Source organism: Narcine bancroftii, chromosome 1 (assembly GCF_036971445.1).
Source record: "Narcine bancroftii isolate sNarBan1 chromosome 1, sNarBan1.hap1, whole genome shotgun sequence".
Lineage (NCBI taxonomy): Eukaryota > Metazoa > Chordata > Chondrichthyes > Torpediniformes > Narcinidae > Narcine > Narcine bancroftii.
In genome coordinates this window covers 311,062,146-311,134,234 of record NC_091469.1, presented here as the reverse complement: position 1 = coordinate 311,134,234, position 72,089 = coordinate 311,062,146, and positions in this window count along the sequence as shown.

The following is a 72,089-nucleotide window of genomic DNA, read 5'->3' as shown; positions in this document are numbered from 1 at the left end:
CAGGGAATCAGAGGCGGGGAATCAGAGGCGGAAAATCAGAGGCAGGGAATCAGATGTGCAGAATCAGAAATGGGGAATCAGAGGCAGGGAATCAGAGGTGGGGAATCAAACACGGGGAATCAGAGGCGGGGAATCAGAGTTGGGGAATCAGAGGCGGGGAATCAGATATGGGGAAACAGAGGCGGTGATTCAGAGGCGGTGAAACAGAGGCGGGGAATCAGATATGGGGAATCAGAGGTGGGGTATCAGAGGTTGGGAATCAGAGGCAGGGAATCAGAGGCGGGGAATCAGAGGCGGAAAATCAGAGGCACGGAATCAGATGTGCAGAATCAGAAATGGGGAATCAGAGGCAGGGAATCAGAGGTGGGGAATCAGAGGCAGGGAATCAGAGGCCGGGAATCAGAGGCGGGGTATCAGATATGGGGAATCAGAGGTGGGGAATCAGAGGCAGGGAATCAGATGTGCGGAATCAGAGATGGGGAATCAGAGGCAGGGAAATATAGGTGGGGAATCAGATATGGGGAATCAGAGATGGCGAATCAATGGCGCTGAATCAGAGATGGGGAATCAGAGGCGGGGAATCAGAGGCGGGGAATCAGAGTTGGTGAATCAGAGGCAGGGAATCAGATATGGGGAAACAGAGGTGGGGAATCAGAGGTGGGGAAACAGAGGTGGGCAATCAAATATGGGGAATCAGAGGTGGTGAATCGGAGGTTGGGAATCAGAGGCAGGGAATCAGAGGCGGGGAATCAGAGGCGGGGAATCAGAGGCAGGGAATCAGATGTACGGAATCAGAAATGGGGAATCAGAGGCAGGGAATCAGAGGCGGGGAATCAGAGGCGTGGAAACAGAGGCGGGGAATCAGATATGGGGAATCAGAGGTGTGGAATCAAAGGCGGTGAATCAGAGATGGGGAATCAGAGGCGGGGAATCAGAGGCAGGGAATCAGACGTGGGGAATCAGAGGCGGGGAATCAGAGCTGGGGAATCAGAGGCGTGGTATCAGAGTTGGGGAATTAGCGGCGGGGAATCAGATATGGGGAATCAGAGGCGGGGAATCAGAGCTGGGGAATGAGAGGCCGGGAATCAGATATGGTGAAACAGAGGCGGGGAATAAGAGGCGGGGAAACAGAGGCGGGGAATCAGATATGGGGAATCAGAGGTCGGGAATCAGAGGTTGGGAAACAGAGGGGGGGAATCAGATATGGGGAATCAGAGGTGGGGAATCAGAGGTTGGGAATAAGAGGCAGGGAATCAGAGGCGGGGAATCAGACATGGGGAATCAGAGGCAGGGAATCAGACATGGGGAATCAGAGGCTGGGAATCAGACGCGGGGAGTCAGAGGCGGGGAATCAGAGCTGGGGAATCAGAGGCGGGGAATCAGAGTTGGGGAATCAGAGGCGGGGAATCAGATATGGGGAAACAGAGGCGGGGAATCAGAGGCAGGGAAACGGAGGCGGGGAATCAGATATTGGGAATCAGAGGCGGGGAATCAGAGGCAGGGAATCAGACGCGGGGAAACAGAGGCGGGGAATCAGAGCGGGGGAATCAGAGGCGGGGAATCAGAGTTGGGGAATCACAGGAGGGGAATCAGATATGGGGAATCAGAGGCGGGGAATCAGAGGCGGGGTAACAGAGATGGGGAATCAGAGGCAGGGAATCACAGGCAGAGAATCAGACGCGGGGAATCAGAGGCGGGGAATCATAGTTGGCGAATCACAGGCGGGGAATAAGAGTTGGGGAATCAGAGGCGGGTAATCTGATATGGGGAATCAGAGGCGGGGAATCAGAGGCAGGGAAACAGAGGCGGGGAATCAGACATGGGGAATCAGAGGCGGGGGATCAGAGCGGGGAATCAGAGTTGGGGAATCAGAGGCGGGGAATTAGATATGGGGAAACAGAGGCGGGGAATCAGAGGCGGGGAAACAGATGCGGGGAATCAGATATGGGGAATCAGAGGTGGTGAATCAAAGGCGCTGAATCAGAGATGGGGAATCAGAGGCGGGGAATCAGAGGCAGGGAATCAAACACGGGGAATCAGAGGCGGGGAATCAGAGTTGGGGAATCAGAGGCAGGGAATCAGATATGGGGAAACAGAGGCGGTGATTCAGAGGCGGTGAAACAGAGGCGGGGAATCAGATATGGGGAATCAGAGGTGGGGTATCAGAGGTTGGGAATCAGAGGCAGGGAATCAGAGGCGGGGAATCAGAGGCGGAAAATCAGAGGCAGGGAATCAGATGTGCAGAATCAGAAATGGGGAATCAGAGGCAGGGAATCAGAGGTGGGGAATCAAACACGGGGAATCAGAGGCGGGGAATCAGAGTTGGGGAATCAGAGGCGGGGAATCAGATATGGGGAAACAGAGGCGGTGATTCAGAGGCGGTGAAACAGAGGCGGGGAATTAGATATGGGGAATCAGAGGTGGGGAATCAGAGGCAGGGAATCAGATGTGCGGAATCAGAGATGGGGAATCAGAGGCAGGGAAATATAGGTGGGGAATCAGATATGGGGAATCAGAGATGGCGAATCAATGGCGCTGAATCAGAGATGGGGAATCAGAGGCGGGGAATCAGAGGCGGGGAATCAGAGTTGGTGAATCAGAGGCAGGGAATCAGATATGGTGAAACAGAGGTGGGGAATCAGAGGTGGGGAAACAGAGGTGGGCAATCAGATATGGGGAATCAGAGGTGGTGAATCGGAGGTTGGGAATCAGAGGCAGGGAATCAGAGGCGGGGAATCAGAGGCGGGGAATCAGAGGCAGGGAATCAGATGTACGGAATCAGAAATGGGGAATCAGAGGCAGGGAATCAGAGGCGGGGAATCAGAGGCGTGGAAACAGAGGCGGGGAATCAGATATGGGGAATCAGAGGTGTGGAATCAAAGGCGGTGAATCAGAGATGGGGAATCAGAGGCGGGGAATCAGAGGCAGGGAATCAGACGTGGGGAATCAGAGGCGGGGAATCAGAGCTGGGGAATCAGAGGCGTGGTATCAGAGTTGGGGAATCAGCGGCGGGGAATCAGATATGGGGAATCAGAGGCGGGGAATCAGAGCTGGGGAATGAGAGGCCGGGAATCAGATATGGTGAAACAGAGGCGGGGAATAAGAGGCGGGGAAACAGAGGCGGGGAATCAGATATGGGGAATCAGAGGTCGGGAATCAGAGGTTGGGAAACAGAGGGGGGGAATCAGATATGGGGAATCAGAGGTGGGGAATCAGAGGTTGGGAATCAGAGGCAGGGAATCAGAGGCGGGGAATCAGTGTTTGGGAATCAGAGGAGGGGAATCAGATATGAGGAAACAGATGCAGGGAATCAGAGGCGGGGAAACAAAGGCGGGGAATCAGATATGGGGAATCAGAGGTGGGGAATCAGAGGTTGGGAATCAGAAGCATGGAATCAGAGGCGGGGCATCAGAAGCGGGGAATCAGAGGCAGGGAATTGGATGTGCGGAATCAGAGATGGGGAATCAGAGGCGGGGAATGAGATATGGGGAATCAGAGGCGTGGAATCAGAGGCGGGGTAACAGAGGCGGGGAATCACATATGGGGAATCAGCGGTGGCGAATCAAAGGTGGTGAATCAGAGATGGGGAAGCAGAGGCGGGGAATCAGAGGCAGGGAATCAAACACAGGGATTCAGAGGCGGGGAATCAGAGCTGGGGAATCAGAGGCGGGGAATCAGATTTGGGGAATCAGAGGCGGGGAATCAGATATGGGGAATCAGAGGCGGGGAATCAGACGCGGGGAATCAGAGGTGGTGAATCAGAGCTGGGGAATCAGAGGCGGGAAATCAGTGTTGGGGAATCAGAGGCGGGGAATCAGATATGAGGAAACAGAGGCATGAAATAAGAGGCGGGGCATCAGAGGCGGGGAATCAGAGGCAGGGAATCGGATGTGCGGAATCAGAGATGGGGAATCAGAGGTGGGAATCAGAGTCCGGGAATCAGAGTTGGGGAATCAGAGGAGGGGAATCAGAGGCGGGGAAACATAGGTGGGGAATCAGATATGGGGAATCAGAGGTGGGGAATCAGAGGCGATGAATCAGAGATGGCGAATCAGAGGCGGGGAATCAGAGGCAGGAAATCAGACATGGGGAATCAGAGGCTGGGAATCAGACGCGGGGAGTCAGAGGCGGGGAATCAGAGCTGGGGAATCAGAGGCGGGGAATCAGAGTTGGGGAATCAGAGGCGGGGAATCAGATATGGGGAAACAGAGGCGGGGAATCAGAGGCAGGGAAACGGAGGCGGGGAATCAGATATTGGGAATCAGAGGCGGGGAATCAGAGGCAGGGAATCAGACGCGGGGAAACAGAGGCGGGGAATCAAGGCTGGGGAATCAGAGGCGGGGAATCTGAGTTGGGGAATCAGAGGAGGGGAATCAGATATGGGGAATCAGTGGCGGGGAATCAGAGGCGGGGTAACAGAGATGGGGAATCAGAGGCAGGGAATCACAGGCAGAGAATCAGACGCGGGGAATCAGAGGCGGGGAATCATAGTTGGCGAATCACAGGCGGGGAATAAGAGTTGGGGAATCAGAGGCGGGGAATCTGATATGGGGAATCAGAGGCGGGGAATCAGAGGCAGGGAAACAGAGGCGGGGAATCAGACATGGGGAATCAGAGGCGGGGGATCAGAGCGGGGAATCAGAGTTGGGGAATCAGAGGCGGGGAATTTGATATGGGGAAACAGAGGCGGGGAATCAGAGGCAGGGAAACAGATGCGGGGAATCAGATATGGGGAATCAGAGGTGGTGAATCAAACGCGCTGAATCAGAGATGGGGAATCAGAGGCGGGGAATCAGAGGCAGGGAATCAAACACGGGGAATCAGAGGCGGGGAATCAGAGTTGGGGAATCAGAGGCGGGGAATCAGATATGGGGAAACAGAGGCGGTGATTCAGAGGCGGTGAAACAGAGGCGGGGAATCAGATATGGGGAATCAGATGTGGGGTATCAGAGGTTGGGAATCAGAGGCAGGGAATCAGAGGCGGGGAAACAGAGGCGGAAAATCAGAGGCAGGGAATCAGATGTGCAGAATCAGAAATGGGGAATCAGAGGCAGGGAATCAGAGGTGGGGAATCAGAGGCAGGGAATCAGAGGCCGGGAATCAGAGGCGGGGTATCAGATATGGGGAATCAGAGGTGGGGAATCAGAGGCAGGGAATCAGATGTGCGGAATCAGAGATGGGAAATCAGAGGCAGGGAAATATAGGTGGGGAATCAGATATGGGGAAACAGAGGCGGTGATTCAGAGGCGGTGAAACAGAGGCGGGGAATCAGATATGGGGAATCAGAGGTGGGGTATCAGAGGTTGGGAATCAGAGGCAGGGAATCAGAGGCGGGGAATCAGAGGCGGAAAATCAGAGGCAGGGAATCAGATGTGCAGAATCAGAAATGGGGAATCAGAGGCAGGGAATCAGAGGTGGGGAATCAGAGGCAGGGAATCAGAGGCCGGGAATCAGAGGCGGGGTATCAGATATGGGGAATCAGATTTGGGGAATCAGAGGCGGGGAATTAGATATGGGGAAACAGAGGCGGGGAATCAGAGGTGGGGAAACAGAGGTGGGGAATCAGAGGCGGGGAATCAGAAGTGGGGAATCGGAGGCAGGGAATCAGATGTGCGGAATCAGAGATGGGGAATCAGAGGCAGGGAATCAGAATCAGAAGCGGGGAATCAATGGCTGGGAATCAGAGGCCAGGAATAAGATGCCGGGAATAAGAGGCCGGGAATCAGAGGTGGGGAATCAGAGTCCGGGAATCAGAGGTTGGGAATCAGAGGCATGGAATCAGAGGCGGGACATCAGAGGCGGGGAATCAGAGGCAGGGAATCGGATGTGCGGAATCAGAGATGGGGAATCAGAGGTGGGGAATCAGAGTCCGGGAATCAGAGATGTGGAATCAGAGGCGGGGAATCAGAGGCGGGGAAACATAGGTGGGGAATCAGATATGGGGAATCAAAAGTGGGGAATCAGAGCCGATGAATCAGAGATGGCGAATCAGAGGCGGGGAATCAGAGGCAGGAAATCAAACATGGGGAATCAGAGGCTGGGAATCAGACGCGGGAAGTCAGAGGCGGGGATTCAGAGCTGGGGAATGAGAGGCAGGGAATCAGATATGGGGAAACAGAGGCGGGGAATAAGAGGCGGGGAAACAGTGGCGGGGAATCAGATATGGGGAATCAGAGGTCGGGAATCAGAGGTTGGGAATCAGAGGCAGGGAATCAAAGGCGGGGAATCAGAATTGGGGAATCAGAGATAGGGAATCAGAGATGGGGAATCAGAGGCGGGGAATCAGACGCGGGGAATCAGAGGTGGTGAATCAGAGCTGGGGAATCAGAGGCGGGAAATCAGTGTTGGGGAATCAGAGGCGGGGAATCAGATATGAGGAAACAGAGGCATGAAATCAGAGGCGGGGCATCAGAGGCGGGGAATCAGAGGCAGGGAATCGGATGTGCGGAATCAGAGATGGGGAATCAGAGGTGGGAATCAGAGTCCGGGAATCAGAGTTGGGGAATCAGAGGAGGGGAATCAGAGGCGGGGAAACATAGGTGGGGAATCAGATATGGGGAATCAGAGGTGGGGAATCAGAGGCGATGAATCAGAGATGGCGAATCAGAGGCGGGGAATCAGAGGCAGGAAATCAGACATGGGGAATCAGAGGCTGGGAATCAGACGCGGGGAGTCAGAGGCGGGGAATCAGAGCTGGGGAATCAGAGGCGGGGAATCAGAGTTGGGGAATCAGAGGCGGGGAATCAGATATGGGGAAACAGAGGCGGGGAATCAGAGGCAGGGAAACGGATGTGCGGAATCAGAGATGGGGAATCAGAGGTGGGAATCAGAGTCCGGGAATCAGAGTTGGGGAATCAGAGGAGGGGAATCAGAGGCGGGGAAACATAGGTGGGGAATCAGATATGGGGAATCAGAGGTGGGGAATCAGAGGCGATGAATCAGAGATGGCGAATCAGAGGCGGGGAATCAGAGGCAGGAAATCAGACATGGGGAATCAGAGGCTGGGAATCAGACGCGGGGAGTCAGAGGCGGGGAATCAGAGCTGGGGAATCAGAGGCGGGGAATCAGAGTTGGGGAATCAGAGGCGGGGAATCAGATATGGGGAAACAGAGGCGGGGAATCAGAGGCAGGGAAACGGAGGCGGGGAATCAGATATTGGGAATCAGAGGCGGGGAATCAGACGCAGGGATTCAGACGCGGGGAAACAGAGGCGGGGAATCAGAGCTGGGGAATCAAGGGCGGGGAATCAGAGTTGGGGAATCAGTGGAGGGGAATCAGATATGGGGAATCAGAGGCGGGTAATCAGAGGCGGGGTAACAGAGATGGGGAATCAGAGGCAGAGAATCACAGGCAGAGAATCAGACGCGGGGAATCAGAGGCGGGGAATCATAGTTGGCGAATCACAGGCGGGGAATAAGTGTTGGGGAATCAGAGGCGGGGAATCTGATATGGGGAATCAGAGGCGGGGAAACAGAGGCAGGGAAACAGAGGTGGGGAATCAGACATGGGGAATCAGAGGCGGGGGATCAGAGCGGGGCATCAGAGTTGGGGAATCAGAGGCGGGGAATTAGATATGGGGAAACAGAGGCGGGGAATCAGAGGCGGGGAAACAGATGCGGGGAATCAGATATGGGGAATCAGAGGTGGTGAATCAAAGGCGCTGAATCAGAGATGGGGAATCAGACGCGGGGAATCAGAGGCAGGGAATCAAACACGGGGAATCAGAGGCGGGGAATCAGAGTTGGGGAATCAGAGGCGGGGAATCAGATATGGGGAATCAGAGGCGGTGATTCAGAGGCGGTGAAACAGAGGCGGGGTTTCAGAGGTGGGGTATCAGAGGTTGGGAATCAGAGGCAGGGAATCAGAGGCGGGGAATCAGAAATGGGGAATCAGAGGCAGGGAATCAGAGGTGGGGAATCAGAGGCAGGGAATCAGAGGCCGGGAATCAGAGGCGGGGTATCAGATATGGTGAATCAGAGGTGGGGAATCAGAGGCAGGGAATCAGATGTGCGGAATCAGAGATGGGGAATCAGAGGCAGGGAAATATAGGTGGGGAATCAGATATGGGGAATCAGAGATGGCGAATCAATGGCGCTGAATCAGAGATGGGGAATCAGAGGCGGGGAATCAGAGTTGGTGAATCAGAGGCGGGGAATCAGATATGGGGAAACAGAGGTGGGGAATCAGAGGTGTGGAAACAGAGGTGGGGAATCAGATATGGGGAATCAGAGGTGGTGAATCGGAGGTTGGGAATCAGAGGCATGGAATCAGAGGTGGGGAATCAGAGGCGGGGAATCAGAGGCAGGGAATCAGATGTACGGAATCAGAAATGGGGAATCAGAGCCAGGGAATCAGAGGCGGGGAATCAGAGGCGTGGAAACAGAGGCGGGGAATCAGATATGGGGAATCAGAGGTGTGGAATCAAAGGCGGTGAATCAGAGATGGGGAATCAGAGGCGGGGAATCAGAGGCAGGGAATCAGACGTGGGGAATCAGAGGCGGGGAATCAGAGCTGGGGAATCAGAGGCGTGGTATCAGAGTTGGGGAATCAGCGGCGGGGAATCAGATATGGGGAATCAGAGGCGGGGAATCAGAGCTGGGGAATGAGAGGCCGGGAATCAGATATGGTGAAACAGAGGCGGGGAATAAGAGGCGGGGAAACAGAGGCGGGGAATCAGATATGGGGAATCAGAGGTCGGGAATCAGAGGTTGGGAAACAGAGGGGGGGAATCAGATATGGGGAATCAGAGGTGGGGAATCAGAGGTTGGGAATCAGAGGCAGGGAATCAGAGGCGGGGAATCAGTGTTTGGGAATCAGAGGAGGGGAATCAGATATGAGGAAACAGATGCAGGGAATCAGAGGCGGGGAAACAAAGGCGGGGAATCAGATATGGGGAATCAGAGGTGGGGAATCAGAGGTTGGGAATCAGAAGCATGGAATCAGAGGCGGGGCATCAGAGGCGGGGAATCAGAGGCAGGGAATTGGATGTGCGGAATCAGAGATGGGGAATCAGAGGCGGGGAATGAGATATGGGGAATCAGAGGCGTGGAATCAGAGGCGGGGTAACAGAGGCGGGGAATCACATATGGGGAATCAGCGGTGGCGAATCAAAGGTGGTGAATCAAAGATGGGGAAGCAGAGGCGGGGAATCAGAGGCAGGGAATCAAACACGGGGATTCAGAGGCGGGGAATCAGAGCTGGGGAATCAGAGGCGGGGAATCAGATTTGGGGAATCAGAGGCGGGGAATCAGATATGGGGAATCAGAGGCGGGGAATCAGACGCGGGGAATCAGAGGTGGTGAATCAGAGCTGGGGAATCAGAGGCGGGAAATCAGTGTTGGGGAATCAGAGGCGTGGAATCAGATATGAGGAAACAGAGGCATGAAATCAGAGGCGGGGCATCAGAGGCGGGGAATCAGAGGCAGGGAATCGGATGTGCGGAATCAGAGATGGGGAATCAGAGGTGGGAATCAGAGTCCGGGAATCAGAGTTGGGGAATCAGAGGAGGGGAATCAGAGGCGGGGAAACATAGGTGGGGAATTAGATATGGGGAATCAGAGGTGGGGAATCAGAGGCGATGAATCAGAGATGGCGAATCAGAGGCGGGGAATCAGAGGCAGGAAATCAGACATGGGGAATCAGAGGCTGGGAATCAGACGCGGGGAGTCAGAGGCGGGGAATCAGAGCTGGGGAATCAGAGGCGGGGAATCAGAGTTGGGGAATCAGAGGCGGGGAATCAGATATGGGGAAACAGAGGCGGGGAATCAGAGGCAGGGAAACGGAGGCGGGGAATCAGATATTGGGAATCAGAGGCGGGGAATCAGAGGCAGGGAATCAGACGCGGGGAAACAGAGGCGGGGAATCAGAGCGGGGGAATCAGAGGCGGGGAATCAGAGTTGGGGAATCAGAGGAGGGGAATCAGATATGGGGAATCAGAGGCGGGGAATCAGAGGCGGGGTAACAGAGATGGGGAATCAGAGGCAGGGAATCACAGGCAGAGAATCAGACGCGGGGAATCAGAGGCGGGGAATCATAGTTGGCGAATCACAGGCGGGGAATAAGAGTTGGGGAATCAGAGGCGGGGAATCTGATATGGGGAATCAGAGGCGGGGAATCAGAGGCAGGGAAACAGAGGCGGGGAATCAGACATGGGGAATCAGAGGCGGGGGATCAGAGCGGGGAATCAGAGTTGGGGAATCAGAGGCGGGGAATTAGATATGGGGAAACAGAGGCGGGGAATCAGAGGCGGGGAAACATGCGGGGAATCAGATATGGGGAATCAGAGGTGGTGAATCAAAGGCGCTGAATCAGAGATGGGGAATCAGAGGCGGGGAATCAGAGGCAGGGAATCAAACACGGGGAATCAGAGGTGGGGAATCAGAGTTGGGGAATCAGAGGCGGGGAATCAGATATGGGGAAACAGAGGCGGTGATTCAGAGGCGGTGAAACAGAGGCGGGGAATCAGATATGGGGAATCAGAGGTGGGGTATCAGAGGTTGGGAATCAGAGGCAGGGAATCAGAGGCGGGGAATCAGAGGCGGAAAATCAGAGGCAGGGAATCAGATGTGCAGAATCAGAAATGGGGAATCAGAGGCAGGGAATCAGAGGTGGGGAATCAAACACGGGGAATCAGAGGCGGCGAATCAGAGTTGGGGAATCAGAGGCGGGGAATCAGATATGGGGAAACAGAGGCGGTGATTCAGAGGCGGTGAAACAGAGGCGGGGAATCAGATATGGGGAATCAGAGGTGGGGTATCAGAGGTTGGGAATCAGAGGCAGGGAATCAGAGGCGGGGAATCAGAGGCGGAAAATCAGAGGCAGGGAATCAGATGTGCAGAATCAGAAATGGGGAATCAGAGGCAGGGAATCAGAGGTGGGGAATCAGAGGCAGGGAATCAGAGGCCGGGAATCAGAGGCGGGGTATCAGATATGGGGAATCAGAGGTGGGGAATCAGAGGCAGGGAATCAGATGTGCGGAATCAGAGATGGGGAATCAGAGGCAGGGAAATATAGGTGGGGAATCAGATATGGGGAATCAGAGATGGCGAATCAATGGCGCTGAATCAGAGATGGAGAATCAGAGGCGGGGAATCAGAGGCGGGGAATCAGAGTTGGTGAATCAGAGGCAGGGAATCAGATATGGGGAAACAGAGGTGGGGAATCAGAGGTGGGGAAACAGAGGTGGGCAATCAGATATGGGGAATCAGAGGTGGTGAATCGGAGGTTGGGAATCAGAGGCAGGGAATCAGAGGCGGGGAATCAGAGGCGGGGAATCAGAGGCAGGGAATCAGATGTATGGAATCAGAAATGGGGAATCAGAGGCAGGGAATCAGAGGCGGGGAATCAGAGGCGTGGAAACAGAGGCGGGGAATCAGATATGGGGAATCAGAGGTGTGGAATCAAAGGCGGTGAATCAGAGATGGGGAATCAGAGGCGGGGAATCAGAGGCAGGGAATCAGACGTGGGGAATCAGAGGCGGGGAATCAGAGCTGGGGAATCAGAGGCGTGGTATCAGAGTTGGGGAATCAGCGGCAGGGAATCAGATATGGGGAATCAGAGGCGGGGAATCAGAGCTGGGGAATGAGAGGCCGGGAATCAGATATGGTGAAACAGAGGCGGGGAATAAGAGGCGGGGAAACAGAGGCGGGGAATCAGATATGGGGAATCAGAGGTCGGGAATCAGAGGTTGGGAAACAGAGGGGGGGAATCAGATATGGGGAATCAGAGGTGGGGAATCAGAGGTTGGGAATCAGAGGCAGGGAATCAGAGGCGGGGAATCAGACATGGGGAATCAGAGGCAGGGAATCAGACATGGGGAATCAGAGGCTGGGAATCAGACGCGGGGAGTCAGAGGCGGGGAATCAGAGCTGGGGAATCAGAGGCGGGGAATCAGAGTTGGGGAATCAGAGGCGGGGAATCAGATATGGGGAAACAGAGGCGGGGAATCAGAGGCAGGGAAACGGAGGCGGGGAATCAGATATTGGGAATCAGAGGCGGGGAATCAGAGGCAGGGAATCAGACGCGGGGAAACAGAGGCGGGGAATCAGAGCGGGGGAATCAGAGGCGGGGAATCAGAGTTGGGGAATCACAGGAGGGGAATCAGATATGGGGAATCAGAGGCGGGGAATCAGAGGCGGGGTAACAGAGATGGGGAATCAGAGGCAGGGAATCACAGGCAGAGAATCAGACGCGGGGAATCAGAGGCGGGGAATCATAGTTGGCGAATCACAGGCGGGGAATAAGAGTTGGGGAATCAGAGGCGGGGAATCTGATATGGGGAATCAGAGGCGGGGAATCAGAGGCAGGGAAACAGAGGCGGGGAATCAGACATGGGGAATCAGAGGCGGGGGATCAGAGCGGGGAATCAGAGTTGGGGAATCAGAGGCGGGGAATTAGATATGGGGAAACAGAGGCGGGGAATCAGAGGCGGGGAAACAGATGCGGGGAATCAGATATGGGGAATCAGAGGTGGTGAATCAAAGGCGCTGAATCAGAGATGGGGAATCAGAGGCGGGGAATCAGAGGCAGGGAATCAAACACGGGGAATCAGAGGCCGGGAATCAGAGTTGGGGAATCAGAGGCGGGGAATCAGATATGGGGAAACAGAGGCGGTGATTCAGAGGCGGTGAAACAGAGGCGGGGAATCAGATATGGGGAATCAGAGGTGGGGTATCAGAGGTTGGGAATCAGAGGCAGGGAATCAGAGGCGGGGAATCAGAGGCGGAAAATCAGAGGCAGGGAATCAGATGTGCAGAATCAGAAATGGGGAATCAGAGGCAGGGAATCAGAGGTGGGGAATCAAACACGGGGAATCAGAGGCGGGGAATCAGAGTTGGGGAATCAGAGGCGGGGAATCAGATATGGGGAAACAGAGGCGGTGATTCAGAGGCGGTGAAACAGAGGCGGGGAATCAGATATGGGGAATCAGAGGTGGGGTATCAGAGGTTGGGAATCAGAGGCAGGGAATCAGAGGCGGGGAATCAGAGGCGGAAAATCAGAGGCAGGGAATCAGATGTGCAGAATCAGAAATGGGGAATCAGAGGCAGGGAATCAGAGGTGGGGAATCAGAGGCAGGGAATCAGAGGCCGGGAATCAGAGGCGGTGTATCAGATATGGGGAATCAGAGGTGGGGAATCAGAGGCAGGGAATCAGATGTGCGGAATCAGAGATGGGGAATCAGAGGCAGGGAAATATAGGTGGGGAATCAGATGTGGGGAATCAGAGATGGCGAATCAATGGCGCTGAATCAGAGATGGGGAATCAGAGGCGGGGAATCAGAGGCGGGGAATCAGAGTTGGTGAATCAGAGGCAGGGAATCAGATTTGGGGAAACAGAGGTGGGGAATCAGAGGTGGGGAAACAGAGGTGGGCAATCAGATATGGGGAATCAGAGGTGGTGAATCGGAGGTTGGGAATCAGAGGCAGGGAATCAGAGGCGGGGAATCAGAGGCGGGGAATCAGAGGCAGGGAATCAGATGTACGGAATCAGAAATGGGGAATCAGAGGCAGGGAATCAGAGGCGGGGAATCAGAGGCGTGGAAACAGAGGCAGGGAATCAGATATGGGGAATCAGAGGTGTGGAATCAAAGGCGGTGAATCAGAGATGGGGAATCAGAGGCGGGGAATCAGAGGCAGGGAATCAGACGTGGGGAATCAGAGGCGGGGAATCAGAGCTGGGGAATCAGAGGCGTGGTATCAGAGTTGGGGAATCAGCGGCGGGGAATCAGATATGGGGAATCAGAGGCGGGGAATCAGAGCTGGGGAATGAGAGGCCGGGAATCAGATATGGTGAAACAGAGGCGGGGAATAAGAGGCGGGGAAACAGAGGCGGGGAATCAGATATGGGGAATCAGAGGTCGGGAATCAGAGGTTGGGAAACAGAGGGGGGGAATCAGATATGGGGAATCAGAGGTGGGGAATCAGAGGTTGGGAATCAGAGGCAGCGAATCAGAGGCAGGGAATCAGTGTTTGGGAATCAGAGGAGGGGAATCAGATATGAGGAAACAGATGCAGGGAATCAGAGGCGGGGAAACAAAGGCGGGGAATCAGATATGGGGAATCAGAGGTGTGGAATCAGAGGTTGGGAATCAGAAGCATGGAATCAGAGGCGGGGCATCAGAGGCGGGGAATGAGAGGCAGGGAATTGGATGTGCGGAATCAGAGATGGGGAATCAGAGGCGGGGAATGAGATATGGGGAATCAGAGGCGTGGAATCAGAGGCGGGGTAACAGAGGCGGGGAATCACATATGGGGAATCAGCGGTGGCGAATCAAAGGTGGTGAATCAGAGATGGGGAAGCAGAGGCGGGGAATCAGAGGCAGGGAATCAAACACGGGGATTCAGAGGCGGGGAATCAGAGCTGGGGAATCAGAGGCGGGGAATCAGATTTGGGGAATCAGAGGCGGGGAATCAGATATGCGGAATCAGAGGCGGGGAATCAGACGCGGGGAATCAGAGGTGGTGAATCAGAGCTGGGGAATCAGAGGCGGGAAATCAGTGTTGGGGAATCAGAGGCGGGGAATCAGATATGAGGAAACAGAGGCATGAAATAAGAGGCGGGGCATCAGAGGCGGGGAATCAGAGGCAGGGAATCGGATGTGCGGAATCAGAGATGGGGAATCAGAGGTGGGAATCAGAGTCCGGGAATCAGAGTTGGGGAATCAGAGGAGGGGAATCAGAGGCGGGGAAACATAGGTGGGGAATCAGATATGGGGAATCAGAGGTGGGGAATCAGAGGCGATGAATCAGAGATGGCGAATCAGAGGCGGGGAATCAGAGGCAGGAAATCAGACATGGGGAATCAGAGGCTGGGAATCAGACGCGGGGAGTCAGAGGCGGGGAATCAGAGCTGGGGAATCAGAGGCGGGGAATCAGAGTTGGGGAATCAGAGGCGGGGAATCAGATATGGGGAAACAGAGGCGGGGAATCAGAGGCAGGGAAACGGAGGCGGGGAATCAGATATTGGGAATCAGAGGCGGGGAATCAGAGGCAGGGAATCAGACGTGGGGAAACAGAGGCGGGGAATCAGAGCTGGGGAATCAGAGGCGGGGAATCAGAGTTGGGGAATCAGAGGAGGGGAATCAGATATGGGGAATCAGTGGCGGGGAATCAGAGGCGGGGTAACAGAGATGGGGAATCAGAGGCAGGGAATCACAGGCAGAGAATCAGACGCGGGGAATCAGAGGCGGGGAATCATAGTTGGCGAATCACAGGCGGGGAATAAGAGTTGGGGAATCAGAGGCGGGGAATCTGATATGGGGAATCAGAGGCGGGGAATCAGAGGCAGGGAAACAGAGGCGGGGAATCAGACATGGGGAATCAGAGGCGGGGGATCAGAGGTTGGGAATCAGAGGCAGGGAATCAGAGGCGGGGAATCAGTGTTGGGGAATCAGAGGAGGGGAATCAGATATGAGGAAACAGATGCAGGGAATCAGAGGCGGGGAAACAAAGGCGGGGAATCAGATATGGGGAATCAGAGGTGGGGAATCAGAGGTTGGGAATCAGAAGCATGGAATCAGAGGCGGGGCATCAGAGGCGGGGAATCAGAGGCAGGGAATTGGATGTGCGGAATCAGAGATGGGGAATCAGAGGCGGGGAATGAGATATGGGGAATCAGAGGCGTGGAATCAGAGGCGGGGTAACAGAGGCGGGGAATCACATATGGGGAATCAGCGGTGGCGAATCAAAGGTGGTGAATCAGAGATGGGGAAGCAGAGGCGGGGAATCAGAGGCAGGGAATCAAACACGGGGATTCAGAGGCGGGGAATCAGAGCTGGGGAATCAGAGGCGGGGAATCAGATTTGGGGAATCAGAGGCGGGGAATCAGATATGGGGAATCAGAGGCGGGGAATCAGACGCGGGGAATCAGAGGTGGTGAATCAGAGCTGGGGAATCAGAGGCGGGAAATCAGTGTTGGGGACTCAGAGGCGGGGAATCAGATATGAGGAAACAGAGGCATGAAATCAGAGGCGGGGCATCAGAGGCGGGGAATCAGAGGCAGGGAATCGGATGTGCGGAATCAGAGATGGGGAATCAGAGGTGGGAATCAGAGTCCGGGAATCAGAGTTGGGGAATCAGAGGAGGGGAATCAGAGGCGGGGAAACATAGGTGGGGAATCAGATATGGGGAATCAGAGGTGGGGAATCAGAGGCGATGAATCAGAGATGGCGAATCAGAGGCGGGGAATCAGAGGCAGGAAATCAGACATGGGGAATCAGAGGCTGGGAATCAGACGCGGGGAGTCAGAGGCGGGGAATCAGAGCTGGGGAATCAGTGGCGGGGAATCAGAGTTGGGGAATCAGAGGCGGGGAATCAGATATGGGGAAACAGAGGCGGGGAATCAGAGGCAGGGAAACGGAGGCGGGGAATCAGATATTGGGAATCAGAGGCGGGGAATCAGAGGCAGGGATTCAGACGCGGGGAATCAGAGGAGGGGAATCATAGCTGGCGCATCAGAGGCGGGGAATCAGAGTTGGGAAATCATAGGTGGGGAATCAGATATGGGGAATCAGAGGCGGGGAATCAGAGGCGGGGAAACAGAGACGGGGAATCAGATATGGGGAATCATAGGTGGGGAATCAGAGGTGGTGAATCAGAGATGGGGAATCAGAGGTGGGGAATCAGAGGCAGGGAATCAGACGCGGGGAAACAGAGGCGGGGAATCAGAGCTGGGGAATCAGAGGCGGGGAATCAGAGTTGGGGAATCAGAGGAGGGGAATCAGATATGGGGAATCAGAGGCGGGGAATCAGAGGCGGGGTAACAGAGATGGGGAATCAGAGGCAGGGAATCACAGGCAGAGAATCAGACGCGGGGAATCAGAGGCGGGGAATCATAGTTGGCGAATCACAGGCGGGGAATAAGAGTTGGGGAATCAGAGGCGGGGAATCTGATATGGGGAATCAGAGGCGGGGAATCAGAGGCAGGGAAACAGAGGCGGGGAATCAGACATGGGGAATCAGAGGCGGGGGATCAGAGCGGGGAATCAGAGTTGGGGAATCAGAGGCGGGGAATTAGATATGGGGAAACAGAGGCGGGGAATCAGAGGCGGGGAAACAGATGCGGGGAATCAGATATGGGGAATCAGAGGTGGTGAATCAAAGGCGCTGAATCAGAGATGGGGAATCAGAGGCGGGGAATCAGAGGCAGGGAATCAAACACGGGGAATCAGAGGCGGGGAATCAGAGTTGGGGAATCAGAGGCGGGGAATCAGATATGGGGAAACAGAGGCGGTGATTCAGAGGCGGTGAAACAGAGGCGGGGAATCAGATATGGGGAATCAGAGGTGGGGTATCAGAGGTTGGGAATCAGAGGCAGGGAATCAGAGGCGGGGAATCAGAGGCGGAAAATCAGAGGCAGGGAATCAGATGTGCAGAATCAGAAATGGGGAATCAGAGGCAGGGAATCAGAGGTGGGGAATCAGAGGCAGGGAATCAGAGGCCGGGAATCAGAGGCGGGGAATCAGAGGCGTGGAAACAGAGGCGGGGAATCAGATATGGGGAATCAGAGGTGTGGAATCAAAGGCGGTGAATCAGAGATGGGGAATCAGAGGCGGGGAATCAGAGGCAGGGAATCAGACGTGGGGAATCAGAGGCAGGGAATCAGACGTGGGGAATCAGAGGCGGGGAATCAGAGCTGGGGAATCAGAGGCGTGGTATCAGAGTTGGGGAATCAGCGGCGGGGAATCAGATATGGGGAATCAGAGGCGGGGAATGAGAGTTGGTGAATCAGAGGCAGGGAATCAGATATGGGGAATCAGAGGTGTGGAATCAAAGGCGGTGAATCAGAGATGGGGAATCAGAGGCGGGGAATCAGAGGCAGGGAATCAGACGTGGGGAATCAGAGGCGGGGAATCAGAGCTGGGGAATCAGAGGCGTGGTATCAGAGTTGGGGAATCAGCGGCAGGGAATCAGATATGGGGAATCAGAGGCGGGGAATCAGAGCTGGGGAATGAGAGGCCGGGAATCAGATATGGTGAAACAGAGGCGGGGAATAAGAGGCGGGGAAACAGAGGCGGGGAATCAGATATGGGGAATCAGAGGTCGGGAATCAGAGGTTGGGAAACAGAGGGGGGGAATCAGATATGGGGAATCAGAGGTGGGGAATCAGAGGTTGGGAATCAGAGGCGATGAATCAGAGATGGCGAATCAGAGGCGGGGAATCAGAGGCAGGAAATCAGACATGGGGAATCAGAGGCTGGGAATCAGACGCGGGGAGTCAGAGGCGGGGAATCAGAGCTGGGGAATCAGAGGCGGGGAATCAGAGTTGGGGAATCAGAGGCGGGGAATCAGATATGGGGAAACAGAGGCGGGGAATCAGAGGCAGGGAAACGGAGGCGGGGAATCAGATATTGGGAATCAGAGGCGGGGAATCAGAGGCAGGGATTCAGACGCGGGGAATCAGAGGAGGGGAATCATAGCTGGCGCATCAGAGGCGGGGAATCAGAGTTGGGAAATCATAGGTGGGGAATCAGATATGGGGAATCAGAGGCGGGGAATCAGAGGCGGGGAAACAGAGACGGGGAATCAGATATGGGGAATCATAGGTGGGGAATCAGAGGTGGTGAATCAGAGATGGGGAATCAGAGGTGGGGAATCAGAGGCAGGGAATCAGACGCGGGGAAACAGAGGCGGGGAATCAGAGCTGGGGAATCAGAGGCGGGGAATCAGAGTTGGGGAATCAGAGGAGGGGAATCAGATATGGGGAATCAGAGGCGGGGAATCAGAGGCGGGGTAACAGAGATGGGGAATCAGAGGCAGGGAATCACAGGCAGAGAATCAGACGCGGGGAATCAGAGGCGGGGAATCATAGTTGGCGAATCACAGGCGGGGAATAAGAGTTGGGGAATCAGAGGCGGGGAATCTGATATGGGGAATCAGAGGCGGGGAATCAGAGGCAGGGAAACAGAGGCGGGGAATCAGACATGGGGAATCAGAGGCGGGGGATCAGAGCGGGGAATCAGAGTTGGGGAATCAGAGGCGGGGAATTAGATATGGGGAAACAGAGGCGGGGAATCAGAGGCGGGGAAACAGATGCGGGGAATCAGATATGGGGAATCAGAGGTGGTGAATCAAAGGCGCTGAATCAGAGATGGGGAATCAGAGGCGGGGAATCAGAGGCAGGGAATCAAACACGGGGAATCAGAGGCGGGGAATCAGAGTTGGGGAATCAGAGGCGGGGAATCAGATATGGGGAAACAGAGGCGGTGATTCAGAGGCGGTGAAACAGAGGCGGGGAATCAGATATGGGGAATCAGAGGTGGGGTATCAGAGGTTGGGAATCAGAGGCAGGGAATCAGAGGCGGGGAATCAGAGGCGGAAAATCAGAGGCAGGGAATCAGATGTGCAGAATCAGAAATGGGGAATCAGAGGCAGGGAATCAGAGGTGGGGAATCAGAGGCAGGGAATCAGAGGCCGGGAATCAGAGGCGGGGAATCAGAGGCGTGGAAACAGAGGCGGGGAATCAGATATGGGGAATCAGAGGTGTGGAATCAAAGGCGGTGAATCAGAGATGGGGAATCAGAGGCGGGGAATCAGAGGCAGGGAATCAGACGTGGGGAATCAGAGGCAGGGAATCAGACGTGGGGAATCAGAGGCGGGGAATCAGAGCTGGGGAATCAGAGGCGTGGTATCAGAGTTGGGGAATCAGCGGCGGGGAATCAGATATGGGGAATCAGAGGCGGGGAATGAGAGTTGGTGAATCAGAGGCAGGGAATCAGATATGGGGAATCAGAGGTGTGGAATCAAAGGCGGTGAATCAGAGATGGGGAATCAGAGGCGGCGAATCAGAGGCAGGGAATCAGACGTGGGGAATCAGAGGCGGGGAATCAGAGCTGGGGAATCAGAGGCGTGGTATCAGAGTTGGGGAATCAGCGGCAGGGAATCAGATATGGGGAATCAGAGGCGGGGAATCAGAGCTGGGGAATGAGAGGCCGGGAATCAGATATGGTGAAACAGAGGCGGGGAATAAGAGGCGGGGAAACAGAGGCGGGGAATCAGATATGGGGAATCAGAGGTCGGGAATCAGAGGTTGGGAAACAGAGGGGGGGAATCAGATATGGGGAATCAGAGGTGGGGAATCAGAGGTTGGGAATCAGAGGCAGGGAATCAGAGGCGGGGAATCAGACATGGGGAATCAGAGGCAGGGAATCAGACATGGGGAATCAGAGGCTGGGAATCAGACGCGGGGAGTCAGAGGCGGGGAATCAGAGCTGGGGAATCAGAGGCGGGGAATCAGAGTTGGGGAATCAGAGGCGGGGAATCAGATATGGGGAAACAGAGGCGGGGAATCAGAGGCAGGGAAACGGAGGCGGGGAATCAGATATTGGGAATCAGAGGCGGGGAATCAGAGGCAGGGAATCAGACGCGGGGAAACAGAGGCGGGGAATCAGAGCGGGGGAATCAGAGGCGGGGAATCAGAGTTGGGGAATCACAGGAGGGGAATCAGATATGGGGAATCAGAGGCGGGGAATCAGAGGCGGGGTAACAGAGATGGGGAATCAGAGGCAGGGAATCACAGGCAGAGAATCAGACGCGGGGAATCAGAGGCGGGGAATCATAGTTGGCGAATCACAGGCGGGGAATAAGAGTTGGGGAATCAGAGGCGGGGAATCTGATATGGGGAATCAGAGGCGGGGAATCAGAGGCAGGGAAACAGAGGCGGGGAATCAGACATGGGGAATCAGAGGCGGGGGATCAGAGCGGGGAATCAGAGTTGGGGAATCAGAGGCGGGGAATTAGATATGGGGAAACAGAGGCGGGGAATCAGAGGCGGGGAAACAGATGCGGGGAATCAGATATGGGGAATCAGAGGTGGTGAATCAAAGGCGCTGAATCAGAGATGGGGAATCAGAGGCGGGGAATCAGAGGCAGGGAATCAAACACGGGGAATCAGAGGCCGGGAATCAGAGTTGGGGAATCAGAGGCGGGGAATCAGATATGGGGAAACAGAGGCGGTGATTCAGAGGCGGTGAAACAGAGGCGGGGAATCAGATATGGGGAATCAGAGGTGGGGTATCAGAGGTTGGGAATCAGAGGCAGGGAATCAGAGGCGGGGAATCAGAGGCGGAAAATCAGAGGCAGGGAATCAGATGTGCAGAATCAGAAATGGGGAATCAGAGGCAGGGAATCAGAGGTGGGGAATCAAACACGAGGAATCAGAGGCGGGGAATCAGAGTTGGGGAATCAGAGGCGTGGAATCAGATATGGGGAAACAGAGGCGGTGATTCAGAGGCGGTGAAACAGAGGCGGGGAATCAGATATGGGGAATCAGAGGTGGGGTATCAGAGGTTGGGAATCAGAGGCAGGGAATCAGAGGTGGGGAATCAGAGGCGGAAAATCAGAGGCAGGGAATCAGATGTGCAGAATCAGAAATGGGGAATCAGAGGCAGGGAATCAGAGGTGGGGAATCAGAGGCAGGGAATCAGAGGCCGGGAATCAGAGGCGGTGTATCAGATATGGGGAATCAGAGGTGGGGAATCAGAGGCAGGGAATCAGATGTGCGGAATCAGAGATGGGGAATCAGAGGCAGGGAAATATAGGTGGGGAATCAGATATGGGGAATCAGAGATGGCGAATCAATGGCGCTGAATCAGAGATGGGGAATCAGAGGCGGGGAATCAGAGGCGGGGAATCAGAGTTGGTGAATCAGAGGCAGGGAATCAGATTTGGGGAAACAGAGGTGGGGAATCAGAGGTGGGGAAACAGAGGTGGGCAATCAGATATGGGGAATCAGAGGTGGTGAATCGGAGGTTGGGAATCAGAGGCAGGGAATCAGAGGCGGGGAATCAGAGGCGGGGAATCAGAGGCAGGGAATCAGATGTACGGAATCAGAAATGGGGAATCAGAGGCAGGGAATCAGAGGCGGGGAATCAGAGGCGTGGAAACAGAGGCGGGGAATCAGATATGGGGAATCAGAGGTGTGGAATCAAAGGCGGTGAATCAGAGATGGGGAATCAGAGGCGGGGAATCAGAGGCAGGGAATCAGACGTGGGGAATCAGAGGCGGGGAATCAGAGCTGGGGAATCAGAGGCGTGGTATCAGAGTTGGGGAATCAGCGGCGGGGAATCAGATATGGGGAATCAGAGGCGGGGAATCAGAGCTGGGGAATGAGAGGCCGGGAATCAGATATGGTGAAACAGAGGCGGGGAATAAGAGGCGGGGAAACAGAGGCGGGGAATCAGATATGGGGAATCAGAGGTCGGGAATCAGAGGTTGGGAAACAGAGGGGGGGAATCAGATATGGGGAATCAGAGGTGGGGAATCAGAGGTTGGGAATCAGAGGCAGCGAATCAGAGGCAGGGAATCAGTGTTTGGGAATCAGAGGAGGGGAATCAGATATGAGGAAACAGATGCAGGGAATCAGAGGCGGGGAAACAAAGGCGGGGAATCAGATATGGGGAATCAGAGGTGTGGAATCAGAGGTTGGGAATCAGAAGCATGGAATCAGAGGCGGGGCATCAGAGGCGGGGAATGAGAGGCAGGGAATTGGATGTGCGGAATCAGAGATGGGGAATCAGAGGCGGGGAATGAGATATGGGGAATCAGAGGCGTGGAATCAGAGGCGGGGTAACAGAGGCGGGGAATCAGAGGCAGGGAATCAAACACGGGGATTCAGAGGCGGGGAATCAGAGCTGGGGAATCAGAGGCGGGGAATCAGATTTGGGGAATCAGAGGCGGGGAATCAGATATGGGGAATCAGAGGCGGGGAATCAGACGCGGGGAATCAGAGGTGGTGAATCAGAGCTGGGGAATCAGAGGCGGGGAATCAGAGCTGGGGAATCAGAGGCGTGGTATCAGAGTTGGGGAATCAGCGGCGGGGAATCAGATATGGGGAATCAGAGGCGGGGAATCAGAGCTGGGGAATGAGAGGCCGGGAATCAGATATGGTGAAACAGAGGCGGGGAATAAGAGGCGGGGAAACAGAGGCGGGGAATCAGATATGGGGAATCAGAGGTCGGGAATCAGAGGTTGGGAAACAGAGGGGGGGAATCAGATATGGGGAATCAGAGGTGGGGAATCAGAGGTTGGGAATCAGAGGCAGCGAATCAGAGGCAGGGAATCAGTGTTTGGGAATCAGAGGAGGGGAATCAGATATGAGGAAACAGATGCAGGGAATCAGAGGCGGGGAAACAAAGGCGGGGAATCAGATATGGGGAATCAGAGGTGTGGAATCAGAGGTTGGGAATCAGAAGCATGGAATCAGAGGCGGGGCATCAGAGGCGGGGAATGAGAGGCAGGGAATTGGATGTGCGGAATCAGAGATGGGGAATCAGAGGCGGGGAATGAGATATGGGGAATCAGAGGCGTGGAATCAGAGGCGGGGTAACAGAGGCGGGGAATCAGAGGCAGGGAATCAAACACGGGGATTCAGAGGCGGGGAATCAGAGCTGGGGAATCAGAGGCGGGGAATCAGATTTGGGGAATCAGAGGCGGGGAATCAGATATGGGGAATCAGAGGCGGGGAATCAGACGCGGGGAATCAGAGGTGGTGAATCAGAGCTGGGGAATCAGAGGCGGGAAATCAGTGTTGGGGAATCAGAGGCGGGGAATCAGATATGAGGAAACAGAGGCATGAAATAAGAGGCGGGGCATCAGAGGCGGGGAATCAGAGGCAGGGAATCGGATGTGCGGAATCAGAGATGGGGAATCAGAGGTGGGAATCAGAGTCCGGGAATCAGAGTTGGGGAATCAGAGGAGGGGAATCAGAGGCGGGGAAACATAGGTGGGGAATCAGATATGGGGAATCAGAGGTGGGGAATCAGAGGCGATGAATCAGAGATGGCGAATCAGAGGCGGGGAATCAGAGGCAGGAAATCAGACATGGGGAATCAGAGGCTGGGAATCAGACGCGGGGAGTCAGAGGCGGGGAATCAGAGCTGGGGAATCAGAGGCGGGGAATCAGAGTTGGGGAATCAGAGGCGGGGAATCAGATATGGGGAAACAGAGGCGGGGAATCAGAGGCGGGGTAACAGAGATGGGGAATCAGAGGCAGGGAATCACAGGCAGAGAATCAGACGCGGGGAATCAGAGGCGGGGAATCATAGTTGGCGAATCACAGGCGGGGAATAAGAGTTGGGGAATCAGAGGCGGGGAATCTGATATGGGGAATCAGAGGCGGGGAATCAGAGGCAGGGAAACAGAGGCGGGGAATCAGACATGGGGAATCAGAGGCGGGGGATCAGAGCGGGGAATCAGAGTTGGGGAATCAGAGGCGGGGAATTAGATATGGGGAAACAGAGGCGGGGAATCAGAGGCGGGGAAACAGATGCGGGGAATCAGATATGGGGAATCAGAGGTGGTGAATCAAAGGCGCTGAATCAGAGATGGGGAATCAGAGGCGGGGAATCAGAGGCAGGGAATCAAACACGGGGAATCAGAGGCGGGGAATCAGAGTTGGGGAATCAGAGGCGGGGAATCAGATATGGGGAAACAGAGGCGGTGATTCAGAGGCGGTGAAACAGAGGCGGGGAATCAGATATGGGGAATCAGAGGTGGGGTATCAGAGGTTGGGAATCAGAGGCAGGGAATCAGAGGCGGGGAATCAGAGGCGGAAAATCAGAGGCAGGGAATCAGATGTGCAGAATCAGAAATGGGGAATCAGAGGCAGGGAATCAGAGGTGGGGAATCAGAGGCAGGGAATCAGAGGCCGGGAATCAGAGGCGGGGAATCAGAGGCGTGGAAACAGAGGCGGGGAATCAGATATGGGGAATCAGAGGTGTGGAATCAAAGGCGGTGAATCAGAGATGGGGAATCAGAGGCGGGGAATCAGAGGCAGGGAATCAGACGTGGGGAATCAGAGGCAGGGAATCAGACGTGGGGAATCAGAGGCGGGGAATCAGAGCTGGGGAATCAGAGGCGTGGTATCAGAGTTGGGGAATCAGCGGCGGGGAATCAGATATGGGGAATCAGAGGCGGGGAATGAGAGTTGGTGAATCAGAGGCAGGGAATCAGATATGGGGAATCAGAGGTGTGGAATCAAAGGCGGTGAATCAGAGATGGGGAATCAGAGGCGGGGAATCAGAGGCAGGGAATCAGACGTGGGGAATCAGAGGCGGGGAATCAGAGCTGGGGAATCAGAGGCGTGGTATCAGAGTTGGGGAATCAGCGGCAGGGAATCAGATATGGGGAATCAGAGGCGGGGAATCAGAGCTGGGGAATGAGAGGCCGGGAATCAGATATGGTGAAACAGAGGCGGGGAATAAGAGGCGGGGAAACAGAGGCGGGGAATCAGATATGGGGAATCAGAGGTCGGGAATCAGAGGTTGGGAAACAGAGGGGGGGAATCAGATATGGGGAATCAGAGGTGGGGAATCAGAGGTTGGGAATCAGAGGCGATGAATCAGAGATGGCGAATCAGAGGCGGGGAATCAGAGGCAGGAAATCAGACATGGGGAATCAGAGGCTGGGAATCAGACGCGGGGAGTCAGAGGCGGGGAATCAGAGCTGGGGAATCAGAGGCGGGGAATCAGAGTTGGGGAATCAGAGGCGGGGAATCAGATATGGGGAAACAGAGGCGGGGAATCAGAGGCAGGGAAACGGAGGCGGGGAATCAGATATTGGGAATCAGAGGCGGGGAATCAGAGGCAGGGATTCAGACGCGGGGAATCAGAGGAGGGGAATCATAGCTGGCGCATCAGAGGCGGGGAATCAGAGTTGGGAAATCATAGGTGGGGAATCAGATATGGGGAATCAGAGGCGGGGAATCAGAGGCGGGGAAACAGAGACGGGGAATCAGATATGGGGAATCATAGGTGGGGAATCAGAGGTGGTGAATCAGAGATGGGGAATCAGAGGTGGGGAATCAGAGGCAGGGAATCAGACGCGGGGAAACAGAGGCGGGGAATCAGAGCTGGGGAATCAGAGGCGGGGAATCAGAGTTGGGGAATCAGAGGAGGGGAATCAGATATGGGGAATCAGAGGCGGGGAATCAGAGGCGGGGTAACAGAGATGGGGAATCAGAGGCAGGGAATCACAGGCAGAGAATCAGACGCGGGGAATCAGAGGCGGGGAATCATAGTTGGCGAATCACAGGCGGGGAATAAGAGTTGGGGAATCAGAGGCGGGGAATCTGATATGGGGAATCAGAGGCGGGGAATCAGAGGCAGGGAAACAGAGGCGGGGAATCAGACATGGGGAATCAGAGGCGGGGGATCAGAGCGGGGAATCAGAGTTGGGGAATCAGAGGCGGGGAATTAGATATGGGGAAACAGAGGCGGGGAATCAGAGGCGGGGAAACAGATGCGGGGAATCAGATATGGGGAATCAGAGGTGGTGAATCAAAGGCGCTGAATCAGAGATGGGGAATCAGAGGCGGGGAATCAGAGGCAGGGAATCAAACACGGGGAATCAGAGGCGGGGAATCAGAGTTGGGGAATCAGAGGCGGGGAATCAGATATGGGGAAACAGAGGCGGTGATTCAGAGGCGGTGAAACAGAGGCGGGGAATCAGATATGGGGAATCAGAGGTGGGGTATCAGAGGTTGGGAATCAGAGGCAGGGAATCAGAGGCGGGGAATCAGAGGCGGAAAATCAGAGGCAGGGAATCAGATGTGCAGAATCAGAAATGGGGAATCAGAGGCAGGGAATCAGAGGTGGGGAATCAGAGGCAGGGAATCAGAGGCCGGGAATCAGAGGCGGGGAATCAGAGGCGTGGAAACAGAGGCGGGGAATCAGATATGGGGAATCAGAGGTGTGGAATCAAAGGCGGTGAATCAGAGATGGGGAATCAGAGGCGGGGAATCAGAGGCAGGGAATCAGACGTGGGGAATCAGAGGCAGGGAATCAGACGTGGGGAATCAGAGGCGGGGAATCAGAGCTGGGGAATCAGAGGCGTGGTATCAGAGTTGGGGAATCAGCGGCGGGGAATCAGATATGGGGAATCAGAGGCGGGGAATGAGAGTTGGTGAATCAGAGGCAGGGAATCAGATATGGGGAATCAGAGGTGTGGAATCAAAGGCGGTGAATCAGAGATGGGGAATCAGAGGCGGGGAATCAGAGGCAGGGAATCAGACGTGGGGAATCAGAGGCGGGGAATCAGAGCTGGGGAATCAGAGGCGTGGTATCAGAGTTGGGGAATCAGCGGCAGGGAATCAGATATGGGGAATCAGAGGCGGGGAATCAGAGCTGGGGAATGAGAGGCCGGGAATCAGATATGGTGAAACAGAGGCGGGGAATAAGAGGCGGGGAAACAGAGGCGGGGAATCAGATATGGGGAATCAGAGGTCGGGAATCAGAGGTTGGGAAACAGAGGGGGGGAATCAGATATGGGGAATCAGAGGTGGGGAATCAGAGGTTGGGAATCAGAGGCAGGGAATCAGAGGCGGGGAATCAGACATGGGGAATCAGAGGCAGGGAATCAGACATGGGGAATCAGAGGCTGGGAATCAGACGCGGGGAGTCAGAGGCGGGGAATCAGAGCTGGGGAATCAGAGGCGGGGAATCAGAGTTGGGGAATCAGAGGCGGGGAATCAGATATGGGGAAACAGAGGCGGGGAATCAGAGGCAGGGAAACGGAGGCGGGGAATCAGATATTGGGAATCAGAGGCGGGGAATCAGAGGCAGGGAATCAGACGCGGGGAAACAGAGGCGGGGAATCAGAGCGGGGGAATCAGAGGCGGGGAATCAGAGTTGGGGAATCACAGGAGGGGAATCAGATATGGGGAATCAGAGGCGGGGAATCAGAGGCGGGGTAACAGAGATGGGGAATCAGAGGCAGGGAATCACAGGCAGAGAATCAGACGCGGGGAATCAGAGGCGGGGAATCATAGTTGGCGAATCACAGGCGGGGAATAAGAGTTGGGGAATCAGAGGCGGGGAATCTGATATGGGGAATCAGAGGCGGGGAATCAGAGGCAGGGAAACAGAGGCGGGGAATCAGACATGGGGAATCAGAGGCGGGGGATCAGAGCGGGGAATCAGAGTTGGGGAATCAGAGGCGGGGAATTAGATATGGGGAAACAGAGGCGGGGAATCAGAGGCGGGGAAACAGATGCGGGGAATCAGATATGGGGAATCAGAGGTGGTGAATCAAAGGCGCTGAATCAGAGATGGGGAATCAGAGGCGGGGAATCAGAGGCAGGGAATCAAACACGGGGAATCAGAGGCCGGGAATCAGAGTTGGGGAATCAGAGGCGGGGAATCAGATATGGGGAAACAGAGGCGGTGATTCAGAGGCGGTGAAACAGAGGCGGGGAATCAGATATGGGGAATCAGAGGTGGGGTATCAGAGGTTGGGAATCAGAGGCAGGGAATCAGAGGCGGGGAATCAGAGGCGGAAAATCAGAGGCAGGGAATCAGATGTGCAGAATCAGAAATGGGGAATCAGAGGCAGGGAATCAGAGGTGGGGAATCAAACACGAGGAATCAGAGGCGGGGAATCAGAGTTGGGGAATCAGAGGCGGGGAATCAGATATGGGGAAACAGAGGCGGTGATTCAGAGGCGGTGAAACAGAGGCGGGGAATCAGATATGGGGAATCAGAGGTGGGGTATCAGAGGTTGGGAATCAGAGGCAGGGAATCAGAGGTGGGGAATCAGAGGCGGAAAATCAGAGGCAGGGAATCAGATGTGCAGAATCAGAAATGGGGAATCAGAGGCAGGGAATCAGAGGTGGGGAATCAGAGGCAGGGAATCAGAGGCCGGGAATCAGAGGCGGTGTATCAGATATGGGGAATCAGAGGTGGGGAATCAGAGGCAGGGAATCAGATGTGCGGAATCAGAGATGGGGAATCAGAGGCAGGGAAATATAGGTGGGGAATCAGATATGGGGAATCAGAGATGGCGAATCAATGGCGCTGAATCAGAGATGGGGAATCAGAGGCGGGGAATCAGAGGCGGGGAATCAGAGTTGGTGAATCAGAGGCAGGGAATCAGATTTGGGGAAACAGAGGTGGGGAATCAGAGGTGGGGAAACAGAGGTGGGCAATCAGATATGTGGAATCAGAGGTGGTGAATCGGAGGTTGGGAATCAGAGGCAGGGAATCAGAGGCGGGGAATCAGAGGCGGGGAATCAGAGGCAGGGAATCAGATGTACGGAATCAGAAATGGGGAATCAGAGGCAGGGAATCAGAGGCGGGGAATCAGAGGCGTGGAAACAGAGGCGGGGAATCAGATATGGGGAATCAGAGGTGTGGAATCAAAGGCGGTGAATCAGAGATGGGGAATCAGAGGCGGGGAATCAGAGGCAGGGAATCAGACGTGGGGAATCAGAGGCGGGGAATCAGAGCTGGGGAATCAGAGGCGTGGTATCAGAGTTGGGGAATCAGCGGCGGGGAATCAGATATGGGGAATCAGAGGCGGGGAATCAGAGCTGGGGAATGAGAGGCCGGGAATCAGATATGGTGAAACAGAGGCGGGGAATAAGAGGCGGGGAAACAGAGGCGGGGAATCAGATATGGGGAATCAGAGGTCGGGAATCAGAGGTTGGGAAACAGAGGGGGGGAATCAGATATGGGGAATCAGAGGTGGGGAATCAGAGGTTGGGAATCAGAGGCAGCGAATCAGAGGCAGGGAATCAGTGTTTGGGAATCAGAGGAGGGGAATCAGATATGAGGAAACAGATGCAGGGAATCAGAGGCGGGGAAACAAAGGCGGGGAATCAGATATGGGGAATCAGAGGTGTGGAATCAGAGGTTGGGAATCAGAAGCATGGAATCAGAGGCGGGGCATCAGAGGCGGGGAATGAGAGGCAGGGAATTGGATGTGCGGAATCAGAGATGGGGAATCAGAGGCGGGGAATGAGATATGGGGAATCAGAGGCGTGGAATCAGAGGCGGGGTAACAGAGGCGGGGAATCACATATGGGGAATCAGCGGTGGCGAATCAAAGGTGGTGAATCAGAGATGGGGAAGCAGAGGCGGGGAATCAGAGGCAGGGAATCAAACACGGGGATTCAGAGGCGGGGAATCAGAGCTGGGGAATCAGAGGCGGGGAATCAGATTTGGGGAATCAGAGGCGGGGAATCAGATATGGGGAATCAGAGGCGGGGAATCAGACGCGGGGAATCAGAGGTGGTGAATCAGAGCTGGGGAATCAGAGGCGGGAAATCAGTGTTGGGGAATCAGAGGCGGGGAATCAGATATGAGGAAACAGAGGCATGAAATAAGAGGCGGGGCATCAGAGGCGGGGAATCAGAGGCAGGGAATCGGATGTGCGGAATCAGAGATGGGGAATCAGAGGTGGGAATCAGAGTCCGGGAATCAGAGTTGGGGAATCAGAGGAGGGGAATCAGAGGCGGGGAAACATAGGTGGGGAATCAGATATGGGGAATCAGAGGTGGGGAATCAGAGGCGATGAATCAGAGATGGCGAATCAGAGGCGGGGAATCAGAGGCAGGAAATCAGACATGGGGAATCAGAGGCTGGGAATCAGACGCGGGGAGTCAGAGGCGGGGAATCAGAGCTGGGGAATCAGAGGCGGGGAATCAGAGTTGGGGAATCAGAGGCGGGGAATCAGATATGGGGAAACAGAGGCGGGGAATCAGAGGCAGGGAAACGGAGGCGGGGAATCAGATATTGGGAATCAGAGGCGGGGAATCAGAGGCAGGGAATCAGACGCGGGGAAACAGAGGCGGGGAATCAGAGCTGGGGAATCAGAGGCGGGGAATCAGAGTTGGGGAATCAGAGGAGGGGAATCAGATATGGGGAATCAGTGGCGGGGAATCAGAGGCGGGGTAACAGAGATGGGGAATCAGAGGCAGGGAATCACAGGCAGAGAATCAGACGCGGGGAATCAGAGGCGGGGAATCATAGTTGGCGAATCACAGGCGGGGAATAAGAGTTGGGGAATCAGAGGCGGGGAATCTGATATGGGGAATCAGAGGCGGGGAATCAGAGGCAGGGAAACAGAGGCGGGGAATCAGACATGGGGAATCAGAGGCGGGGGATCAGAGGTTGGGAATCAGAGGCAGGGAATCAGAGGCGGGGAATCAGTGTTGGGGAATCAGAGGAGGGGAATCAGATATGAGGAAACAGATGCAGGGAATCAGAGGCGGGGAAACAAAGGCGGGGAATCAGATATGGGGAATCAGAGGTGGGGAATCAGAGGTTGGGAATCAGAAGCATGGAATCAGAGGCGGGGCATCAGAGGCGGGGAATCAGAGGCAGGGAATTGGATGTGCGGAATCAGAGATGGGGAATCAGAGGCGGGGAATGAGATATGGGGAATCAGAGGCGTGGAATCAGAGGCGGGGTAACAGAGGCGGGGAATCACATATGGGGAATCAGCGGTGGCGAATCAAAGGTGGTGAATCAGAGATGGGGAAGCAGAGGCGGGGAATCAGAGGCAGGGAATCAAACACGGGGATTCAGAGGCGGGGAATCAGAGCTGGGGAATCAGAGGCGGGGAATCAGATTTGGGGAATCAGAGGCGGGGAATCAGATATGGGGAATCAGAGGCGGGGAATCAGACGCGGGGAATCAGAGGTGGTGAATCAGAGCTGGGGAATCAGAGGCGGGAAATCAGTGTTGGGGACTCAGAGGCGGGGAATCAGATATGAGGAAACAGAGGCATGAAATCAGAGGCGGGGCATCAGAGGCGGGGAATCAGAGGCAGGGAATCGGATGTGCGGAATCAGAGATGGGGAATCAGAGGTGGGAATCAGAGTCCGGGAATCAGAGTTGGGGAATCAGAGGAGGGGAATCAGAGGCGGGGAAACATAGGTGGGGAATCAGATATGGGGAATCAGAGGTGGGGAATCAGAGGCGATGAATCAGAGATGGCGAATCAGAGGCGGGGAATCAGAGGCAGGAAATCAGACATGGGGAATCAGAGGCTGGGAATCAGACGCGGGGAGTCAGAGGCGGGGAATCAGAGCTGGGGAATCAGAGGCGGGGAATCAGAGTTGGGGAATCAGAGGCGGGGAATCAGATATGGGGAAACAGAGGCGGGGAATCAGAGGCAGGGAAACGGAGGCGGGGAATCAGATATTGGGAATCAGAGGCGGGGAATCAGAGGCAGGGATTCAGACGCGGGGAATCAGAGGAGGGGAATCATAGCTGGCGCATCAGAGGCGGGGAATCAGAGTTGGGAAATCATAGGTGGGGAATCAGATATGGGGAATCAGAGGCGGGGAATCAGAGGCGGGGAAACAGAGACGGGGAATCAGATATGGGGAATCATAGGTGGGGAATCAGAGGTGGTGAATCAGAGATGGGGAATCAGAGGTGGGGAATCTGAGGCAGGGAATCAGACGCGGGGAAACAGAGGCGGGGAATCAGAGCTGGGGAATCAGAGGCGGGGAATCAGAGTTGGGGAATCAGAGGAGGGGAATCAGATATGGGGAATCAGAGGCGGGGAATCAGAGGCGGGGTAACAGAGATGGGGAATCAGAGGCAGGGAATCACAGGCAGAGAATCAGACGCGGGGAATCAGAGGCGGGGAATCATAGTTGGCGAATCACAGGCGGGGAATAAGAGTTGGGGAATCAGAGGCGGGGAATCTGATATGGGGAATCAGAGGCGGGGAATCAGAGGCAGGGAAACAGAGGCGGGGAATCAGACATGGGGAATCAGAGGCGGGGGATCAGAGCGGGGAATCAGAGTTGGGGAATCAGAGGCGGGGAATTAGATATGGGGAAACAGAGGCGGGGAATCAGAGGCGGGGAAACAGATGCGGGGAATCAGATATGGGGAATCAGAGGTGGTGAATCAAAGGCGCTGAATCAGAGATGGGGAATCAGAGGCGGGGAATCAGAGGCAGGGAATCAAACACGGGGAATCAGAGGCGGGGAATCAGAGTTGGGGAATCAGAGGCGGGGAATCAGATATGGGGAAACAGAGGCGGTGATTCAGAGGCGGTGAAACAGAGGCGGGGAATCAGATATGGGGAATCAGAGGTGGGGTATCAGAGGTTGGGAATCAGAGGCAGGGAATCAGAGGCGGGGAATCAGAGGCGGAAAATCAGAGGCAGGGAATCAGATGTGCAGAATCAGAAATGGGGAATCAGAGGCAGGGAATCAGAGGTGGGGAATCAGAGGCAGGGAATCAGAGGCCGGGAATCAGAATCAGGGTATCAGATATGGGGAATCAGAGGTGGGGAATCAGAGGCAGGGAATCAGATGTGCGGAATCAGAGATGGGGAATCAGAGGCAGGGAAACAGAGGTGGGGAATCAGATATGGGGAATCAGAGATGGCGAATCAATGGCGCTGAATCAGAGATGGGGAATCAGAGGCGGGGAATCAGAGGCGGGGAATCAGAGTTGGTGAATCAGAGGCGGGGAATCAGATATGGGGAAACAGAGGTGGGGAATCAGAGGTGGGGAAACAGAGGTGGGGAATCAGATATGGGGAATCAGAGGTGGTGAATCGGAGGTTGGGAATCAGAGGCAGGGAATCAGAGGCGGGGAATCAGAGGCGGGGAATCAGAGGCAGGGAATCAGATGTACGGAATCAGAAATGGGGAATCAGAGGCAGGGAATCAGAGGCGGGGAATCAGAGGCGTGGAAACAGAGGCAGGGAATCAGATATGGGGAATCAGAGGTGTGGAATCAAAGGCGGTGAATCAGAGATGGGGAATCAAATGCGGGGAATCAGAGGCAGGGAATCAGACGCGGGGAATCAGAGGCGGGGAATCAGAGCTGGGGAATCAGAGGCGGGGTATCAGAGTTGGGGAATCAGCGGCGGGGAATCAGATATGGGGAATCAGAGGCGGGGAATCAGAGCTGGGGAATGAGAGGCCGGGAATCAGATATGGTGAAACAGAGGCGGGGAATAAGAGGCGGGGAAACAGAGGCGGGGAATCAGATATGGGGAATCAGAGGTCATGAATCAGAGGTTGGGAAACAGAGGGGGGGAATCAGATATGGGGAATCAGAGGTGGGGAATCAGAGGTTGGGAATCAGAGGCAGCGAAAAGGAGGCGGGGAATCTGTGTTGGGGAATCAGAGGAGGGGAATCAGATATGAGGAAACAGATGCAGGGAATCAGAGGCGGGGAAACAAAGGCGGGGAATCAGATATGGGGAATCAGAGGTGGGGAATCAGAGGTTGGGAATCAGAAGCATGGAATCAGAGGTGGTGAATCAGAGCTGGGGAATCAGAGGCGGGAAATCAGTGTTGGGGAATCAGAGGCGTGGAATCAGATATGAGGAAACAGAGGCATGAAATCAGAGGCGGGGCATCAGAGGCGGGGAATCAGAGGCAGGGAATCGGATGTGCGGAATCAGAGATGGGGAATCAGAGGTGGGAATCAGAGTCCGGGAATCAGAGTTGGGGAATCAGAGGAGGGGAATCAGAGGCGGGGAAACATAGGTGGGGAATTAGATATGGGGAATCAGAGGTGGGGAATCAGAGGCGATGAATCAGAGATGGCGAATCAGAGGCGGGGAATCAGAGGCAGGAAATCAGACATGGGGAATCAGAGGCTGGGAATCAGACGCGGGGAGTCAGAGGCGGGGAATCAGAGCTGGGGAATCAGAGGCGGGGAATCAGAGTTGGGGAATCAGAGGCGGGGAATCAGATATGGGGAAACAGAGGCGGGGAATCAGAGGCAGGGAAACGGAGGCGGGGAATCAGATATTGGGAATCAGAGGCGGGGAATCAGAGGCAGGGAATCACACGCGGGGAAACAGAGGCGGGGAATCAGAGCGGGGGAATCAGAGGCGGGGAATCAGAGTTGGGGAATCAGAGGAGGGGAATCAGATATGGGGAATCAGAGGCGGGGAATCAGAGGCGGGGTAACAGAGATGGGGAATCAGAGGCAGGGAATCACAGGCAGAGAATCAGACGCGGGGAATCAGAGGCGGGGAATCATAGTTGGCGAATCACAGGCGGGGAATAAGAGTTGGGGAATCAGAGGCGGGGAATCTGATATGGGGAATCAGAGGCGGGGAATCAGAGGCAGGGAAACAGAGGCGGGGAATCAGACATGGGGAATCAGAGGCGGGGGATCAGAGCGGGGAATCAGAGTTGGGGAATCAGAGGCGGGGAATTAGATATGGGGAAACAGAGGCGGGGAATCAGAGGCGGGGAAACATGCGGGGAATCAGATATGGGGAATCAGAGGTGGTGAATCAAAGGCGCTGAATCAGAGATGGGGAATCAGAGGCGGGGAATCAGAGGCAGGGAATCAAACACGGGGAATCAGAGGTGGGGAATCAGAGTTGGGGAATCAGAGGCGGGGAATCAGATATGGGGAAACAGAGGCGGTGATTCAGAGGCAGTGAAACAGAGGCGGGGAATCAGATATGGGGAATCAGAGGTGGGGTATCAGAGGTTGGGAATCAGAGGCAGGGAATCAGAGGCGGGGAATCAGAGGCGGAAAATCAGAGGCAGGGAATCAGATGTGCAGAATCAGAAATGGGGAATCAGAGGCAGGGAATCAGAGGTGGGGAATCAAACACGGGGAATCAGAGGCGGGGAATCAGAGTTGGGGAATCAGAGGCGGGGAATCAGATATGGGGAAACAGAGGCGGTGATTCAGAGGCGGTGAAACAGAGGCGGGGAATCAGATATGGGGAATCAGAGGTGGGGTATCAGAGGTTGGGAATCAGAGGCAGGGAATCAGAGGCGGGGAATCAGAGGCGGAAAATCAGAGGCAGGGAATCAGATGTGCAGAATCAGAAATGGGGAATCAGAGGCAGGGAATCAGAGGTGGGGAATCAGAGGCAGGGAATCAGAGGCCGGGAATCAGAGGCGGGGTATCAGATATGGGGAATCAGAGGTGGGGAATCAGAGGCAGGGAATCAGATGTGCGGAATCAGAGATGGGGAATCAGAGGCAGGGAAATATAGGTGGGGAATCAGATATGGGGAATCAGAGATGGCGAATCAATGGCGCTGAATCAGAGATGGAGAATCAGAGGCGGGGAATCAGAGGCGGGGAATCAGAGTTGGTGAATCAGAGGCAGGGAATCAGATATGGGGAAACAGAGGTGGGGAATCAGAGGTGGGGAAACAGAGGTGGGCAATCAGATATGGGGAATCAGAGGTGGTGAATCGGAGGTTGGGAATCAGAGGCAGGGAATCAGAGGCGGGGAATCAGAGGCGGGGAATCAGAGGCAAGGAATCAGATGTACGGAATCAGAAATGGGGAATCAGAGGCAGGGAATCAGAGGCGGGGAATCAGAGGCGTGGAAACAGAGGCGGGGAATCAGATATGGGGAATCAGAGGTGTGGAATCAAAGGCGGTGAATCAGAGATGGGGAATCAGAGGCGGGGAATCAGAGGCAGGGAATCAGACGTGGGGAATCAGAGGCGGGGAATCAGAGCTGGGGAATCAGAGGCGTGGTATCAGAGTTGGGGAATCAGCGGCGGGGAATCAGATATGGGGAATCAGAGGCGGGGAATCAGAGCTGGGGAATGAGAGGCCGGGAATCAGATATGGTGAAACAGAGGCGGGGAATAAGAGGCGGGGAAACAGAGGCGGGGAATCAGATATGGGGAATCAGAGGTCGGGAATCAGAGGTTGGGAAACAGAGGGGGGGAATCAGATATGGGGAATCAGAGGTGGGGAATCAGAGGTTGGGAATCAGAGGCAGGGAATCAGAGGCGGGGAATCAGACATGGGGAATCAGAGGCAGGGAATCAGACATGGGGAATCAGAGGCTGGGAATCAGACGCGGGGAGTCAGAGGCGGGGAATCAGAGCTGGGGAATCAGAGGCGGGGAATCAGAGTTGGGGAATCAGAGGCGGGGAATCAGATATGGGGAAACAGAGGCGGGGAATCAGAGGCAGGGAAACGGAGGCGGGGAATCAGATATTGGGAATCAGAGGCGGGGAATCAGAGGCAGGGAATCAGACGCGGGGAAACAGAGGCGGGGAATCAGAGCGGGGGAATCAGAGGCGGGGAATCAGAGTTGGGGAATCACAGGAGGGGAATCAGATATGGGGAATCAGAGGCGGGGAATCAGAGGCGGGGTAACAGAGATGGGGAATCAGAGGCAGGGAATCACAGGCAGAGAATCAGACGCGGGGAATCAGAGGCGGGGAATCATAGTTGGCGAATCACAGGCGGGGAATAAGAGTTGGGGAATCAGAGGCGGGGAATCTGATATGGGGAATCAGAGGCGGGGAATCAGAGGCAGGGAAACAGAGGCGGGGAATCAGACATGGGGAATCAGAGGCGGGGGATCAGAGCGGGGAATCAGAGTTGGGGAATCAGAGGCGGGGAATTAGATATGGGGAAACAGAGGCGGGGAATCAGAGGCGGGGAAACAGATGCGGGGAATCAGATATGGGGAATCAGAGGTGGTGAATCAAAGGCGCTGAATCAGAGATGGGGAATCAGAGGCGGGGAATCAGAGGCAGGGAATCAAACACGGGGAATCAGAGGCGGGGAATCAGAGTTGGGGAATCAGAGGCGGGGAATCAGATATGGGGAAACAGAGGGGGTGATTCAGAGGCGGTGAAACAGAGGCGGGGAATCAAATATGGGGAATCAGAGGTGGGGTATCAGAGGTTGGGAATCAGAGGCAGGGAATCAGAGGCGGGGAATCAGAGGCGGAAAATCAGAGGCAGGGAATCAGATGTGCAGAATCAGAAATGGGGAATCAGAGGCAGGGAATCAGAGGTGGGGAATCAAACACGGGGAATCAGAGGCGGGGAATCAGAGTTGGGGAATCAGAGGCGGGGAATCAGATATGGGGAAACAGAGGCGGTGATTCAGAGGCGGTGAAACAGAGGCGGGGAATCAGATATGGGGAATCAGAGGTGGGGTATCAGAGGTTGGGAATCAGAGGCAGGGAATCAGAGGCGGGGAATCAGAGGCGGAAAATCAGAGGCAGGGAATCAGATGTGCAGAATCAGAAATGGGGAATCAGAGGCAGGGAATCAGAGGTGGGGAATCAGAGGCAGGGAATCAGAGGCCGGGAATCAGAGGCGGGGTATCAGATATGGGGAATCAGAGGTGGGGAATCAGAGGCAGGGAATCAGATGTGCGGAATCAGAGATGGGGAATCAGAGGCAGGGAAATATAGGTGGGGAATCAGATATGGGGAATCAGAGATGGCGAATCAATGGCGCTGAATCAGAGATGGGGAATCAGAGGCGGGGAATCAGAGGCGGGGAATCAGAGTTGGTGAATCAGAGGCAGGGAATCAGATATGGGGAAACAGAGGTGGGGAATCAGAGGTGGGGAAACAGAGGTGGGCAATCAGATATGGGGAATCAGAGGTGGTGAATCGGAGGTTGGGAATCAGAGGCAGGGAATCAGAGGCGGGGAATCAGAGGCGGGGAATCAGAGGCAGGGAATCAGATGTACGGAATCAGAAATGGGGAATCAGAGGCAGGGAATCAGAGGCGGGGAATCAGAGGCGTGGAAACAGAGGCGGGGAATCAGATATGGGGAATCAGAGGTGTGGAATCAAAGGCGGTGAATCAGAGATGGGGAATCAGAGGCGGGGAATCAGAGGCAGGGAATCAGACGTGGGGAATCAGAGGCGGGGAATAAGAGGCGGGGAAACAGAGGCGGGGAATCAGATATGGGGAATCAGAGGACGGGAATCAGAGGTTGGGAAACAGAGGGGGGGAATCAGATATGGGGAATCAGAGGTGGGGAATCAGAGGTTGGGAATCAGAGGCAGCGAATCAGAGGCAGGGAATCAGTGTTTGGGAATCAGAGGAGGGGAATCAGATATGAGGAAACAGATGCAGGGAATCAGAGGCGGGGAAACAAAGGCGGGGAATCAGATATGGGGAATCAGAGGTGGGGAATCAGAGGTTGGGAATCAGAAGCATGGAATCAGAGGCGGGGCATCAGAGGCGGGGAATCAGAGGCAGGGAATTGGATGTGCGGAATCAGAGATGGGGAATCAGAGGCGGGGAATGAGATATGGGGAATCAGAGGCGTGGAATCAGAGGCGGGGTAACAGAGGCGGGGAATCACATATGGGGAATCAGCGGTGGCGAATCAAAGGTGGTGAATCAGAGATGGGGAAGCAGAGGCGGGGAATCAGAGGCAGGGAATCAAACACGGGGATTCAGAGGCGGGGAATCAGAGCTGGGGAATCAGAGGCGGGGAATCAGATTTGGGGAATCAGAGGCGGGGAATCAGATATGGGGAATCGGAGGCGGGGAATCAGACGCGGGGAATCAGAGGTGGTGAATCAGAGCTGGGGAATCAGAGGCGGGAAATCAGTGTTGGGGAATCAGAGGCGGGGAATCAGATATGAGGAAACAGAGGCATGAAATAAGAGGCGGGGCATCAGAGGCGGGGAATCAGAGGCAGGGAATCGGATGTGCGGAATCAGAGATGGGGAATCAGAGGTGGGAATCAGAGTCCGGGAATCAGAGTTGGGGAATCAGAGGAGGGGAATCAGAGGCGGGGAAACATAGGTGGGGAATCAGATATGGGGAATCAGAGGTGGGGAATCAGAGGCGATGAATCAGAGATGGCGAATCAGAGGCGGGGAATCAGAGGCAGGAAATCAGACATGGGGAATCAGAGGCTGGGAATCAGACGCGGGGAGTAAGAGGCGGGGAATCAGAGCTGGGGAATCAGAGGCGGGGAATCAGAGTTGGGGAATCAGAGGCGGGGAATCAGATATGGGGAAACAGAGGCGGGGAATCAGAGGCAGGGAAACGGAGGCGGGGAATCAGATATTGGGAATCAGAGGCGGGGAATCAGAGGCAGGGAATCAGACGCGGGGAAACAGAGGCGGGGAATCAGAGCTGGGGAATCAGAGGCGGGGAATCAGAGTTGGGGAATCAGAGGAGGGGAATCAGATATGGGGAATCAGTGGCGGGGAATCAGAGGCGGGGTAACAGAGATGGGGAATCAGAGGCAGGGAATCACAGGCAGAGAATCAGACGCGGGGAATCAGAGGCGGGGAATCATAGTTGGCGAATCACAGGCGGGGAATAAGAGTTGGGGAATCAGAGGCGGGGAATCTGATATGGGGAATCAGAGGCGGGGAATCAGAGGCAGGGAAACAGAGGCGGGGAATCAGACATGGGGAATCAGAGGCGGGGGATCAGAGCGGGGAATCAGAGTTGGGGAATCAGAGGCGGGGAATTAGATATGGGGAAACAGAGGCGGGGAATCAGAGGCGGGGAAACAGATGCGGGGAATCAGATATGGGGAATCAGAGGTGGTGAATCAAAGGCGCTGAATCAGAGATGGGGAATCAGAGGCGGGGAATCAGAGGCAGGGAATCAAACACGGGGAATCAGAGGCGGGGAATCAGAGTTGGGGAATCAGAGGCGGGGAATCAGATATGGGGAAACAGAGGCGGTGATTCAGAGGCGGTGAAACAGAGGCGGGGAATCAGATATGGGGAATCAGAGGTGGGGTATCAGAGGTTGGGAATCAGAGGCAGGGAATCAGAGGCGGGGAATCAGAGGCGGAAAATCAGAGGCAGGGAATCAGATGTGCAGAATCAGAAATGGGGAATCAGAGGCAGGGAATCAGAGGTGGGGAATCAGAGGCAGGGAATCAGAGGCCGGGAATCAGAGGCGGGGTATCAGATATGGGGAATCAGAGGTGGGGAATCAGAGGCAGGGAATCAGATGTGCGGAATCAGAGATGGGGAATCAGAGGCAGGGAAATATAGGTGGGGAATCAGATATGGGGAATCAGAGATGGCGAATCAATGGCGCTGAATCAGAGATGGGGAATCAGAGGCGGGGAATCAGAGGCGGGGAATCAGAGTTGGTGAATCAGAGGCGGGGAATCAGATATGGGGAAACAGAGGTGGGGAATCAGAGGTGGGGAAACAGAGGTGGGCAATCAGATATGGGGAATCAGAGGTGGTGAATCGGAGGTTGGGAATCAGAGGCAGGGAATCAGAGGCGGGGAATCAGAGGCGGGGAATCAGAGGCAGGGAATCAGATGTACGGAATCAGAAATGGGGAATCAGAGGCAGGGAATCAGAGGCGGGGAATCAGAGGCGTGGAAACAGAGGCGGGGAATCAGATATGGGGAATCAGAGTTGTGGAATCAAAGGCGGTGAATCAGAGATGGGGAATCAGAGGCGGGGAATCAGAGGCAGGGAATCAGACGTGGGGAATCAGAGGCGGGGAATAAGAGGCGGGGAAACAGAGGCGGGGAATCAGATATGGGGAATCAGAGGTCGGGAATCAGAGGTTGGGAAACAGAGGGGGGGAATCAGATATGGGGAATCAGAGGTGGGGAATCAGAGGTTGGGAATCAGAGGCAGCGAATCAGAGGCAGGGAATCAGTGTTTGGGAATCAGAGGAGGGGAATCAGATATGAGGAAACAGATGCAGGGAATCAGAGGCGGGGAAACAAAGGCGGGGAATCAGATATGGGGAATCAGAGGTGGGGAATCAGAGGTTGGGAATCAGAAGCATGGAATCAGAGGCGGGGCATCAGAGGCGGGGAATCAGAGGCAGGGAATTGGATGTGCGGAATCAGAGATGGGGAATCAGAGGCGGGGAATGAGATATGGGGAATCAGAGGCGTGGAATCAGAGGCGGGGTAACAGAGGCGGGGAATCACATATGGGGAATCAGCGGTGGCGAATCAAAGGTGGTGAATCAGAGATGGGGAAGCAGAGGCGGGGAATCAGAGGCAGGGAATCAAACACGGGGATTCAGAGGCGGGGAATCAGAGCTGGGGAATCAGAGGCGGGGAATCAGATTTGGGGAATCAGAGGCGGGGAATCAGATATGGGGAATCGGAGGCGGGGAATCAGAGGCGATGAATCAGAGATGGCGAATCAGAGGCGGGGAATCAGAGGCAGGAAATCAGACATGGGGAATCAGAGGCTGGGAATCAGACGCGGGAAGCAGAGGCGGGGAATCAGAGGCAGGGAATCAAACACGGGGATTCAGAGGCGGGGAATCAGAGCTGGGGAATCAGAGGCGGGGAATCAGATTTGGGGAATCAGAGGCGGGGAATCAGATATGGGGAATCAGAGGCGGGGAATCAGACGCGGGGAATCAGAGGTGGTGAATCAGAGCTGGGGAATCAGAGGCGGGAAATCAGTGTTGGGGAATCAGAGGCGGGGAATCAGATATGAGGAAACAGAGGCATGAAATCAGAGGCGGGGCATCAGAGGCGGGGAATCAGAGGCAGGGAATCGGATGTGCGGAATCAGAGATGGGGAATCAGAGGTGGGAATCAGAGTCCGGGAATCAGAGTTGGGGAATCAGAGGAGGGGAATCAGAGGTGGGGAATCATAGGTGGGGAATCAGATATGGGGAATCAGAGGTGGGGAATCAGAGGCGATGAATCAGAGATGGCGAATCAGAGGCGGGGAATCAGAGGCAGGAAATCAGACATGGGGAATCAGAGGCTGGGAATCAGACGCGGGGAGTCAGAGGCGGGGAATCAGAGCTGGGGAATCAGAGGCGGGGAATCAGAGTTGGGGAATCAGAGGCGGGGAATCAGATATGGGGAAACAGAGGCGGGGAATCAGAGGCAGGGAAACGGAGGCGGGGAATCAGATATTGGGAATCAGAGGCGGGGAATCAGAGGCAGGGATTCAGACGCGGGGAATCAGAGGAGGGGAATCATAGCTGGCGCATCAGAGGCGGGGAATCAGAGTTGGGAAATCATAGGTGGGGAATCAGATATGGGGAATCAGAGGCGGGGAATCAGAGGCGGGGAAACAGAGACGGGGAATCAGATATGGGGAATCATAGGTGGGGAATCAGAGGTGGTGAATCAGAGATGGGGAATCAGAGGTGGGGAATCAGAGGCAGGGAATCAGATGCGGGGAAACAGAGGCGGGGAATCAGAGCTGGGGAATCAGAGGCGGGGAATCAGAGTTGGGGAATCAGAGGCGGGGAATCAGATATGGGGAATCGGAGGCGGGGAATCAGACGCGGGGAATCAGAGGTGGTGAATCAGAGCTGGGGAATCAGAGGCGGGAAATCAGTGTTGGGGAATCAGAGGCGGGGAATCAGATATGAGGAAACAGAGGCATGAAATAAGAGGCGGGGCATCAGAGGCGGGGAATCAGAGGCAGGGAATCGGATGTGCGGAATCAGAGATGGGGAATCAGAGGTGGGAATCAGAGTCCGGGAATCAGAGTTGGGGAATCAGAGGAGGGGAATCAGAGGCGGGGAAACATAGGTGGGGAATCAGATATGGGGAATCAGAGGTGGGGAATCAGAGGCGATGAATCAGAGATGGCGAATCAGAGGCGGGGAATCAGAGGCAGGAAATCAGACATGGGGAATCAGAGGCTGGGAATCAGACGCGGGGAGTAAGAGGCGGGGAATCAGAGCTGGGGAATCAGAGGCGGGGAATCAGAGTTGGGGAATCAGAGGCGGGGAATCAGATATGGGGAAACAGAGGCGGGGAATCAGAGGCAGGGAAACGGAGGCGGGGAATCAGATATTGGGAATCAGAGGCGGGGAATCAGAGGCAGGGAATCAGACGCGGGGAAACAGAGGCGGGGAATCAGAGCTGGGGAATCAGAGGCGGGGAATCAGAGTTGGGGAATCAGAGGAGGGGAATCAGATATGGGGAATCAGTGGCGGGGAATCAGAGGCGGGGTAACAGAGATGGGGAATCAGAGGCAGGGAATCACAGGCAGAGAATCAGACGCGGGGAATCAGAGGCGGGGAATCATAGTTGGCGAATCACAGGCGGGGAATAAGAGTTGGGGAATCAGAGGCGGGGAATCTGATATGGGGAATCAGAGGCGGGGAATCAGAGGCAGGGAAACAGAGGCGGGGAATCAGACATGGGGAATCAGAGGCGGGGGATCAGAGCGGGGAATCAGAGTTGGGGAATCAGAGGCGGGGAATTAGATATGGGGAAACAGAGGCGGGGAATCAGAGGCGGGGAAACAGATGCGGGGAATCAGATATGGGGAATTAGAGGTGGTGAATCAAAGGCGCTGAATCAGAGATGGGGAATCAGAGGCGGGGAATCAGAGGCAGGGAATCAAACACGGGGAATCAGAGGCGGGGAATCAGAGTTGGGGAATCAGAGGCGGGGAATCAGATATGGGGAAACAGAGGCGGTGATTCAGAGGCGGTGAAACAGAGGCGGGGAATCAGATATGGGGAATCAGAGGTGGGGTATCAGAGGTTGGGAATCAGAGGCAGGGAATCAGAGGCGGGGAATCAGAGGCGGAAAATCAGAGGCAGGGAATCAGATGTGCAGAATCAGAAATGGGGAATCAGAGGCAGGGAATCAGAGGTGGGGAATCAGAGGCAGGGAATCAGAGGCCGGGAATCAGAGGCGGGGTATCAGATATGGGGAATCAGAGGTGGGGAATCAGAGGCAGGGAATCAGATGTGCGGAATCAGAGATGGGGAATCAGAGGCAGGGAAATATAGGTGGGGAATCAGATATGGGGAATCAGAGATGGCGAATCAATGGCGCTGAATCAGAGATGGGGAATCAGAGGCGGGGAATCAGAGGCGGGGAATCAGAGTTGGTGAATCAGAGGCGGGGAATCAGATATGGGGAAACAGAGGTGGGGAATCAGAGGTGGGGAAACAGAGGTGGGCAATCAGATATGGGGAATCAGAGGTGGTGAATCGGAGGTTGGGAATCAGAGGCAGGGAATCAGAGGCGGGGAATCAGAGGCGGGGAATCAGAGGCAGGGAATCAGATGTACGGAATCAGAAATGGGGAATCAGAGGCAGGGAATCAGAGGCGGGAAATCAGAGGCGTGGAAACAGAGGCGGGGAATCAGATATGGGGAATCAGAGGTGTGGAATCAAAGGCGGTGAATCAGAGATGGGGAATCAGAGGCGGGGAATCAGAGGCAGGGAATCAGACGTGGGGAATCAGAGGCGGGGAATAAGAGGCGGGGAAACAGAGGCGGGGAATCAGATATGGGGAATCAGAGGTCGGGAATCAGAGGTTGGGAAACAGAGGGGGGGAATCAGATATGGGGAATCAGAGGTGGGGAATCAGAGGTTGGGAATCAGAGGCAGCGAATCAGAGGCAGGGAATCAGTGTTTGGGAATCAGAGGAGGGGAATCAGATATGAGGAAACAGATGCAGGGAATCAGAGGCGGGGAAACAAAGGCGGGGAATCAGATATGGGGAATCAGAGGTGGGGAATCAGAGGTTGGGAATCAGAAGCATGGAATCAGAGGCGGGGCATCAGAGGCGGGGAATCAGAGGCAGGGAATTGGATGTGCGGAATCAGAGATGGGGAATCAGAGGCGGGGAATGAGATATGGGGAATCAGAGGCGTGGAATCAGAGGCGGGGTAACAGAGGCGGGGAATCACATATGGGGAATCAGCGGTGGCGAATCAAAGGTGGTGAATCAGAGATGGGGAAGCAGAGGCGGGGAATCAGAGGCAGGGAATCAAACACGGGGATTCAGAGGCGGGGAATCAGAGCTGGGGAATCAGAGGCGGGGAATCAGATTTGGGGAATCAGAGGCGGGGAATCAGATATGGGGAATCGGAGGCGGGGAATCAGAGGCGATGAATCAGAGATGGCGAATCAGAGGCGGGGAATCAGAGGCAGGAAATCAGACATGGGGAATCAGAGGCTGGGAATCAGACGCGGGAAGCAGAGGCGGGGAATCAGAGGCAGGGAATCAAACACGGGGATTCAGAGGCGGGGAATCAGAGCTGGGGAATCAGAGGCGGGGAATCAGATTTGGGGAATCAGAGGCGGGGAATCAGATATGGGGAATCAGAGGCGGGGAATCAGACGCGGGGAATCAGAGGTGGTGAATCAGAGCTGGGGAATCAGAGGCGGGAAATCAGTGTTGGGGAATCAGAGGCGGGGAATCAGATATGAGGAAACAGAGGCATGAAATCAGAGGCGGGGCATCAGAGGCGGGGAATCAGAGGCAGGGAATCGGATGTGCGGAATCAGAGATGGGGAATCAGAGGTGGGAATCAGAGTCCGGGAATCAGAGTTGGGGAATCAGAGGAGGGGAATCAGAGGCGGGGAATCATAGGTGGGGAATCAGATATGGGGAATCAGAGGTGGGGAATCAGAGGCGATGAATCAGAGATGGCGAATCAGAGGCGGGGAATCAGAGGCAGGAAATCAGACATGGGGAATCAGAGGCTGGGAATCAGACGCGGGGAGTCAGAGGCGGGGAATCAGAGCTGGGGAATCAGAGGCGGGGAATCAGAGTTGGGGAATCAGAGGCGGGGAATCAGATATGGGGAAACAGAGGCGGGGAATCAGAGGCGGGGAAACAGATGCGGGGAATCAGATATGGGGAATTAGAGGTGGTGAATCAAAGGCGCTGAATCAGAGATGGGGAATCAGAGGCGGGGAATCAGAGGCAGGGAATCAAACACGGGGAATCAGAGGCGGGGAATCAGAGTTGGGGAATCAGAGGCGGGGAATCAGATATGGGGAAACAGAGGCGGTGATTCAGAGGCGGTGAAACAGAGGCGGGGAATCAGATATGGGGAATCAGAGGTGGGGTATCAGAGGTTGGGAATCAGAGGCAGGGAATCAGAGGCGGGGAATCAGAGGCGGAAAATCAGAGGCAGGGAATCAGATGTGCAGAATCAGAAATGGGGAATCAGAGGCAGGGAATCAGAGGTGGGGAATCAGAGGCAGGGAATCAGAGGCCGGGAATCAGAGGCGGGGTATCAGATATGGGGAATCAGAGGTGGGGAATCAGAGGCAGGGAATCAGATGTGCGGAATCAGAGATGGGGAATCAGAGGCAGGGAAATATAGGTGGGGAATCAGATATGGGGAATCAGAGATGGCGAATCAATGGCGCTGAATCAGAGATGGGGAATCAGAGGCGGGGAATCAGAGGCGGGGAATCAGAGTTGGTGAATCAGAGGCGGGGAATCAGATATGGGGAAACAGAGGTGGGGAATCAGAGGTGGGGAAACAGAGGTGGGCAATCAGATATGGGGAATCAGAGGTGGTGAATCGGAGGTTGGGAATCAGAGGCAGGGAATCAGAGGCGGGGAATCAGAGGCGGGGAATCAGAGGCAGGGAATCAGATGTACGGAATCAGAAATGGGGAATCAGAGGCAGGGAATCAGAGGCGGGAAATCAGAGGCGTGGAAACAGAGGCGGGGAATCAGATATGGGGAATCAGAGGTGTGGAATCAAAGGCGGTGAATCAGAGATGGGGAATCAGAGGCGGGGAATCAGAGGCAGGGAATCAGACGTGGGGAATCAGAGGCGGGGAATAAGAGGCGGGGAAACAGAGGCGGGGAATCAGATATGGGGAATCAGAGGTCGGGAATCAGAGGTTGGGAAACAGAGGGGGGGAATCAGATATGGGGAATCAGAGGTGGGGAATCAGAGGTTGGGAATCAGAGGCAGCGAATCAGAGGCAGGGAATCAGTGTTTGGGAATCAGAGGAGGGGAATCAGATATGAGGAAACAGATGCAGGGAATCAGAGGCGGGGAAACAAAGGCGGGGAATCAGATATGGGGAATCAGAGGTGGGGAATCAGAGGTTGGGAATCAGAAGCATGGAATCAGAGGCGGGGCATCAGAGGCGGGGAATCAGAGGCAGGGAATTGGATGTGCGGAATCAGAGATGGGGAATCAGAGGCGGGGAATGAGATATGGGGAATCAGAGGCGTGGAATCAGAGGCGGGGTAACAGAGGCGGGGAATCACATATGGGGAATCAGCGGTGGCGAATCAAAGGTGGTGAATCAGAGATGGGGAAGCAGAGGCGGGGAATCAGAGGCAGGGAATCAAACACGGGGATTCAGAGGCGGGGAATCAGAGCTGGGGAATCAGAGGCGGGGAATCAGATTTGGGGAATCAGAGGCGGGGAATCAGATATGGGGAATCGGAGGCGGGGAATCAGAGGCGATGAATCAGAGATGGCGAATCAGAGGCGGGGAATCAGAGGCAGGAAATCAGACATGGGGAATCAGAGGCTGGGAATCAGACGCGGGAAGCAGAGGCGGGGAATCAGAGGCAGGGAATCAAACACGGGGATTCAGAGGCGGGGAATCAGAGCTGGGGAATCAGAGGCGGGGAATCAGATTTGGGGAATCAGAGGCGGGGAATCAGATATGGGGAATCAGAGGCGGGGAATCAGACGCGGGGAATCAGAGGTGGTGAATCAGAGCTGGGGAATCAGAGGCGGGAAATCAGTGTTGGGGAATCAGAGGCGGGGAATCAGATATGAGGAAACAGAGGCATGAAATCAGAGGCGGGGCATCAGAGGCGGGGAATCAGAGGCAGGGAATCGGATGTGCGGAATCAGAGATGGGGAATCAGAGGTGGGAATCAGAGTCCGGGAATCAGAGTTGGGGAATCAGAGGAGGGGAATCAGAGGCGGGGAATCATAGGTGGGGAATCAGATATGGGGAATCAGAGGTGGGGAATCAGAGGCGATGAATCAGAGATGGCGAATCAGAGGCGGGGAATCAGAGGCAGGAAATCAGACATGGGGAATCAGAGGCTGGGAATCAGACGCGGGGAGTCAGAGGCGGGGAATCAGAGCTGGGGAATCAGAGGCGGGGAATCAGAGTTGGGGAATCAGAGGCGGGGAATCAGATATGGGGAAACAGAGGCGGGGAATCAGAGGCAGGGAAACGGAGGCGGGGAATCAGATATTGGGAATCAGAGGCGGGGAATCAGAGGCAGGGATTCAGACGCGGGGAATCAGAGGAGGGGAATCATAGCTGGCGCATCAGAGGCGGGGAATCAGAGTTGGGAAATCATAGGTGGGGAATCAGATATGGGGAATCAGAGGCGGGGAATCAGAGGCGGGGAAACAGAGACGGGGAATCAGATATGGGGAATCATAGGTGGGGAATCAGAGGTGGTGAATCAGAGATGGGGAATCAGAGGTGGGGAATCAGAGGCAGGGAATCAGACGCGGGGAAACAGAGGCGGGGAATCAGAGCTGGGGAATCAGAGGCGGGGAATCAGAGTTGGGGAATCAGAGGAGGGGAATCAGATATGGGGAATCAGAGGCGGGGAATCAGAGGCGGGGTAACAGAGATGGGGAATCAGAGGCAGGGAATCACAGGCAGAGAATCAGACGCGGGGAATCAGAGGCGGGGAATCATAGTTGGCGAATCACAGGCGGGGAATAAGAGTTGGGGAATCAGAGGCGGGGAATCTGATATGGGGAATCAGAGGCGGGGAATCAGAGGCAGGGAAACAGAGGCGGGGAATCAGACATGGGGAATCAGAGGCGGGGGATCAGAGCGGGGAATCAGAGTTGGGGAATCAGAGGCGGGGAATTAGATATGGGGAAACAGAGGCGGGGAATCAGAGGCGGGGAAACAGATGCGGGGAATCAGATATGGGGAATCAGAGGTGGTGAATCAAAGGCGCTGAATCAGAGATGGGGAATCAGAGGCGGGGAATCAGAGGCAGGGAATCAAACACGGGGAATCAGAGGCGGGGAATCAGAGTTGGGGAATCAGAGGCGGGGAATCAGATATGGGGAAACAGAGGCGGTGATTCAGAGGCGGTGAAACAGAGGCGGGGATTCAGAGGTGGGGTATCAGAGGTTGGGAATCAGAGGCAGGGAATCAGAGGCGGGGAATCAGAGGCGGAAAATCAGAGGCAGGGAATCAGATGTGCAGAATCAGAAATGGGGAATCAGAGGCAGGGAATCAGAGGTGGGGAATCAGAGGCAGGGAATCAGAGGCCGGGAATCAGAGGCAGGGTATCAGATATGGGGAATCAGAGGTGGGGAATCAGAGGCAGGGAATCAGATGTGCGGAATCAGAGATGGGGAATCAGAGGCAGGGAAACAGAGGTGGGGAATCAGATATGGGGAATCAGAGATGGCGAATCAATGGCGCTGAATCAGAGATGGGGAATCAGAGGCGGGGAATCAGAGGCGGGGAATCAGAGTTGGTGAATCAGAGGCGGGGAATCAGATATGGGGAAACAGAGGTGGGGAATCAGAGGTGGGGAAACAGAGGTGGGGAATCAGATATGGGGAATCAGAGGTGGTGAATCGGAGGTTGGGAATCAGAGGCAGGGAATCAGAGGCGGGGAATCAGAGGCGGGGAATCAGAGGCAGGGAATCAGATGTACGGAATCAGAAATGGGGAATCAGAGGCAGGGAATCAGAGGCGGGGAATCAGAGGCGTGGAAACAGAGGCGGGGAATCAGATATGGGGAATCAGAGGTGTGGAATCAAAGGCGGTGAATCAGAGATGGGGAATCAAATGCGGGGAATCAGAGGCAGGGAATCAGACGCGGGGAATCAGAGGCGGGGAATCAGAGCTGGGGAATCAGAGGCGGGGTATCAGAGTTGGGGAATCAGCGGCGGGGAATCAGATATGGGGAATCAGAGGCGGGGAATCAGAGCTGGGGAATGAGAGGCCGGGAATCAGATATGGTGAAACAGAGGCGGGGAATAAGAGGCGGGGAAACAGAGGCGGGGAATCAGATATGGGGAATCAGAGGTCATGAATCAGAGGTTGGGAAACAGAGGGGGGGAATCAGATATGGGGAATCAGAGGTGGGGAATCAGAGGTTGGGAATCAGAGGCAGCGAAAAGGAGGCGGGGAATCTGTGTTGGGGAATCAGAGGAGGGGAATCAGATATGAGGAAACAGATGCAGGGAATCAGAGGCGGGGAAACAAAGGCGGGGAATCAGATATGGGGAATCAGAGGTGGGGAATCAGAGGTTGGGAATCAGAAGCATGGAATCAGAGGTGGTGAATCAGAGCTGGGGAATCAGAGGCGGGAAATCAGTGTTGGGGAATCAGAGGCGTGGAATCAGATATGAGGAAACAGAGGCATGAAATCAGAGGCGGGGCATCAGAGGCGGGGAATCAGAGGCAGGGAATCGGATGTGCGGAATCAGAGATGGGGAATCAGAGGTGGGAATCAGAGTCCGGGAATCAGAGTTGGGGAATCAGAGGAGGGGAATCAGAGGCGGGGAAACATAGGTGGGGAATTAGATATGGGGAATCAGAGGTGGGGAATCAGAGGCGATGAATCAGAGATGGCGAATCAGAGGCGGGGAATCAGAGGCAGGAAATCAGACATGGGGAATCAGAGGCTGGGAATCAGACGCGGGGAGTCAGAGGCGGGGAATCAGAGCTGGGGAATCAGAGGCGGGGAATCAGAGTTGGGGAATCAGAGGCGGGGAATCAGATATGGGGAAACAGAGGCGGGGAATCAGAGGCAGGGAAACGGAGGCGGGGAATCAGATATTGGGAATCAGAGGCGGGGAATCAGAGGCAGGGAATCACACGCGGGGAAACAGAGGCGGGGAATCAGAGCGGGGGAATCAGAGGCGGGGAATCAGAGTTGGGGAATCAGAGGAGGGGAATCAGATATGGGGAATCAGAGGCGGGGAATCAGAGGCGGGGTAACAGAGATGGGGAATCAGAGGCAGGGAATCACAGGCAGAGAATCAGACGCGGGGAATCAGAGGCGGGGAATCATAGTTGGCGAATCACAGGCGGGGAATAAGAGTTGGGGAATCAGAGGCGGGGAATCTGATATGGGGAATCAGAGGCGGGGAATCAGAGGCAGGGAAACAGAGGCGGGGAATCAGACATGGGGAATCAGAGGCGGGGGATCAGAGCGGGGAATCAGAGTTGGGGAATCAGAGGCGGGGAATTAGATATGGGGAAACAGAGGCGGGGAATCAGAGGCGGGGAAACATGCGGGGAATCAGATATGGGGAATCAGAGGTGGTGAATCAAAGGCGCTGAATCAGAGATGGGGAATCAGAGGCGGGGAATCAGAGGCAGGGAATCAAACACGGGGAATCAGAGGTGGGGAATCGGAGTTGGGGAATCAGAGGCGGGGAATCAGATATGGGGAAACAGAGGCGGTGATTCAGAGGCAGTGAAACAGAGGCGGGGAATCAGATATGGGGAATCAGAGGTGGGGTATCAGAGGTTGGGAATCAGAGGCAGGGAATCAGAGGCGGGGAATCAGAGGCGGAAAATCAGAGGCAGGGAATCAGATGTGCAGAATCAGAAATGGGGAATCAGAGGCAGGGAATCAGAGGTGGGGAATCAAACACAGGGAATCAGAGGCGGGGAATCAGAGTTGGGGAATCAGAGGCGGGGAATCAGATATGGGGAAACAGAGGCGGTGATTCAGAGGCGGTGAAACAGAGGCGGGGAATCAGATATGGGGAATCAGAGGTGGGGTATCAGAGGTTGGGAATCAGAGGCAGGGAATCAGAGGCGGGGAATCAGAGTCGGAAAATCAGAGGCAGGGAATCAGATGTGCAGAATCAGAAATGGGGAATCAGAGGCAGGGAATCAGAGGTGGGGAATCAGAGGCAGGGAATCAGAGGCCGGGAATCAGAGGCGGGGTATCAGATATGGGGAATCAGAGGTGGGGAATCAGAGGCAGGGAATCAGATGTGCGGAATCAGAGATGGGGAATCAGAGGCAGGGAAATATAGGTGGGGAATCAGATATGGGGAATCAGAGATGGCGAATCAATGGCGCTGAATCAGAGATGGAGAATCAGAGGCGGGGAATCAGAGGCGGGGAATCAGAGTTGGTGAATCAGAGGCAGGGAATCAGATATGGGGAAACAGAGGTGGGGAATCAGAGGTGGGGAAACAGAGGTGGGCAATCAGATATGGGGAATCAGAGGTGGTGAATCGGAGGTTGGGAATCAGAGGCAGGGAATCAGAGGCGGGGAATCAGAGGCGGGGAATCAGAGGCAAGGAATCAGATGTACGGAATCAGAAATGGGGAATCAGAGGCAGGGAATCAGAGGCGGGGAATCAGAGGCGTGGAAACAGAGGCGGGGAATCAGATATGGGGAATCAGAGGTGTGGAATCAAAGGCGGTGAATCAGAGATGGGGAATCAGAGGCGGGGAATCAGAGGCAGGGAATCAGACGTGGGGAATCAGAGGCGGGGAATCAGAGCTGGGGAATCAGAGGCGTGGTATCAGAGTTGGGGAATCAGCGGCGGGGAATCAGATATGGGGAATCAGAGGCGGGGAATCAGAGCTGGGGAATGAGAGGCCGGGAATCAGATATGGTGAAACAGAGGCGGGGAATAAGAGGCGGGGAAACAGAGGCGGGGAATCAGATATGGGGAATCAGAGGTCGGGAATCAGAGGTTGGGAAACAGAGGGGGGGAATCAGATATGGGGAATCAGAGGTGGGGAATCAGAGGTTGGGAATCAGAGGCAGGGAATCAGAGGCGGGGAATCAGACATGGGGAATCAGAGGCAGGGAATCAGACATGGGGAATCAGAGGCTGGGAATCAGACGCGGGGAGTCAGAGGCGGGGAATCAGAGCTGGGGAATCAGAGGCGGGGAATCAGAGTTGGGGAATCAGAGGCGGGGAATCAGATATGGGGAAACAGAGGCGGGGAATCAGAGGCAGGGAAACGGAAGCGGGGAATCAGATATTGGGAATCAGAGGCGGGGAATCAGAGGCAGGGAATCAGACGCGGGGAAACAGAGGCGGGGAATCAGAGCGGGGGAATCAGAGGCGGGGAATCAGAGTTGGGGAATCACAGGAGGGGAATCAGATATGGGGAATCAGAGGCGGGGAATCAGAGGCGGGGTAACAGAGATGGGGAATCAGAGGCAGGGAATCACAGGCAGAGAATCAGACGCGGGGAATCAGAGGCGGGGAATCATAGTTGGCGAATCACAGGCGGGGAATAAGAGTTGGGGAATCAGAGGCGGGGAATCTGATATGGGGAATCAGAGGCGGGGAATCAGAGGCAGGGAAACAGAGGCGGGGAATCAGACATGGGGAATCAGAGGCGGGGGATCAGAGCGGGGAATCAGAGTTGGGGAATCAGAGGCGGGGAATTAGATATGGGGAAACAGAGGCGGGGAATCAGAGGCGGGGAAACAGATGCGGGGAATCAGATATGGGGAATCAGAGGTGGTGAATCAAAGGCGCTGAATCAGAGATGGGGAATCAGAGGCGGGGAATCAGAGGCAGGGAATCAAACACGGGGAATCAGAGGCGGGGAATCAGAGTTGGGGAATCAGAGGCGGGGAATCAGATATGGGGAAACAGAGGGGGTGATTCAGAGGCGGTGAAACAGAGGCGGGGAATCAAATATGGGGAATCAGAGGTGGGGTATCAGAGGTTGGGAATCAGAGGCAGGGAATCAGAGGCGGGGAATCAGAGGCGGAAAATCAGAGGCAGGGAATCAGATGTGCAGAATCAGAAATGGGGAATCAGAGGCAGGGAATCAGAGGTGGGGAATCAAACACGGGGAATCAGAGGCGGGGAATCAGAGTTGGGGAATCAGAGGCGGGGAATCAGATATGGGGAAACAGAGGCGGTGATTCAGAGGCGGTGAAACAGAGGCGGGGAATCAGATATGGGGAATCAGAGGTGGGGTATCAGAGGTTGGGAATCAGAGGCAGGGAATCAGAGGCGGGGAATCAGAGGCGGAAAATCAGAGGCAGGGAATCAGATGTGCAGAATCAGAAATGGGGAATCAGAGGCAGGGAATCAGAGGTGGGGAATCAGAGGCAGGGAATCAGAGGCCGGGAATCAGAGGCGGGGTATCAGATATGGGGAATCAGAGGTGGGGAATCAGAGGCAGGGAATCAGATGTGCGGAATCAGAGATGGGGAATCAGAGGCAGGGAAATATAGGTGGGGAATCAGATATGGGGAATCAGAGATGGCGAATCAATGGCGCTGAATCAGAGATGGGGAATCAGAGGCGGGGAATCAGAGGCGGGGAATCAGAGTTGGTGAATCAGAGGCAGGGAATCAGATATGGGGAAACAGAGGTGGGGAATCAGAGGTGGGGAAACAGAGGTGGGCAATCAGATATGGGGAATCAGAGGTGGTGAATCGGAGGTTGGGAATCAGAGGCAGGGAATCAGAGGCGGGGAATCAGAGGCGGGGAATCAGAGGCAGGGAATCAGATGTACGGAATCAGAAATGGGGAATCAGAGGCAGGGAATCAGAGGCGGGGAATCAGAGGCGTGGAAACAGAGGCGGGGAATCAGATATGGGGAATCAGAGGTGTGGAATCAAAGGCGGTGAATCAGAGATGGGGAATCAGAGGCGGGGAATCAGAGGCAGGGAATCAGACGTGGGGAATAAGAGGCGGGGAATCAGAGCTGGGGAATCAGAGGCGTGGTATCAGAGTTGGGGAATCAGCGGCGGGGAATCAGATATGGGGAATCAGAGGCGGGGAATCAGAGCTGGGGAATGAGAGGCCGGGAATCAGATATGGTGAAACAGAGGCGGGGAATAAGAGGCGGGGAAACAGAGGCGGGGAATCAGATATGGGGAATCAGAGGTCGGGAATCAGAGGTTGGGAAACAGAGGGGGGGAATCAGATATGGGGAATCAGAGGTGGGGAATCAGAGGTTGGGAATCAGAGGCAGCGAATCAGAGGCAGGGAATCAGTGTTTGGGAATCAGAGGAGGGGAATCAGATATGAGGAAACAGATGCAGGGAATCAGAGGCGGGGAAACAAAGGCGGGGAATCAGATATGGGGAATCAGAGGTGGGGAATCAGAGGTTGGGAATCAGAAGCATGGAATCAGAGGCGGGGCATCAGAGGCGGGGAATCAGAGGCAGGGAATTGGATGTGCGGAATCAGAGATGGGGAATCAGAGGCGGGGAATGAGATATGGGGAATCAGAGGCGTGGAATCAGAGGCGGGGTAACAGAGGCGGGGAATCACATATGGGGAATCAGCGGTGGCGAATCAAAGGTGGTGAATCAGAGATGGGGAAGCAGAGGCGGGGAATCAGAGGCAGGGAATCAAACACGGGGATTCAGAGGCGGGGAATCAGAGCTGGGGAATCAGAGGCGGGGAATCAGATTTGGGGAATCAGAGGCGGGGAATCAGATATGGGGAATCGGAGGCGGGGAATCAGACGCGGGGAATCAGAGGTGGTGAATCAGAGCTGGGGAATCAGAGGCGGAAAATCAGAGGCAGGGAATCAGATGTGCAGAATCAGAAATGGGGAATCAGAGGCAGGGAATCAGAGGTGGGGAATCAAACACGGGGAATCAGAGGCGGGGAATCAGAGTTGGGGAATCAGAGGCGGGGAATCAGATATGGGGAAACAGAGGCGGTGATTCAGAGGCGGTGAAACAGAGGCGGGGAATCAGATATGGGGAATCAGAGGTGGGGTATCAGAGGTTGGGAATCAGAGGCAGGGAATCAGAGGCGGGGAATCAGAGGCGGAAAATCAGAGGCAGGGAATCAGATGTGCAGAATCAGAAATGGGGAATCAGAGGCAGGGAATCAGAGGTGGGGAATCAGAGGCAGGGAATCAGAGGCCGGGAATCAGAGGCGGGGTATCAGATATGGGGAATCAGAGGTGGGGAATCAGAGGCAGGGAATCAGATGTGCGGAATCAGAGATGGGGAATCAGAGGCAGGGAAATATAGGTGGGGAATCAGATATGGGGAATCAGAGATGGCGAATCAATGGCGCTGAATCAGAGATGGGGAATCAGAGGCGGGGAATCAGAGGCGGGGAATCAGAGTTGGTGAATCAGAGGCAGGGAATCAGATATGGGGAAACAGAGGTGGGGAATCAGAGGTGGGGAAACAGAGGTGGGCAATCAGATATGGGGAATCAGAGGTGGTGAATCGGAGGTTGGGAATCAGAGGCAGGGAATCAGAGGCGGGGAATCAGAGGCGGGGAATCAGAGGCAGGGAATCAGATGTACGGAATCAGAAATGGGGAATCAGAGGCAGGGAATCAGAGGCGGGGAATCAGAGGCGTGGAAACAGAGGCGGGGAATCAGATATGGGGAATCAGAGGTGTGGAATCAAAGGCGGTGAATCAGAGATGGGGAATCAGAGGCGGGGAATCAGAGGCAGGGAATCAGACGTGGGGAATCAGAGGCGGGGAATCAGAGCTGGGGAATCAGAGGCGTGGTATCAGAGTTGGGGAATCAGCGGCGGGGAATCAGATATGGGGAATCAGAGGCGGGGAATCAGAGCTGGGGAATGAGAGGCCGGGAATCAGATATGGTGAAACAGAGGCGGGGAATAAGAGGCGGGGAAACAGAGGCGGGGAATCAGATATGGGGAATCAGAGGTCGGGAATCAGAGGTTGGGAAACAGAGGGGGGGAATCAGATATGGGGAATCAGAGGTGGGGAATCAGAGGTTGGGAATCAGAGGCAGCGAATCAGAGGCAGGGAATCAGTGTTTGGGAATCAGAGGAGGGGAATCAGATATGAGGAAACAGATGCAGGGAATCAGAGGCGGGGAAACAAAGGCGGGGAATCAGATATGGGGAATCAGAGGTGGGGAATCAGAGGTTGGGAATCAGAAGCATGGAATCAGAGGCGGGGCATCAGAGGCGGGGAATCAGAGGCAGGGAATTGGATGTGCGGAATCAGAGATGGGGAATCAGAGGCGGGGAATGAGATATGGGGAATCAGAGGCGTGGAATCAGAGGCGGGGTAACAGAGGCGGGGAATCACATATGGGGAATCAGCGGTGGCGAATCAAAGGTGGTGAATCAGAGATGGGGAAGCAGAGGCGGGGAATCAGAGGCAGGGAATCAAACACGGGGATTCAGAGGCGGGGAATCAGAGCTGGGGAATCAGAGGCGGGGAATCAGATTTGGGGAATCAGAGGCGGGGAATCAGATATGGGGAATCGGAGGCGGGGAATCAGACGCGGGGAATCAGAGGTGGTGAATCAGAGCTGGGGAATCAGAGGCGGGAAATCAGTGTTGGGGAATCAGAGGCGGGGAATCAGATATGAGGAAACAGAGGCATGAAATAAGAGGCGGGGCATCAGAGGCGGGGAATCAGAGGCAGGGAATCGGATGTGCGGAATCAGAGATGGGGAATCAGAGGTGGGAATCAGAGTCCGGGAATCAGAGTTGGGGAATCAGAGGAGGGGAATCAGAGGCGGGGAAACATAGGTGGGGAATCAGATATGGGGAATCAGAGGTGGGGAATCAGAGGCGATGAATCAGAGATGGCGAATCAGAGGCGGGGAATCAGAGGCAGGAAATCAGACATGGGGAATCAGAGGCTGGGAATCAGACGCGGGGAGTAAGAGGCGGGGAATCAGAGCTGGGGAATCAGAGGCGGGGAATCAGAGTTGGGGAATCAGAGGCGGGGAATCAGATATGGGGAAACAGAGGCGGGGAATCAGAGGCAGGGAAACGGAGGCGGGGAATCAGATATTGGGAATCAGAGGCGGGGAATCAGAGGCAGGGAATCAGACGCGGGGAAACAGAGGCGGGGAATCAGAGCTGGGGAATCAGAGGCGGGGAATCAGAGTTGGGGAATCAGAGGAGGGGAATCAGATATGGGGAATCAGTGGCGGGGAATCAGAGGCGGGGTAACAGAGATGGGGAATCAGAGGCAGGGAATCACAGGCAGAGAATCAGACGCGGGGAATCAGAGGCGGGGAATCATAGTTGGCGAATCACAGGCGGGGAATAAGAGTTGGGGAATCAGAGGCGGGGAATCTGATATGGGGAATCAGAGGCGGGGAATCAGAGGCAGGGAAACAGAGGCGGGGAATCAGACATGGGGAATCAGAGGCGGGGGATCAGAGCGGGGAATCAGAGTTGGGGAATCAGAGGCGGGGAATTAGATATGGGGAAACAGAGGCGGGGAATCAGAGGCAGGGAAACAGATGCGGGGAATCAGATATGGGGAATCAGAGGTGGTGAATCAAAGGCGCTGAATCAGAGATGGGGAATCAGAGGCGGGGAATCAGAGGCAGGGAATCAAACACGGGGAATCAGAGGCGGGGAATCAGAGTTGGGGAATCAGAGGCGGGGAATCAGATATGGGGAAACAGAGGCGGTGATTCAGAGGCGGTGAAACAGAGGCGGGGAATCAGATATGGGGAATCAGAGGTGGGGTATCAGAGGTTGGGAATCAGAGGCAGGGAATCAGAGGCGGGGAATCAGAGGCGGAAAATCAGAGGCAGGGAATCAGATGTGCAGAATCAGAAATGGGGAATCAGAGGCAGGGAATCAGAGGTGGGGAATCAGAGGCAGGGAATCAGAGGCCGGGAATCAGAGGCGGGGTATCAGATATGGGGAATCAGAGGTGGGGAATCAGAGGCAGGGAATCAGATGTGCGGAATCAGAGATGGGGAATCAGAGGCAGGGAAATATAGGTGGGGAATCAGATATGGGGAATCAGAGATGGCGAATCAATGGCGCTGAATCAGAGATGGGGAATCAGAGGCGGGGAATCAGAGGCGGGGAATCAGAGTTGGTGAATCAGAGGCGGGGAATCAGATATGGGGAAACAGAGGTGGGGAATCAGAGGTGGGGAAACAGAGGTGGGGAATAAGATATGGGGAATCAGAGGTGGTGAATCGGAGGTTGGGAATCAGAGGCAGGGAATCAGAGGCGGGGAATCAGAGGCGGGGAATCAGAGGCAGGGAATCAGATGTACGGAATCAGAAATGGGGAATCAGAGGCAGGGAATCAGAGGCGGGGAATCAGAGGCGTGGAAACAGAGGCGGGGAATCAGATATGGGGAATCAGAGGTGTGGAATCAAAGGCGGTGAATCAGAGATGGGGAATCAGAGGCGGGGAATCAGAGGCAGGGAACCAGACGTGGGGAATCAGAGGCGGGGAATCAGAGCTGGGGAATCAGAGGCGTGGTATCAGAGTTGGGGAATCAGCGGCGGGGAATCAGATATGGGGAATCAGAGGCGGGGAATCAGAGCTGGGGAATGAGAGGCCGGGAATCAGATATGGTGAAACAGAGGTGGGGAATAAGAGGCGGGGAAACAGAGGCGGGGAATCAGATATGGGGAATCAGAGGTCGGGAATCAGAGGTTGGGAAACAGAGGGGGGGAATCAGATATGGGGAATCAGAGGTGGGGAATCAGAGGTTGGGAATCAGAGGCAGGGAATCAGAGGCGGGGAATCAGTGTTGGGGAATCAGAGGAGGGGAATCAGATATGAGGAAACAGATGCAGGGAATCAGAGGCGGGGAAACAAAGGCGGGGAATCAGATATGGGGAATCAGAGGTGGGGAATCAGAGGTTGGGAATCAGAAGCATGGAATCAGAGGCGGGGCATCAGAGGCGGGGAATCAGAGGCAGGGAATTGGATGTGCGGAATCAGAGATGGGGAATCAGAGGCGGGGAATGAGATATGGGGAATCAGAGGCGTGGAATCAGAGGCGGGGTAACAGAGGCGGGGAATCACATATGGGGAATCAGCGGTGGCGAATCATAGGTGGTGAATCAGAGATGGGGAAGCAGAGGCGGGGAATCAGAGGCAGGGAATCAAACACGGGGATTCAGAGGCGGGGAATCAGAGCTGGGGAATCAGAGGCGGGGAATCAGATTTGGGGAATCAGAGGCGGGGAATCAGATATGGGGAATCAGAGGCGGGGAATCAGACGCGGGGAATCAGAGGTGGTGAATCAGAGCTGGGGAATCAGAGGCGGGAAATCAGTGTTGGGGAATCAGAGGCGGGGAATCAGATATGAGGAAACAGAGGCATGAAATCAGAGGCGGGGCATCAGAGGCGGGGAATCAGAGGCAGGGAATCGGATGTGCGGAATCAGAGATGGGGAATCAGAGGTGGGAATCAGAGTCCGGGAATCAGAGTTGGGGAATCAGAGGAGGGGAATCAGAGGCGGGGAATCATAGGTGGGGAATCAGATATGGGGAATCAGAGGTGGGGAATCAGAGGCGATGAATCAGAGATGGCGAATCAGAGGCGGGGAATCAGAGGCAGGAAATCAGACATGGGGAATCAGAGGCTGGGAATCAGACGTGGGGAGTCAGAGGCGGGGAATCAGAGCTGGGGAATCAGAGGCGGGGAATCAGAGTTGGGGAATCAGAGGCGGGGAATCAGATATGGGGAAACAGAGGCGGGGAATCAGAGGCAGGGAAACGGAGGCGGGGAATCAGATATTGGGAATCAGAGGCGGGGAATCAGAGGCAGGGATTCAGACGCGGGGAATCAGAGGAGGGGAATCATAGCTGGCGCATCAGAGGCGGGGAATCAGAGTTGGGAAATCATAGGTGGGGAATCAGATATGGGGAATCAGAGGCGGGGAATCAGAGGCGGGGAAACAGAGACGGGGAATCAGATATGGGGAATCATAGGTGGGGAATCAGAGGTGGTGAATCAGAGATGGGGAATCAGAGGTGGGGAATCAGAGGCAGGGAATCAGACGCGGGGAAACAGAGGCGGGGAATCAGAGCTGGGGAATCAGAGGCGGGGAATCAGAGTTGGGGAATCAGAGGAGGGGAATCAGATATGGGGAATCAGAGGCGGGGAATCAGAGGCGGGGTAACAGAGATGGGGAATCAGAGGCAGGGAATCACAGGCAGAGAATCAGACGCGGGGAATCAGAGGCGGGGAATCATAGTTGGCGAATCACAGGCGGGGAATAAGAGTTGGGGAATCAGAGGCGGGGAATCTGATATGGGGAATCAGAGGCGGGGAATCAGAGGCAGGGAAACAGAGGCGGGGAATCAGACATGGGGAATCAGAGGCGGGGGATCAGAGCGGGGAATCAGAGTTGGGGAATCAGAGGCGGGGAATTAGATATGGGGAAACAGAGGCGGGGAATCAGAGGCGGGGAAACAGATGCGGGGAATCAGATATGGGGAATCAGAGGTGGTGAATCAAAGGCGCTGAATCAGAGATGGGGAATCAGAGGCGGGGAATCAGAGGCAGGGAATCAAACACGGGGAATCAGAGGCGGGGAATCAGAGTTGGGGAATCAGAGGCGGGGAATCAGATATGGGGAAACAGAGGCGGTGATTCAGAGGCGGTGAAACAGAGGCGGGGAATCAGATATGGGGAATCAGAGGTGGGGTATCAGAGGTTGGGAATCAGAGGCAGGGAATCAGAGGCGGGGAATCAGAGGCGGAAAATCAGAGGCAGAGAATCAGATGTGCAGAATCAGAAATGGGGAATCAGAGGCAGGGAATCAGAGGTGGGGAATCAGAGGCAGGGAATCAGAGGCCGGGAATCAGAGGCAGGGTATCAGATATGGGGAATCAGAGGTGGGGAATCAGAGGCAGGGAATCAGATGTGCGGAATCAGAGATGGGGAATCAGAGGCAGGGAAACAGAGGTGGGGAATCAGATATGGGGAATCAGAGATGGCGAATCAATGGCGCTGAATCAGAGATGGGGAATCAGAGGCGGGGAATCAGAGGCGGGGAATCAGAGTTGGTGAATCAGAGGCGGGGAATCAGATATGGGGAAACAGAGGTGGGGAATCAGAGGTGGGGAAACAGAGGTGGGGAATCAGATATGGGGAATCAGAGGTGGTGAATCAGAGGTTGGGAATCAGAGGCAGGGAATCAGAGGCGGGGAATCAGAGGCGGGGAATCAGAGGCAGGGAATCAGATGTACGGAATCAGAAATGGGGAATCAGAGGCAGGGAATCAGAGGCGGGGAATCAGAGGCGTGGAAACAGAGGCGGGGAATCAGATATGGGGAATCAGAGGTGTGGAATCAAAGGCGGTGAATCAGAGATGGCTAATCAAATGCGGGGAATCAGAGGCAGGGAATCAGACGCGGGGAATCAGAGGCGGGGAATCAGAGCTGGGGAATCAGAGGCGGGGTATCAGAGTTGGGGAATCAGCGGCGGGGAATCAGATATGGGGAATCAGAGGCGGGGAATCAGAGCTGGGGAATGAGAGGCCGGGAATCAGATATGGTGAAACAGAGGCGGGGAATAAGAGGCGGGGAAACAGAGGGGGGGAATCAGATATGGGGAATCAGAGGTGGGGAATCAGAGGTTGGGAATCAGAGGCAGCGAAAACGAGGCGGGGAATCAGTGTTGGGGAATCAGAGGAGGGGAAACAGATATGAGGAAACAGATGCAGGGAATCAGAGGCGGGGAAACAAAGGCGGGGAATCAGATATGGGGAATCAGAGGTGGGGAATCAGAGGTTGGGAATCAGAAGCATGGAATCAGAGGCGGGGCATCAGAGGCGGGGAATCAGAGGCAGGGAATTGGATGTGCGGAATCAGAGATGGGGAATCAGAGGCGGGGAATGAGATATGGGGAATCAGAGGCGTGGAATCAGAGGCGGGGTAACAGAGGCGGGGAATCACATATGGGGAATCAGCGGTGGCGAATCAAAGGTGGTGAATCAGAGATGGGGAAGCAGAGGCGGGGAATCAGAGGCAGGGAATCAAACACGGGGATTCAGAGGCGGGGAATCAGAGCTGGGGAATCAGAGGCGGGGAATCAGATTTGGGGAATCAGAGGCGGGGAATCAGATATGGGGAATCAGAGGCGGGGAATCAGACGCGGGGAATCAGAGGTGGTGAATCAGAGCTGGGGAATCAGAGGCGGGAAATCAGTGTTGGGGAATCAGAGGCGGGGAATCAGATATGAGGAAACAGAGGCATGAAATCAGAGGCGGGGCATCAGAGGCGGGGAATCAGAGGCAGGGAATCGGATGTGCGGAATCAGAGATGGGGAATCAGAGGTGGGAATCAGAGTCCGGGAATCAGAGTTGGGGAATCAGAGGAGGGGAATCAGAGGCGGGGAAACATAGGTGGGGAATCAGATATGGGGAATCAGAGGTGGGGAATCAGAGGCGATGAATCAGAGATGGCGAATCAGAGGCGGGGAATCAGAGGCAGGAAATCAGACATGGGGAATCAGAGGCTGGGAATCAGACGCGGGGAGTCAGAGGCGGGGAATCAGAGCTGGGGAATCAGAGGCGGGGAATCAGAGTTGGGGAATCAGAGGCGGGGAATCAGATATGGGGAAACAGAGGCGGGGAATCAGAGGCAGGGAAACGGAGGCGGGGAATCAGATATTGGGAATCAGAGGCGGGGAATCAGAGGCAGGGATTCAGACGCGGGGAATCAGAGGAGGGGAATCATAGCTGGCGCATCAGAGGCGGGGAATCAGAGTTGGGAAATCATAGGTGGGGAATCAGATATGGGGAATCAGAGGCGGGGAATCAGAGGCGGGGAAACAGAGACGGGGAATCAGATATGGGGAATCATAGGTGGGGAATCAGAGGTGGTGAATCAGAGATGGGGAATCAGAGGTGGGGAATCAGAGGCAGGGAATCAGACGCGGGGAAACAGAGGCGGGGAATCAGAGCTGGGGAATCAGAGGCGGGGAATCAGAGTTGGGGAATCAGAGGAGGGGAATCAGATATGGGGAATCAGAGGCGGGGAATCAGAGGCGGGGTAACAGAGATGGGGAATCAGAGGCAGGGAATCACAGGCAGAGAATCAGACGCGGGGAATCAGAGGCGGGGAATCATAGTTGGCGAATCACAGGCGGGGAATAAGAGTTGGGGAATCAGAGGCGGGGAATCTGATATGGGGAATCAGAGGCGGGGAATCAGAGGCAGTGAAACAGAGGCGGGGAATCAGACATGGGGAATCAGAGGCGGGGGATCAGAGCGGGGAATCAGAGTTGGGGAATCAGAGGCGGGGAATTAGATATGGGGAAACAGAGGCGGGGAATCAGAGGCGGGGAAACAGATGCGGGGAATCAGATATGGGGAATCAGAGGTGGTGAATCAAAGGCGCTGAATCAGAGATGGGGAATCAGAGGCGGGGAATCAGAGGCAGGGAATCAAACACGGGGAATCAGAGGCGGGGAATCAGAGTTGGGGAATCAGAGGCGGGGAATCAGATATGGGGAAACAGAGGCGGTGATTCAGAGGCGGTGAAACAGAGGCGGGGAATCAGATATGGGGAATCAGAGGTGGGGTATCAGAGGTTGGGAATCAGAGGCAGGGAATCAGAGGCGGGGAATCAGAGGCGGAAGATCAGAGGCAGGGAATCAGATGTGCAGAATCAGAAATGGGGAATCAGAGGCAGGGAATCAGAGGTGGGGAATCAGAGGCAGGGAATCAGAGGCCGGGAATCAGAGGCAGGGTATCAGATATGGGGAATCAGAGGTGGGGAATCAGAGGCAGGGAATCAGATGTGCGGAATCAGAGATGGGGAATCAGAGGCAGGGAAACAGAGGTGGGGAATCAGATATGGGGAATCAGAGATGGCGAATCAATGGCGCTGAATCAGAGATGGGGAATCAGAGGCGGGGAATCAGAGGCGGGGAATCAGAGTTGGTGAATCAGAGGCGGGGAATCAGATATGGGGAAACAGAGGTGGGGAATCAGAGGTGGGGAAACAGAGGTGGGGAATCAGATATGGGGAATCAGAGGTGGTGAATCAGAGGTTGGGAATCAGAGGCAGGGAATCAGAGGCGGGGAATCAGAGGCGGGGAATCAGAGGCAGGGAATCAGATGTACGGAATCAGAAATGGGGAATCAGAGGCAGGGAATCAGAGGCGGGGAATCAGAGGCGTGGAAACAGAGGCGGGGAATCAGATATGGGGAATCAGAGGTGTGGAATCAAAGGCGGTGAATCAGAGATGGGGAATCAAATGCGGGGAATCAGAGGCAGGGAATCAGACGCGGGGAATCAGAGGCGGGGAATCAGAGCTGGGGAATCAGAGGCGGGGTATCAGAGTTGGGGAATCAGCGGCGGGGAATCAGATATGGGGAATCAGAGGCGGGGAATCAGAGCTGGGGAATGAGAGGCCGGGAATCAGATATGGTGAAACAGAGGCGGGGAATAAGAGGCGGGGAAACAGAGGCGGGGAATCAGATATGGGGAATCAGAGGTCATGAATCAGAGGTTGGGAAACAGAGGGGGGGAATCAGATATGGGGAATCAGAGGTGGGGAATCAGAGGTTGGGAATCAGAGGCAGCGAAAAGGAGGCGGGGAATCAGTGTTGGGGAATCAGAGGAGGGGAATCAGATATGAGGAAACAGATGCAGGGAATCAGAGGCGGGAAAACAAAGGCGGGGAATCAGATATGGGGAATCAGAGGTGGGGAATCAGAGGTTGGGAATCAGAAGCATGGAATCAGAGGTGGGGCATCAGAGGCGGGGAATCAGAGGCAGGGAATTGGATGTGCGGAATCAGAGATGGGGAATCAGAGGTGGGGAATCAGAGGTTGGGAATCAGAGGCAGGGAATCAGAGGCGGGGAATCAGTGTTGGGTCATCAGAGGAGGGGAATCAGATATGAGGAAACAGATGCAGGGAATCAGAGGCGGGGAAACAGAGGCGGGGAATCAGATATGGGGAATCAGATGTGGGGAATCAGAGGTTGGCAATCAGAAGCATGGAATCAGAGGCGGGGCATCAGAGGCGGGGAATCAGAGGCAGGGAATTGGATGTGCGGAATCAGAGATGGGGAATCAGAGGCGGGGAATGAGATATGGGGAATCAGAGGCGTGGAATCAGAGGCGGGGTAACAGAGGCGGGGAATCACATATGGGGAATCAGCGGTGGCGAATCAAAGGTGGTGAATCAGAGATTGGGAAGCAGAGGCGGGGAATCAGAGGCAGGGAATCAAACACGGGGATTCAGAGGCGGGGAATCAGAGCTGGGGAATCAGAGGCGGGGATTCAGATTTGGGGAATCAGAGGCGGGGAATCAGAATTGGGGAATCAGAAGTGGGGAATCAGAGTTTGGGAATCAGAGGCAAGGAATCAGAGGCGGGGAATCAGTGTTGGGGAATCAGAGGAGGGGAATCAGATATGAGGAAACAGATGCAGGGAATCAGAGGCGGGGAAACAGAGGCGGGGAATCAGATATGGGGAATCAGAGGTGGGGAATCAGACGTTGGGAATCAGAAGCATGGAATCAGAGGCGGGGCATCAGAGGCGGGGAATCAGAGGCAGGGAATTGGATGTGCGGAATCAGAGGCGGGGAATCAGAGGCAGGAAATCAGACATGGGGAATCAGAGGCTGGGAATCAGACGCGGGGAGTCAGAGGCGGGGAATCAGAGCTGGGGAATCAGAGGCGGGGAATCAGAGTTGGGGTATCAGAGGCGGGGAATCAGATATGGGGAAACAGAGGCGGGGAATCAGAGGCAGGGAAACGGTGGCGGGGAATCAGATATGGGGAAACAGAGGCGGGGAATCAGATGCAGGGAAACGGAGGCGGGGAATCAGATATGGGGAATCAGAGGAGGGGAATCAGAGATTGTGAATCAGAGGCAGGGAATCAGAGGTGGGGATTCAGAGGCAGTGAATCAGATGCGGGGAATCAGAGGCGGGGATTCAGAGCTGGGGAATCAGAGCGGGGAATCAGAGTTGGGGAATCAGAGGCGGGGAATTAGATATGGGGAAACAGAGGCGGGGAATCAGAGGTGGGGAAACGGAGGTGGGGAATCAGAGGCAGGGAATCAGAGGCGGGGAATCAGAGGCAGGGAATCAGAGGCGGGGAATCAGAGGTTGGGAATCAGAGGCAGGGAATCAGAGGTGGGGATTCAGAGGCAGGGAATCAGATGCGGGGAATCAGAGGCGGGAATTCAGAGCTGGGGAATCAGAGCGGGGAATCAGATTTGGGGAATCAGAGGCGGGGAATTAGATATGGGGAAACAGAGGCGTGGAATCAGAGGTGGGGAAACAGAGGTGGGGAATCAGAGGCGGGGAATCAGAAGTGGGGAATCAGAGGCAGGGAATCAGATGTGTGGAATCAGAGATGGGGAATCAGAGGCAGGGAATCAGAATCAGAAGCGGGGTATCAATGGCTGGGAATCAGAGGCCGGGAATAAGATGCCGGGAATAAGAGGCCGGGAATCAGAGGTGGGGAATCAGAGTCCGGGAATCAGAGATGGGGAATCAGAGGCTGGGAATGAGATATGGGGAATCAGAGGCGGGGAATCAGAGGCAGGGAAACAGAGCAGGGGAATCAGATATGGGGATTCAGATATGGGGAATCATAGGTAGGGAATCAGAGGTGGTGAATCAGAGATGGGGAATCAGAGGTGGGGAATCAGAGGCAGGGAATCAGATGCGGGGAAACAGAGGCGGGGAATCAGAGCTGGGGAATCAGAGGCGGGGAATCAGAGTTGGGGAATCAGAGGAGGGGAATCAGATATGGGGAATCAGAGGCGGGGAATCAGAGGTGGGGTAACAGAGGTGGGGAATCAGAGGCAGGGAATCACAGGCAGAGAATCAGACGCGGGGAATCAGAGGCGGGGAATCATAGTTGGCGAATCACAGGCGGGGAATAAGAGTTGGGGAATCAGAATTTGGGGATCAGAGATGGGGAATCAGAGCTGGGGAATCAGAGGCGGGGAATAAGATGCCGGGAATAAGAGGCCGGGAATCAGAGGTGGGGAATCAGAGTCCGGGAATCAGAGATGGGGAATCAGAGATGGGGAATCAGAGGCTGGGAATGAGATATGGGTAATCAGAGGCGGGGAATCAGAGGCAGGGAATCAGAGGAGGGGAATCAGATATGGGGAATCAGATATGGGGAATCATAGGTAGGGAATCAGAGGTGGTGAATCAGAGATGGGGAATCAGAGGTGGGGAATCAGAGGCAGGGGATCAAATGCGTGGAAACAGAGGCGGGGAATCAGAGCTGGGGAATCAGAGGCGGGGAATCAGAGTTGGGGAATCAGAGGAGGGGAATCAGATATGGGGAATCAGAGGCGGGGAATCAGAGGTGGGGTAACAGAAGTGGGGAATCAGAGGCAGGGAATCACAGGCAGAGAATCAGACGCGGGGAATCAGAGGCGGGGAATCATAGTTGGCGAATCACAGGCGGGGAATAAGAGTTGGGGAATCAGAGGCGGGGAATCTGATATGGGGAATCAGAGGCGGGGAATCAGAGGCAGGGAAACAGAGGCGGGGAATCAAACATGGGGAATCAGAGGCGGGGGATCATAAGTGGTGAATCAGAAATGGGGAATCAGAGGCGGGGAATCAGAGGCAGGGAATCAGACGCGGGGAATCAGAGGCGGGGAATCAGAGCTGGGGAATCAGAGGCGGGGTATCAGAGTTGGGGAATCAGCGGCGGGGAACCAGATATGGGGAATCAGAGGCGGGGAATCAGAGTTGGGGAATCAGAGGTGTGGAATCAGATATGGGGAAACAGAGGCGGGGAATCAGAGGCGGGGAAACAGAGGCGGGGAATCAGATATTGGGAATCAGAGGTGGGGAATCAGAGGCAGGGAATCAGAATTTGGGAATCAGAGATGGGGAATCGGAGCTGGGGAATCAGAGGCGGGGAATCAGAATTTGGGAATCAGAGATGGGGAATCAGAGGCGCGGAATCAGACGTGGAGAATCAGAGGTGGTTAATTACAGATGGGGAATCAGAGGCAGCGAATCAGAAGCAGGGAATCAGATGTGGGGAATCAGAGGCGGGGAATCAGAGCTGAGGAATCAGAGGCGGGGAATCAGAGTTGGGGAATCAGAGTCGGGGTATCAGATATGGAGAATCAGAGGCGGGGAATCAGAGGCGGGGAAAGATAGGAGGGGTATCAGATATGGGGAACCAGAGGTGGGGAATCGGAGTGCGGGAATCGGAGATGGGGAATCAGAGGCAGGGAATCAGATATGGGGAATCAGAGGCGGGGAATCAGAGGCAGGGAATCAGATGTGGGGAATCAGAGATGGGGAATCAGAGGCAGGGAATCAGAGGCGGGGAATCAGAAGCGGGGAATCATATTCCGGGAATCAGATGCTGGGAATCAGAGGTGGGGAATCTGAGTCCGGGAATCAGAGATGGGGAATCAGAGGCGGGGAATCAGATATGGGGAATCAGAAGCGGGGAATCAGAGGCGGGGTAACAGAGAGGCTTATCAGATATGGGGAATCTGAGGTGGTGAATCAGAGGCGGTGAATCAGAGATGGGGAATCAGAGGCGGGGAATCAGAGGCAGGGAATCAGACGCGGGGAATCAGAGGCGGGGAATCAAAGCTGGGGATTCAGAGGCGGGGAATCAGAGTTGGGGAATCAGAGGTGGGGAATCAGATATGGGGAAACAGAGGCGGGGAATCAGAGGTGGGGAAACAGAGGCAGGGAATCAGATATTGGGAATCAGAGGTGGGGAATCAGAGGCAGGGAATCAGATGTGGGGAATCAGAGCTGGGGAATCAGAGGCGGGGAATCTGAGTTTGGGAATCAGAGTCGGGGAATAAGATATGGGGAATCAGAGGCGGGGAATCAGATATGGGGAATCAGAGGAGGGGATTCAGAGGTGGGGCATCAGAGGCGGGAATCAGAATTGGGGAATCAGACATGGGGAGTCAGAGAAGGGGAATCAGAGGCAGTGAATCAGAGATGGTGAATCAGAGGCGGGGAATCACAGGCAGGGAATCAGACGCAGGGAATCAGTGGTGGTGAATCCAAGATGGGGAATCAGAGGTGGGGAATCAGAGGCAGGGAATTAGACACGGGGAATCAGAGGTGGGGAATCAGAGCTGAGGAATCAGAGGCGGGGAATCAGAGTTGGGGAATCAGAGGCAGGGAATCAGATATGGGGCATCAGAGGCAGGGAATCAGATATGGGGAATCAGAGGCGGAAAATTAGTGGCATGGAATCAGAGGCGGGGAATCAGAGGCGGGGTATCAGAGGCAGGGAATCAGATGTGGGGAATCAGACATGGGGAATCAGAGGCAGGGAATCAGAGGCGGGGAATTACAAGCGGTGAATCATAGGCCGGGAATCAGAGGCCGGGAATCCGATATGGGGAATCAGCGGCGGGGAAACTGAGGCGGGGAATCAGACGCGGAGAATCAGAGGTGGTTAATCACAGATGGGGAATCAGAGGCAGGGAATCAGAAGCAGGGAATCAGACGCGGGGAATCAGTGGTGGGGAATCATAACTGGGGAATCAGAGGCGGGGAATCAGAGTTGGGCAATCAGAGGTGGGGTATAAGATATGGGGAATCAGAGGCGGGGAATCAGAGGCGGGGAAACTGAGGCGGGGAATCAGATATGGGGAATCAGAGGTGGGGAATCAGAGGCGGTGAATCAGAGATGGGGAATCAGAGGCCGGGAATTAGAGTCAGGGAATCAGACGCGGGTAATCAGAGGTGGGGAATCAGAGCTGGGGAATCAGAGGCGGGGAATCAGAGTCGGGGAATCAGAGGCGGGGAATCAGAGATGGGGAATCAGAGGCGGGGAATCAGAGGCCGGGAATCAGAGGCCGGGAATCAGTTGTGGGGAATCAGAGGCCGGGAATTAGCGGTGGTGAATCAGAGATGGGGAATCAGAGGCGGTGATTCAGAGGCGGGGAATCAGACGCGGGGAATCAGAGGCGGGGTATCAGAGCTGGGGAATCAGAGGCGGGGAATCTGAGTTTGGGAATCAGAGGCGGGGAATCAGATATGGGGAATCAGAGGAGGGGAATCAGAGGTGGGGCATCAGAGGCGGGAATCAAAATTGGGGAATCAGACATGGGGAATCAGAGAAGGGGAATCAGAGGCAGTGAATCAGAGATGGTGAATCAGAGGCGGGGAATCACAGGCAGGAAATCAGACGCAGGGAATCAGTGGTGGTGAATCAGAGATGGGGAATCAGAGGCGGGGAATCAGAGGCAAGGAATCAGACACGGGGAATCAGAGGCGGGGAATCAGAGCTGGGGAATCAGAGGCGGGGAATCAGAGTTGGGGAATCAGAGGTGGGGAATCAGATATGGGGAAACAGAGGCGGGGAATCAGAAGTGGGGAAACAGAGGCAGGGAATCAGATATTGGGAATCAGAGGTGGGGAATCAGAGGCAGGGAATCAGATGTTGGGAATCAGAGCTGGGGAATCAGATATGGGGAATCAGAGATGGGGAATCAGAGGCAGGGAATCAGAGGCGGGGAATCAGAGGTGGGGAATCTCAGTCCGGGAATCAGAGATGGGGAATCAGAGGCGGGGAATCAGATATGGGGAATCAGAAGTGGGGAATCAGAGGCGGGGAAACAGAGATGGCTTATCAGATAAGGGGAATCAGAGGTGGGGAATCAGAGGCGGTGAATCAGAGATGTGGAATCAGAGGCGGGGAATCAGAGGCAGGGAATCAGACACGGGGAATCAGAGGCGGGGAATCAGAGCTGGGGAATCAGAGGCGGGGAATCAGAGTTGGGGAATCAGAGGTGGGTAATCAGATATGGGGAAACAGAGGAGGGGAATCAGAGGTGGGGAATAAGAGGCAGAGAATCAGATGTGGGGAATCAGAGGCGGGGAATCTGAGTTTGGGGATCAGAGGCGGAGAATAAGATATGGGGAATCAGAGGCGGGGAATCAGATATGGGCAATCAGAGGAGGGGAATCAGAGGTTGGGCATCAGAGGCGGGAATCAGAATTGGGGAATCAGACATGGGGAATCAGAGAAGGAGAATCAGAGGCAGTGAATCAGAGATGGTGAATCAGAGGCGGGGAATCACAGGCAGGGAATCAGACGCAGGGAATCAGTGGTGGTGAATACAAGATGGGGAATCAGAGGCGGGGAATCAGAGGCAGGGAATTAGACACGGGGAATCAGAGGTGGGGAATCAGAGCTGAGGAATCAGAGGCGGGGAATCAGAGTTGGGGAATCAGAGGCTGGGAATCAGATATGGGGCATCAGAGGCAGGGAATCAGATAGGGGAATCAGAGGCGGGGA